Source organism: Folsomia candida, unplaced genomic scaffold, assembly GCF_002217175.1.
Source record: "Folsomia candida strain VU population unplaced genomic scaffold, ASM221717v1 Fcan01_Sc018, whole genome shotgun sequence".
Lineage (NCBI taxonomy): Eukaryota > Metazoa > Arthropoda > Collembola > Entomobryomorpha > Isotomidae > Folsomia > Folsomia candida.
This window is the reverse complement of record NW_019091210.1, coordinates 3305346-3366197: the sequence shown is the minus strand read 5'-3', so window position 1 is coordinate 3366197 and position 60852 is coordinate 3305346. Positions and strand designations below refer to the sequence as shown.

General features: G+C 37.3%; 11 protein-coding genes and 3 long non-coding RNA genes across 15 annotated transcripts in view; 9 read left to right on the top strand and 5 right to left on the bottom strand.

Annotated features, from left to right (window-relative positions):
- Window positions 1-7631: 7631 nt before the first annotated feature.
- Window positions 7632-11419, bottom strand: LOC110857094 (cathepsin L1). Its single transcript, XM_022105700.2, has 6 exons — window positions 11209-11419; window positions 9612-9732; window positions 8938-9231; window positions 8359-8582; window positions 8190-8302; window positions 7632-7839 (listed from the first exon to the last, which is right to left on the bottom strand). The coding sequence occupies exons 1-6, from the start codon at window positions 11305-11307 to the stop codon at window positions 7692-7694; spliced, it is 999 nt and encodes a 332-aa protein (XP_021961392.1). The 5' UTR covers window positions 11308-11419; the 3' UTR covers window positions 7632-7691.
- A 2070-nt stretch (window positions 11420-13489) lies between these two features.
- Window positions 13490-15847, top strand: LOC110857161. The gene is made up of 3 exons (XM_022105765.2): window positions 13490-13558; window positions 14539-15300; window positions 15373-15847. Exons 1-3 carry the CDS (start codon window positions 13490-13492, stop codon window positions 15754-15756), a joined length of 1215 nt encoding a protein of 404 aa, XP_021961457.1. The 3' UTR covers window positions 15757-15847.
- Window positions 15848-16144: 297 nt separating this feature from the next.
- LOC110857160 (ras-related protein Rab-2A) lies at window positions 16145-20663 on the top strand. 2 transcript variants are annotated; one of them, XM_035857837.1, is made up of 8 exons: window positions 16145-16254; window positions 16529-16600; window positions 16685-16928; window positions 17476-17656; window positions 18786-18857; window positions 19082-19325; window positions 20098-20281; window positions 20354-20663. In XM_035857837.1, the coding sequence occupies exons 1-5, from the start codon at window positions 16209-16211 to the stop codon at window positions 18807-18809; spliced, it is 567 nt and encodes a 188-aa protein (XP_035713730.1). In that variant the 5' UTR covers window positions 16145-16208; the 3' UTR covers window positions 18810-18857; window positions 19082-19325; window positions 20098-20281; window positions 20354-20663. The 2 variants fall into 2 exon arrangements, with proteins under 2 accessions (XP_035713730.1, XP_021961456.1); XM_022105764.2 differs by lacking the exons at window positions 16145-16254; window positions 16529-16600; window positions 16685-16928; window positions 17476-17656 and adding an exon at window positions 18064-18704.
- A 617-nt stretch (window positions 20664-21280) lies between these two features.
- Window positions 21281-24933, top strand: LOC110857220. The gene is made up of 3 exons (XM_022105833.2): window positions 21281-21845; window positions 23309-23473; window positions 24061-24933. The coding sequence occupies exons 1-3, from the start codon at window positions 21542-21544 to the stop codon at window positions 24261-24263; spliced, it is 672 nt and encodes a 223-aa protein (XP_021961525.1). The 5' UTR covers window positions 21281-21541; the 3' UTR covers window positions 24264-24933.
- A 1281-nt stretch (window positions 24934-26214) lies between these two features.
- LOC110857342 lies at window positions 26215-26705 on the bottom strand. Its single transcript, XR_002548663.2, has 2 exons — window positions 26465-26705; window positions 26215-26373 (listed from the first exon to the last, which is right to left on the bottom strand). It is a non-coding gene; the product is annotated as an uncharacterized LOC110857342 (long non-coding RNA).
- A 4196-nt stretch (window positions 26706-30901) lies between these two features.
- Window positions 30902-32327, top strand: LOC118438072. Its single transcript, XM_035857781.1, has 2 exons — window positions 30902-31807; window positions 31883-32327. The coding sequence occupies exons 1-2, from the start codon at window positions 31600-31602 to the stop codon at window positions 32284-32286; spliced, it is 612 nt and encodes a 203-aa protein (XP_035713674.1). The 5' UTR covers window positions 30902-31599; the 3' UTR covers window positions 32287-32327.
- Window positions 32328-32455: 128 nt separating this feature from the next.
- LOC118437959 lies at window positions 32456-33060 on the top strand. Its single transcript, XM_035857555.1, has 3 exons — window positions 32456-32654; window positions 32726-32894; window positions 32959-33060. Exons 1-3 carry the CDS (start codon window positions 32490-32492, stop codon window positions 33045-33047), a joined length of 423 nt encoding a protein of 140 aa, XP_035713448.1. The 5' UTR covers window positions 32456-32489; the 3' UTR covers window positions 33048-33060.
- Window positions 33061-33712: 652 nt separating this feature from the next.
- LOC110857367 lies at window positions 33713-34156 on the bottom strand. Its single transcript, XR_002548675.2, has 2 exons — window positions 33956-34156; window positions 33713-33875 (listed from the first exon to the last, which is right to left on the bottom strand). It is a non-coding gene; the product is annotated as an uncharacterized LOC110857367 (long non-coding RNA).
- A 794-nt stretch (window positions 34157-34950) lies between these two features.
- On the bottom strand, window positions 34951-36546 carry LOC118438049. The gene is made up of 2 exons (XM_035857742.1): window positions 35840-36546; window positions 34951-35715 (listed from the first exon to the last, which is right to left on the bottom strand). The coding sequence occupies exons 1-2, from the start codon at window positions 36540-36542 to the stop codon at window positions 35180-35182; spliced, it is 1239 nt and encodes a 412-aa protein (XP_035713635.1). The 5' UTR covers window positions 36543-36546; the 3' UTR covers window positions 34951-35179.
- Window positions 36547-39186: 2640 nt separating this feature from the next.
- LOC110857197 lies at window positions 39187-41563 on the top strand. Its single transcript, XM_022105805.2, has 3 exons — window positions 39187-39391; window positions 39507-39577; window positions 40004-41563. The coding sequence occupies exons 2-3, from the start codon at window positions 39536-39538 to the stop codon at window positions 41378-41380; spliced, it is 1419 nt and encodes a 472-aa protein (XP_021961497.1). The 5' UTR covers window positions 39187-39391; window positions 39507-39535; the 3' UTR covers window positions 41381-41563.
- A 3404-nt stretch (window positions 41564-44967) lies between these two features.
- On the bottom strand, window positions 44968-46789 carry LOC118438050. Its single transcript, XM_035857743.1, has 4 exons — window positions 46325-46789; window positions 46193-46253; window positions 45995-46074; window positions 44968-45716 (listed from the first exon to the last, which is right to left on the bottom strand). The coding sequence occupies exons 1-4, from the start codon at window positions 46370-46372 to the stop codon at window positions 45540-45542; spliced, it is 366 nt and encodes a 121-aa protein (XP_035713636.1). The 5' UTR covers window positions 46373-46789; the 3' UTR covers window positions 44968-45539.
- A 5306-nt stretch (window positions 46790-52095) lies between these two features.
- On the top strand, window positions 52096-53688 carry LOC118438047. The gene is made up of 2 exons (XM_035857740.1): window positions 52096-52799; window positions 52924-53688. Exons 1-2 carry the CDS (start codon window positions 52097-52099, stop codon window positions 53457-53459), a joined length of 1239 nt encoding a protein of 412 aa, XP_035713633.1. The 5' UTR covers window position 52096; the 3' UTR covers window positions 53460-53688.
- Window positions 53689-54489: 801 nt separating this feature from the next.
- On the top strand, window positions 54490-54905 carry LOC110857366. The gene is made up of 2 exons (XR_002548674.2): window positions 54490-54683; window positions 54764-54905. It is a non-coding gene; the product is annotated as an uncharacterized LOC110857366 (long non-coding RNA).
- A 4978-nt stretch (window positions 54906-59883) lies between these two features.
- LOC110857261 (high mobility group protein DSP1) overlaps window positions 59884-60852 on the top strand; it is a 1688-nt gene continuing 719 nt past the window's right edge. Inside the window, exons 1-2 of the mRNA XM_022105880.2 lie at window positions 59884-60169; window positions 60586-60852. The exon at window positions 60586-60852 is cut by the window's right edge and continues 93 nt beyond it. Coding sequence (XP_021961572.1) covers window positions 60026-60169; window positions 60586-60852 — 411 coding nt within the window. The 5' untranslated portion in view covers window positions 59884-60025. The remainder of the gene's footprint in view (window positions 60170-60585) is intronic.

Here is a 60852-nt window from a genome sequence, read left to right as displayed (position 1 = left end):
GCTAATTTTAGGCCGGATATTCGCTCACGTATCCATTTCGCCAATTTTACCTCACATGACGCAAAGATAGAAAGGTCATATTTTTAGCATAGGTAAATGCCCACACACGTCCCAGTTTGTTAACTAATACCCGTTTTTAAAACTAGAACAAACCATAACCTTCGTAATTTCGATAAGCTTTCCAAAAAGGAACCAGTGGTCATGATTAAACCATTCTTGTTTCTGTTCTTATTTGAGAATGTTTTATCAGCTAGTCAAATTTTTCCTGTGCAAAATTACTTTCAGAAACGCACCATTCAATTTATAACAAATTTCTACGACTTATCCCCAAGTTCTTATCAATTACGAATTTTCCACGAAATAGTATCCTTCCACCAATTAAATCCGCGTGTACTGGACAATCTTCCCCACTGGAAAGTAGCCCTTTCTCGGTACAACCCCCAAAGCGCGGGTATTACAAAACGGTACCCACTTTACTCCCATTACGACCCGGAAGTTGTAACTTTCCTCCTTCCCAAAACCCGGAAAACCGAATCCAACCAAGAATTTATTCGCACCCGCAACTTTATCAATTCCATCCTCGCCGGAATCATACTTTCCAGCGAGAACCCATCCCACATATTCATCCAGCTTGATTATTGGATACCCGATTTTAAAGAGATCTCCTTCCCCGGGACAACTCTAACCTCTAAATTCATCATTCTAATTGAAAATAAGCCGCTCCTTCTAATCTGCAATACGTGTCCCCTTCCTTACATCCTTATTCCAAAATTTCTCAGTATTAGTGAGATTGCGCCCCTCTGGGAAAAATATAATTGGGACTTTTCCTCCGTAATTGTATCCCCTACTGAAATTCTACTCATTGACACATTCTTGGATCAATACAAATGTACCCTGGTCTTAGGACTATATAAATACCCGCAGTACGCCTGTGTATTTGCTACACTTGGAGGACACTACAATATTTCAATTTCTGCATCATCGCATTCCAGCTTTAATTCGGATGGGTCACTTCGGATGAAAATGATCGTAATGGGCACGCCACGTTTTGGCTATTTAGCCCTTCAAGATTTCATTGAGAACTTTTTGGCTAGAAGAAAGTCCAAGTTGTCATGGTACATTTATGGCACACATTATCTCCCCTTTGTTTATGTCGTTCTAACAGAAAATGCGCATATGACGTTTGAAACGCTTGTCATGCCATTCGACGTGGCGACCTGGTTGATAAGCGTGGCGTCATTTGGGGGCGTTATGATAATTTTGATGTTTGTGGGAAAAGTGAAAAAGAATACGGACTCTCAGCCCGTGAGGGACAAGTTTCTTTGGTCAATTTCGACCGTACTTGATCAAGCAGATGGGGATTTTACAAAATTTATATTTCCGAACAGATGCGGAATTTTGATGATTTTTATCGGGATTTGGTACTGTTTTATCTTTTTTCTCGGAAACTTTTACAAGGGGGCGTTATTCTCTTGGATGACGATGGGGATAAGTGTCCCTGTGCCGGAGGGGTTGTCAAATCTGATAACTGGGACGGACTGGGGGGTCTTTACTAGTTCCGTCATTTACCTTTCGGATGAAGGGATGCGCGCCGACTCTCTCCTGCTGCGCGGAATGATTCCGGATTTAATGAATTCTTCGGTGGTGCAAATGCCCGAATTTCTGAGAGATCTTGCCACACGGGGTAAACTTTTGCTCGGGGAGACGTTCGATATTGGGCGGAATATTAGTAAAAGGGTACAAATATTTAGAGACATACCTGTTAATATTCATTGATTTAGCAGAGAATGAATATATTATTCATTCATTTAATAGAGAATGAATATATGTATTATTCATTAATTACTTAAAAAATTAATAATTGTTGCAAAATTTTTGAATGAGTTTTGAAGAAATTTCTACTCATTTCATATTCATGAAAAATGAATGAATAATTTCTTCATGATTGATTTTTCACCCAATGCTTAACGCATGCGGTATAGTAAGAAATCCGTAAAAAAATTAATGAATAATGAAAAAAAATCGTTTTCAAATTTTTAATAAACGAGTTTTGAATGAATAAATATTTTTCGAACAGGTACAAATAGAGGGGATAAATGGGACAGCAATAACTCCAAAGTTGCCCTTGATTATGCTAGATCGAAAAAATGAAATTGACAACCTTGTCGAAGCTGTAGCCCTATTTGAAGACGTTAATGTAATCCGAAATTACGAGAGTACCCCGTTTACCAGTCGAATGCCGTGGTTTGGAGATGCCAACTTTTTATACCCACTAATGTCCCGCGGTATCGGGAGGCTTGTTCAGTCAGGAATTTACGATAAGTGGGATGAAATAGATGCATTATCGAAGCGGTGCGAAAGTGCAAAAAAATCGTTAAGTGGAACCAACTATAAGAAACTTTTGACCAGATTGTTATCAAGGGCGAAGAAAGAATACGTTTTTGTAGAGTCTGCTCCCGTCTCGTTTGACACGATGAAGTATGCGTTTGCATTTTGCGTAATGATGCTGTTGGTGGGAGGAATTCCAACTTTGGGGGTTGAATGGATGAAGGCTAAAAATTTTTTGACATTGATAAGACGCCGGGTTATCGTACTAATCAGGAATGGATCCTAAGAGTAATGTTGAGGTCGAAATTTATATTTGGAGAAGCGATGATTAACTTGAAGTTCAGAGTCAAAAGTCGACGTCGACCGATTTTGGTGCGACCGAGGCGCTAATTTTGTCGATTTTGCTTGTATACCGTACAGATGTACACACATATGTAACCAGTATGTCATGTGAAGTAATAAAAATTGAATGAAAATAGTAAAAAAAAATATATAAATTAAATATATTTTGTATTAACTAATAAATATTTGTGACATAAACTCTGAACACTCTCTATTTTTATTGAATCTCTGTAGTTCAAAGGTCAGTTTCTTTACCCAAACATAATTGATAACATATTACTTTTTACGTTTCGAAATCCTGGATCTAGCAAGAACACGAAATGTAAAACGCTTAATTAGTTTCTGCATACTTGTCACCAACAATTTTAAAATACATATGAATAACTGTCGCCATACTTGAATTTTATACACTATTACAATTCTACATTCAATCATAATGCACAAAAATGCAACTAGAAGAACAGAAACACACAAAACAAATACTTCTCTCACTGCCTTCAAACTAATCGAATCAGCTTCATGAAACACGATGTCTTCTCGCACCTGAAATAATGCCATCGCAACATGTTTGTGAAATTTATACTCAGATATCAATATCTGCGCCTGTAATGGTTTATACACTTTGTACATCTTATGCCACCTTTCTTCCATACCGGAACTGGCTAAATGACCCAGCCCTTTAAGAAAAATTGGCAACAGATACGTCCTCCGTGCCAGAGAAAGTCTAACATGTGCAAATGGGGTGTCCTCCTTACCATTGATAACCAGACGGCTACCATTCCATCTCAAATAACTGGCAAACCAACCCAATTTCTCAGAATCTTCCATTAGTACAAATGGTACACTTGTCTCAATTACGGAATTATTCTGACAGATTATTGGTCTCCCCTGCTCAATATAGTTCATGACCTTCTTCCACACGTTAATATCGTCGATACCTTTGAGGAAGGAAGTCCCCTTATTTAGCTTCTTCATTAACTCAGTGAAATGGGGTTTCTACCTGAATAAATATGTATATCGTGGAATTTGTATTTCTTTAATGATGGACTTATGTAATCCTGGATTACGTTTATCCGCATATCCAGACATGGTCAAAATTGGTATGTTTGAATCAACAAGATCTTTGAAGCTTGAAGGAAATATTGGTGGCATGACGGCACTCAAAAATGAGAAAACTGATCCGGTATATAAATTATTCATTATAATATAGCAACCCCCTAGCATCCAAACAATCAAAATTGGGACAGCCACAAATTTCTTGTGGTAAAACATTTTCCAACAGCACCCATTAAATTGTCCGATCAGGATCATATTTACGTTTAGAAAGTCTCCTATGACAGAATGCAATAAGGTGTTTGTCCGATTTGAAACTCTGATAACTACCGTAATCAAGACAGTAGAAAGGATCAAAGTCACCCAAACTGTGTCATCAAATGGAGATAAGAATACACTCATTCCATTTAGAACAGTGGGCAAAGGTGAGACAAAAACAAATTGGACGTTATTGTAGTCTACACGGTAAGGAGTTTGCACTCTGTGGGTGGTGATGGAAGATACCAGTCGGGAATCTATAACTCTTTGGGGGACGAAATGATTGATAAGATCGTTGAATGAGTTCATAGTAAAATTCAGTGTTTTAGAGAGTGACCAAAGTGTACAATATTTAAATGATTCGGGAATTTTGACCCGTACTTGTAATTTCCTGGTATAACAATGATCCCCAGGTAGGCTGGAAAATGTACTTAAAGCAACTTTACTTTGATGAAGATTTGAATTTAATGCGAACCAAATAGCACTCATTTTGGAAAAATAGAAATCGCGACTACTGGTCACATCTAATTTTTCTGGTTTTAGACGACCGCACAAAATGCATGGAATGAACAACTGATTTGCATATTTGGAACTGAACAGAATAAGTATCGCTATTCCTGTAATGGTGAAATATAACTTATAATTAAATTCATGAAATGGATCATCCGTATGCTGAAAGATGTACGCTGTGTTATATAGTTTTTCTAAGGTTACGCGTTGCATAAATGTGTTCATTGTGAAGTAATCCAGCCCAGATTCCTTATTTATATCAAGTCTGGAGTGAATAATTGCTACTGGTATTCTTCTTGACGCAGCGTGAGGTCCAAGGCGTGAATTGTCCAGACCTAGGATCCATTGATGTGTTTCGTTAAATCCAAACTGATTCAGGACAATGGGTGTGAATGGATTTGAATGATGGATGTTGTAGACGTAAGGTAAATTAGGTGGATTGAAAGTAATTTCGAACGTCACAAGTACTATGTGACAATTTTGGAATAAGTTTTTGGTATTCCATAATGCTCTGGTGGGGCTCGTGATCAGCATAATTTGTGCGACAATGGTCCATGACAATGTCCCCATTGGTACATGTCACATATGTATGTACTTGTTATCTACAAATGACATTCATACAGCATGGTTATAATTTATATAAGGAGAAATACCTCTACTTGTATCAGAGTTTAGAAATTTGCATACCATATATACGATCAGGTCAGAGTTTATATTATGGCAAATATGTAAGTGACTTTCACTGTAAACTGGCTTCCTTTTCTATGTAGCGTATGTATATCCATATGTATGAATGAATTGATTCCCCTTAATGTGCACGATGTGGCGTCGAATAATCTGATGACCAGATCTTGTAAATTGGAAAGCTAAATATTTACTAAATATTATTTAGCTGTATATTTATACACTTATACATATATCCACACACCATAGCATATGTATACTAGTAGTTCCTTCATTTCGGTTACAAATGTACATTTATATCCATGTTGCACTAAAGTGTTGCCTAGGAACATGTAAATTAGATTCTTCTTTCATAAAACATAATCAAAAAATTTGCATGCGGTGCTAATCCATATGACCAATCGTAAGATACATACCTTAAATAAATATACATATACGTCCATATACATACATAAGTGACTAAAAATCCATACGGTTATTATTTTACGTAATAACTTAGAAGGTATGTACATAATAATAACTTGTTATTACAGTGTCGGACAGATGTCTACGTCCACATAGTCGCGTCAATTTCATTTTCAAATTGTCACTGAACTACTGAACCAATTTTCATCATTGATATATCAAATTCTCACAAATTTAACGTAATTTCATAAAACATATGAGTTATTTCTGAAAATTCTGGGAAAACTGAGAATCATAGTGCAGAGCGAGAGAGGATGAAATTTGAGCGGACAAAAGTCTACGTCCACTTCACTTTAATTGTCAACAACAAAAATCTCTCCAATTTATAAAATCAGGTAACTTAATAAATCTATCAATAACATATGCCGCATTAATTTTTAAATAATTTTCTTCCAGAAAAATATGATGGCGTCGACACGCAAGGAAATTCCTATCGCTATTCGAGATCTTGTCATTCAGGACTGGAAGGGTGGACAAAAAGGGGGCTGTCGCAGAGACAAATATGGACCAAGTATAAATTAGCAAGGACAACCATCCAGACAATCATTAAGAACTTTAAAGCTAATGGTTCAGTCTAAAACAAGGTCAGAAGTGGTCGAAAACCGATTTTGGCTCACCGAGAAGTACGCCACGTGCTCAACAAAGTCAACGTTACACCCTCACTTAGTGCTCCAAAGCTATCTACCGAGATCAAGGAGATGTTCGGCAAACAGGTTAGTCCTATGACCATCCAAAGAACACTGAATAAGGGAAATTTGAAATCCCACAGAGCAGTCCGGAAGCCTCTTATTGTACCGAGGAATGCAACCAAACGAGTGAAGTTTGCCAGAGACCACATTTCCAAGCCACAAACATTCTGGGACATATTTTATGGACTGACGAGTCAAAGTTCAATGTCTTTGGGTCAGATGGGCGTCGTAGAGTGTGGAGATATCCAAAAGAAGCTTTGAATCCAAAAAATCTCAACCCCACAGTTAAGCACGGCGGCGGGTCGGTAATGGTGTGGGGATGCATGGCTTCAAGTGGGGCAGGAAAAATGGAATTTATTGACGGAATTATGGACCAATACAAGTACCAGGGAATACTTGACCGTAATATCCAGGAATCTGTTCGAAAACTTGGACTTGGACGACGATTTGCCTTCCAACAAGACAACGATCCGAAACACTCTGCCAAGTCCACCATGGAATACTTCAAGAAAAAAAAATTCCGAAGCTAGAATGGCCTCCCCAATCTCCAGACTTGAATCCCATTGAGCATCTGTGCGACCACATTGAAAGAGAAATAAGAAAACAATCTTTTTCAGGAATTCCGGGCCTTAAATCCAGAATTCGTGAAGTTTGGGAAACCATTTCTGAAGATGTGACCAAGAATTTGGTAAACTCAATGACTCGACGCCTTGAAGCCGTCCTTAAAGCGAACGGAGGCCCAACCAAATATTAAAAATTAATTGTTATAACATTCCTTATAAATTACAGTTTTTTTTGTATGTTTTCTCTGACTGGACGTTGATTTTTGTCCATCCAATTGTTTTCATTTTGAATTAAAATACATCTCTGGCCTAAAATAAATTTTTTAGCGGAAAACTAATAATGTGCTATGAAATTACGTTAAATTTGTGAGAATTTGATATATCAATGATGAAAATTGGTTCAGTAGTTCAGTGACAATTTGAAAATGAAATTGACGCGACTATGTGGACGTAGACATCTGTCCGACACTGTAGCAGAGAAGAATAACATGATCCGACAATGCGAACGTGACCTTGCATACAAATTTCAACTATGTTAAAATGCGTCACACTTGAAAATTGCATGAAAATATCAGCAGGCCTCTAATACTTGCATACAACTGCAAGTACCAGAAATTTGGCTTTTTTGGTCTCCCTAGCTCTCATTGTAAGTTTTATATTGATATTATTATTGATGCCTATGTATTTATTTGTCATCTATTTATTCAGATAAGAATTAATGTACACTATAATAGCGACTACATATGTAAGGTTATCTTTTGTAATATTACTTTTACAATTTTGAATATTCATAAATATTTTACACGAGTGGATAACTAGCTTGAGTGGCCACACCGCATTCGTTTTGATGATTTCGTGCAATTTGAATGTATCCTCTGTTTCTCCAAGCTGTACTCCAAGAATTCTTGACCAGCCAGTAATCTTGACCTTCCTCCGTCGTCCCATATCTACAATGAAAAATAGGAACAGTAAAATTAGTCCCGTAAAAATATTTCTTAATTAGCCTGTTCATTGTATTTTGCAGTGAACACGTATGCAAAAATACCCTCTTCAAAATTAAGTATTATAATAACACCCAGCGATATTCACGTATGGATGACTCTACCAAAGTGGTATTGAATTGACCAGTAATACCGTGTAGTAATAAATTTACCATATCGGCAGCAAATTTTTACGCCCCATATAATTTTACTACTAAACGGTAGCAAATTGAATACCGAGAACTGGCGAGAAATCAATAACTGGATGACTATCTAGATTTAAAACAGTGTAATCCATAAACAAAAAAATTATTTACCCCACGACCAAAACGGCATGATCCAATACAGTCGAACTACACCATTTCTCGGTGTACACTCCACTCGAGTAGAACATGATGGACTCATGGGATGCATCAATTGCAACGGAAATCTAAATAAATCAGTTTAAAATTGCTTACGAAAATTTAAATGTTTTTTGAAACTTACCGGCCCCACGGAGGCGACTGCTTGCTTCAATTTCTCCTCATCGCCGGAAGGAATGTCGACATATCCGATGTCACTCGCACCAGAATTTTCCTTCTTGTAGCGACAACCATAAGTTTGTGCCTGATACGGGTAGCTCGCCTCGGTGTCGATACCGTTATTATTTTTTATGTAAATGAACGCCGGGTCCATGAGACCACCGAGACAGCCTTCGTTACCTCCATTCCCTGGTAAATAGACGAAGACAAATAATTTATTTTTTTTAAACCAATAAATTTTTATTACTGCATTAATTTTGATGTCTTGGGAAAATTTGCATACCACGCTTTTAAATTTTTGTACACGACTTAAACCTACACCGCCGCCAGAAACAACCGCAAGAAAGTGTTTTTTTTGCAGCTATTTATTTTGACCCGTAAGAAATGCAAGGCGCAAGAAACAGCATGGTTCGTACGACGCGTCGCTAAATGGCGCATATTTTTTGCATCCTTGCACCATGCATTGAGTTTCTCGTTTTTAAGTACAATTTGTGCAAGAAATGTATCAAAATACGAAAAATTGACCACCTTAAATTCAACTTACACGAGCAATCAATCAAATTCTGTTCCGATAAAGAAACAAGCTTTCCCGTTTTACGCATATGCTGCCCTTCAAGTGACCCCGTTGCAGAGAAGGCCCAACAACCTCCACAACCTCCTTGATCCTTGACTGGAGTCACGTATCCCTTCGCGGTCCAATTCACTTCGTTTGGTGCTGTAAAAGATTCCGGTGTCAAAAAAGTTGCACCAAAGACAGACGAGTTCCGACGATCGGATCGATAACCATTCATCCTTCGGGTAAATTCATGATGGAGAAGGTCACCAAATTTATTCATTGCTATGGAATAAAAATATATAAAAATTAATTAAAAAACCTTTTCTACAACTTTGCGAAGCCCGACCCGGAATTTGTGCGTATTTTATCCAGATCAAAATTAGCCGATAAGATGTATGCCACAAAATAAGTATTTGGGATGTTTCGTACCAAACTCTAGCACTATTTACCATAAACGTGTTCTACTTATCACACAATTTGGTACACAATTTTCCAACTACTTACCTTGGCTACCCGGACAACTGGGGTCCTTCTCAGAGTTATCGATAACCACACAGACAGACAGATAAACAAGAAACAACACACACGGCGACATAAGCCCTGGGTCGGGTTAAAAATTATTAAAAAGTCAAGCAAGAAATTGTAAAATATGTTTTCTTCACCAAGCTTGTAAGGTAGATTTTGTTCCTTGTTATGTTTTGCGATGCGTTGCCTATTTTCCAGATAGACTTTCATTCGGAAACGTTCCTCCACATCGTTTTCATACAGCTTCTGGTGAGTTGCCTTGAAAGGAAGAGAAATGCATGTGTACATACATAAGCTATTATGTAGGCTTGTGGCAAAATATTGTTATAAGAAACTTAACACATAGATTGACATTTGCTTTGTGTAGAGTCGTATGTAAAGGGTGTTAATAAAGTCCGATCCCATTTTTCCTATAAAAAAGTGAAGGCTAGTATAAAAAAAACTACCCGTGATACTTACAAAAAATGTTCGACATATTTACCTTAGTATTTGGTCTTGTTACCATTTACTTTAACCATGCCCTCAACTCTTTGTTTAAGGCTCTGTGCTAATTTTTCCAATGTGTCTGTGGGAATCGAATTCCATACATCTTGAACTTTTTTTACTAGCTCTTCCCTCGTCCGGGGTTGTGGTTCTTTGTATACATTTTCCTTAAGTATGGACCACAGGTTCTCCAGGGGATTCAAATCTGGGCTGTTTCCGGGCCACACCCCCTTGCTCCAGACCGTTGAAACTTGCGTCTTGATGAGACTCAAACTCGCTTTTGCTGTATGGGCTGTAGCACCATCCTGCATGAAAACTATTTTTCTTTCATTCGGAAATATTTCCTTGTTCCCCATGCTATCGAAATAGATAGGTAATATTTTTTCCATATAATACTTTGCATTGACTGTTTGGCCTTTTGGTATGATATGTAGAGGAGTCACGCCACGTGCACAAAATCCACCCGCTACCATAACTTTAAGCCCGAATTTTGGGACTACTCTTGATGGTACATCCGATTTGTTTTCTGTCCTGTAACGAACATTTTGTTGGTTCAATTTTGGATATAGCTCAATAATAGATTCGTCAGTCCAAAGGATGTGACTGCGCAATTCTTCACCAAGTCTTTTTTCACTCAAATGGCCACTTTTCTGAAGGAGTTCTCCAAATTTCAGACGGTCATCGATATTTTTTTGTGACATGAGAGGTTTTTTGGTTAGTTTGTAAGCTGTGTGACCCCACCTCGTAGATTTCACAAATTTTTGCACGGTCACATAGTTAATTTGCTTCTTCTTCTCTTTATAGCGTTTTGAGTCATTTAACTCCCTTGCACAATTACGTAATGAACTACCGGTTTTCTTGTAAAGTCTGTTTTTAATCATTCTCTTTGTGGTAGGTGACACCTTTCTGGGTCGCCCGGGTCGCTTTTTGTCGTGGACAAAATTTTTGTTCTTCCATTTCCAAACAGTTCTGCGGCTGCAGCCCAATTTTTGCACAATTTCTGCAGGTTTAAACCCCTGCTGATGCAATGTTTGTATCTTAACTCTAAGATGCTCATGACTTACACGTTTAGTTGTTCCTCCCATGGTAAAAATTTGAAATAAATAACTTCACTGGTTCAAAAGTTCCAGCTGAATTTGTAACAACCGCGCTCCAAAAAATTCATGGGATCGGACTTTATTAACACCCTTTATGTATGTATATTGTTTGCTAATTTTTTCATGGGCATTTTAATAATTATAGAAAACTCACCTTAAACGCATCCCATTCATCTTTCGCCAATTGGGAGAGAGACACAGCTTGCGATACGGTCAAGACGAGCAGTGGAAATAGTACGGATAGAACTTTCATTGTTTTTTTGCTGGCTAACTAAGTGTCAAAATCACTTGAAACATATGCCAACAAAAATTGGGACTAACAATTGTTGCAGATCTGCAGTTACAATAGTCAGTTTTACTTGAGGAGTGAGTGATGAACTGATGAATGATTTTACTGCTCGACTTTCCTAATAATAGTTACACATTTAGCCATATGAGTCATATTCTTAAGAAGAGAGGCCCTCTGCATGCCCATCTCAGATCTTGGTGCCGTTTGCATATTTGGGTCCCCTAGGCGAGTGATGAATTATCCTAAAGCGGTTTTAGTCTACGGTCACACTTACGTCACGTCTATATTCACACGGATAAAAACTGCAAAAATCAGCAACTTTCCCTACCTGCGAAAAATCCATCGAAAATCCTATTTTATTCGGACTTTTACAATTATGATCATATCCAATCTCAACTTTTTTGACTGACTTTTTTCGAATAATTCATGAGCAATGGAATGCTCTGAAAATTCATCACTTTGAAGGGGTGTGGAGGACGCAAATGTGGCCATTAAGAAAAACACTACAGGAACTAATGCAAATAGGCATCAAGACCTGAGAGAGGCATGTAGAGAGTCTCTCCTCCTTAGGATTAGTCCCAAAGTCCCTGGGCTTTATGCACGATAAGCAGGAACTAACCCATACAAACAAATGTGGTGATGAAAAGACACGAGATAATGTCATGTACATGACTATATTTATGTTTAACTAAGGATAAATGCACCATTATTTGGTAACAAATATGATTTTTAGTTCCAGAAATAAATTTTGTCTATTGATTTAAGGAATTACATTTTAAACATATTAAAATATAATGCAAAAAAAATGTGCCTACCTGTGAAAAGCTTAACCCGAAGCCTGAAATGGGCTAATGAGCCCATTTCAGGCTTCGGGTTAAGCTTTTCACAGGTAGGCACATTTTTTTTCGAACTCATCGTCGCTTGGGACTTGGTCCATGGGGTCTCCTCTTTACAATTCATGCGCTAATTTGGATCTCACAATGCCCCTTGCTGTCGGAGGTCAAATTCTGGAGTGCCATCCCATGATTTTGGATTGCCTTTGGAACAATATTTGAGTCAATTCGCTTAGATTTGACTGTTGGCCGTCCCGATTTAGGATTATTTGGTACAGTAACTATATTGTTCTATTTCCTAATCATTGTTTTAATTGAATTTTTGTTAAATTTGGTAGTAGCAGTAATTTTTATGTGCCCCAGGTCTCGCTCGAGGAGATTTACAATGATTTGTAATCGCAATGGTCAACTCCCGATTTTTTCCCATTTTTTAGCTTTTTCTGCAAGTAGAGTACCTAGGATGAATGTAAATAATTGTTAAACCCATGCCTTAACCCCCCTTCGTCATGAAGCAATTTTTAATAAGAAGCGGGTTTAAACTTTTGCAGCTAATTTTTTTGTGTTTTTTTCTGGTATGATTAATTACGCATACCCGTTAGTTTTTTCATAACCAAATGTAGTACCGTTGGAAAGCCAGTTAAATTCTGTACAACATAAACCTAAACCCGATGGCTGAATAAAATCTACTGATAAGCTTGAGTTATCGGGGCGCGCAGCATACGGGTGGGTTTAAATTTATGCCCTGGTGCTGTACATAGACTATTTTAGAATTCAGGAAGGAATATTTTAGAAATATGTAATTTGCGCAATTTGCGAGATTTCACAAAATTTTTGCTGGAAAGCCATAGAACTTTATTCGCAAATTTTCTCAGAAAATAAGAAAGTCATCCTCTCTATTAAATGCTTTAGTAATTGCAAATACATAATCAATGGAAACAAAATTAAAATAAGCTGACAGATTTGTGAAATTAGTCAAATAATATTTTGGGAATCCCCTCACGACACAAATTTTTTGAGCTTTGCAAGTTTGCTAAATGAGTTGCGATACGAAATAAGGTGTCGTGAGTACGCTCAATCTTGTGTAACAGGTGGTTTGAGACAATTGTGGCGTGTACCACAGTCGTTTGCATATGAACAACACAATCATACAGGATTTCGAACAACTCGAAATGTATTTACATTTATTTGCGGTTTTATTTATTCTTCTAAAAATACAAGGTTTGTTTATATGCCGGGTCCTAGATCCGTGTCAGCTTGATATAAAATAAGCTTAGAAACGAATTTGATAAAACATATCACTTTTTCACAACGAAATGGCGACTTTTGTTACATTTGTTTTGTTGGTCAGTTTAGCAGGGCCAATTTTCGGCCACGAGTATAACGTAAGTTAATTTTTTAAATGGAAGTATTCCTAAATTTTAAGCTGCAATTCAGAAATTTAGCTTCATATTTATCATTTTCAATTATGTACGTTTTAAGGCTCTGTACCAGTAATTCACCAAGGAATTTAAGTACCCTTACTACTCAAATTTCTTGGGACTGAAACGTGATAGCATGTTTTGGAAAAAAAGTCGTTGGTAGTAAATTTATGAACATATTTTTTAATGAAAATATGATGCCACCCAGCACCACCAACTTCGCGAACAAAATAAAACTGCCACTACTGTTTTTAAAATTTCAAAAGACGTTCACAATTTTTGGGGTATTTCTACTTTAATAATTCTTGTTCATATCGGTGGAGAATAGTGTGGCGCAGATGGTATAATAGGTCATAGACCCAGAAAAATGGTGGTGGACAGTTTTTCTTTCAGGAAACTTAGCACTAACCCAATTACGCACTAGTATTTCATAAATACCAAAATTTTGGAAGTGTATTGGGGTCTCTCCTGATTAATACATCTCGGCCATAATATTAGCTACATCTTCTAACTCAAAATTCTTTGCAAAATACTTTAATATCGACAGGAACGTCTTTGGAAAAGTTACATCCGCCTAGTTGTCAAGTAGTATATAAGATTTATGTATTGAAAAAAAATCTAATTTTCTAATTTTGAAACTTTGAATTCATCAAAATGTTCGTATTCATAAGGGAGTAAAAAGCAAGTTTGGGTCTAGTTCTTATTTATTTTTCCTAGTTCATTGACTTTTAACTGGTTAGTTTTTCCAAATTTGCTTCCCACATATTTTCAGGGGGAGGGGGAAGGGGAAGTCGCATATAATTTTAGAATTAATTAGGTAACTAAGGTCAAAAATATATTTGGGTGTTTAAAGTTGGTACAGAGCCTTAAAGTTTTATGCTAATTGCATAACGGTTTAAAGCGTCATGGTTTCTAAATGCTTTATTAATTATCGTTAATTGTAGTACTATCCGAATTCCGGCTGGGGCTGGGATAAATCAGGATGGGGTAGTGGGTGGGGTTCACCCTCCTCCCCCTGCACCACTACCGCCGCCCCCATCACTGCCGACACCCGGACTCTCTCCCAACTTCACTCCGCCGCCCTCTCGGAAGGCGGAAAACTAATCGTCTACGCCGGCGGAGACTCTCCCGGTCAGCTGAACAGCATGAAAACCGCGTTCGAAACCCGTTTCCCTGGAATGTCTGTCGAAATCATCGTCGATTTCAGTAAGAACCACGACGCCAGGATCGACCTTCAACTCCAGACCAATTCCCTCATCCCGGACGTCACCCACTTACAAACGCTGCAAGATTTCGACCGATGGAAGAAGGCGGGAGTTTTGCTTAATTACAAACCAATCGGGTGGGATCAGGTGTACCCAGAGTTTAAGGATGCGGATGGCGCCTACACGGGAATTTTAGTGGTCGCTTTCTCGAACAATGTTAACAAAGATTTGGCCGGAACGGATCCAGCGGGATGGCCGACGGAAGCGAATGATTACTTGAGAGCTAACTTGACTGGGAAAATAGTCTCAACTTACCCCAATGATGATGACGCCGTTCTCTTCTGGTATAAACAGGTCGTCGACAAGTACGGGTGGGCCTGGCTGGAAAAATTTGTCGCTAACAAGCCAAAATTCGTGCGGGGGGCGCAAGTTCCCTCGGACGATGTTTGGGGCGGAAATACTCCCGCAGTTTTCACTACGGATGGCATGCTGAAACCACAGGTAGGAAGAGTCTCATTATGCCCTCAAAGGTTTCCCGCTATTTTTAAATAACGTGACCTCTTCTTAACCAAGGTGACCAATCCCGTCCAATTCGTTCTCCCAAAGAAAGACCCATTCGTCTCATGGGCGCAACGAGCCGCCATTTTCAAAGCTACGAAACGCCCCGCCGCCGCCAAATTATACCTCAGCTGGTGGCTTGACCTGGAAACCCAGAAGAACACGTGGTACATGTGGAGCGTGCGAAAGGACGTTCCACCTCCGGCCGGATACAAGAGCATCTTTTCCTACAAGGGGCAAAGTGATCCGGTAGAATTCCAGAAATGGATGGCTAATCGCGAAGAAGTCGAACGCTTCAAGGCTCAAGTGACCCAAATCGTCGGAGAAGTTCAGGGACCCAGCCCGACAGGTAATTTGGGGCTTCATCCCGCTAAAATGCTGGCTGGATCGTACCCATAAATTTGCAGTATGGATTAAATTGTGCATAAAATTTGATGACTGACATGTAAATATGAATAATTTGAAACATAAATAAAATTCAATTGCAAAATAAACTTGTCTTGATTATTTTTCAATTTAATTTTTTCGATTATCAACATGACTGATGCAACAAAAACAGAACCAATTACAAAATAGATTTTGATACCAAAGTGCTCAAGAGCACAATAAGTACGCATATCAACCGACACAAACACAATGCGCATTATTAAAATCAACACAAATAATAACAGGGAACCTTGGCTATATCATGTGCAGACCGACCAACGAATTTCCACGATAACGAATGATAAGCAGCAGATAAGTCGAAAAACGCGTTTAGTCATTTAAATGCATCATCAGTCTTGCTCATCGCCTCTCATATGTAAATACACACACCCGAGTACGTTTACATTGACCCAGGTTAATTTGCAATGAATATTGCCTATATATTCAAATATATTGTGATCGGAGACTCGGGTAAGGCACAGATTTACTCAACTGTGTGCAAACCTTTTAAAAATAACGTTACCATTTTGAAAAGTTAATGCAATCTAAATTATAAATTAAGCAAACTACATATGCTAAATCCAGAGTAAGTTAATGTAACTCTGGATTTAGTAGTCTGTAGAATTTACATAATGGAGAATTTAGATAGTAAATTTACTTTTCAAAAGGGTAACAGTATTTGTAAGAGTGATCCAAGCTTCTGAAAGGTTTTTGATGTACTAAAATTTAATTCGGTATTTAACAGGCGTGGGAAAAACTGCCCTTGTCAAGCAGTTGACCGAGAAGTTATTTAATACTGGTCATGTTCCCACCATTGGTATTAATATGACATTGGTATTAAAAAATTATGTGCATATGTAAATTTTAATATTAACATATTGGCACAAATAATCTCGCGCAGGTGTGGACATCACCTCGTACGACGTCCTCATTGGTGAGAAACGAATCCATTTACAAATCTGGGACAGCGCTGGGCAAGAAAGGTTTCAATCCATAACGAAAACCTATATGCGCGACGCCGCCAGTGCCATTTTGGTCTATGATGTCACGGAAAGGGAAACGTTTAACAGTTTACAGCGTTGGCTGGAAGATGTTAAAGAACACTCCACGTCGAACGTGGTTGTGATGGTGGTCGGGAATAAATGGTAAAAATCTGGGTGAAATTTATCAAAAAGTTATGATTTTTTACGAAATGATCAAGTAGCTAACATATTAATTTACTAACTACATACATATAATCTGCCTTAATATGCCTGTTTACTGAGTGTACCCAAACCAACCTTCGCATATCTCGAGTATTGCGAAATTTGAGAGATTTCTTAAAACTTTTGCTGGAAAACCATGGGATTTTTTTCCCAAATTTACCCAACAATTCGGCATGTTCTTATGTATGGTAAAATTATTTCTCAAATTGATCATCACCAGCAAGAGAAATTACAGAAATCCATGGAAACAATATCAAAACAGGTGTTTTTAGTAGATTGGCGAGATTTATGTATAAATCTCGCACATGTACATACAAAGTGAGATTTTGTGAATGCCCTCACCACATTTTTTTATTTCACAAGTTTGCTATATGAGTTGCGATGCAAAATGAGATGCTTCGTGCGTACGCTCACTGATAAATTTTCATTTCGAAATTTATATGTAATGATTCAATTCATACTTAATTTTAACAATGCTGTGTTGTAGTGATCTTGAGTCGCAACGGGTCGTGAGAAAGGAAGAGGGCGAAGAATTTGCTCGAGAGCATGGTTTACTCTTTATGGAAACATCTGCCCAGAATTTTCAAAGTGTGGAGGAGGCTTTCACCAGAACAGCGATAGAAATGAATGACAAAATTGAGCAGGGTCTTTTTGACAGGAATAATCACGTAAGAATGAGATCACTTTAGTAATCGTCACCTAACAATGATTTTCATATACAAATCATTGTTGGGTGACGATTCCCCGGACCTTTTTAAGCTTGCCGCTCCTCAAATTTGTCAGATATTTGTGATTTTAGGAAAAACGCCACTTTAAAAAATTCTAATTTTTTTATCCAATGTTCTTCATTGGTGGGAGGTTAATTTGAGACAATAAAATTTTTTTTCGGAAATATATCCAATTTATGAAAAATGGAAGAAAAATCTTGGGTTCCGGGGAATCGTAACTTTTGTCTAATAGGGTACCGGGGAATCGAGGCCCGCTAAATCCTGCGACAAGTGGGTTCCGTTTCCCTGTAACTTGCATAAGTAAAAAGTCCAGGGAATCAGAACTTTTGGGTGACGTTTCCCAGGTACTAAGTTCCAATCCCCCGGCACTTGAACCAGACTGCACGTATTATATGTACATACATACTGATGTTGTATGTACATATGTGCATAGTTACATGATTTTGCATTTTGGTTAAATAAAAAATAGATGGGTTTCAAGTTTTATGATAAACAGACCAACGAATTTTCATGATAACGATAACGAATATCTCTTTTGACATCTTACCATCCAAAGTTTAAACTGATTTTCAAACGGTTGTGAGGACTAGACTTTTAAAAATTATACTTTTATTTCCGCTACACCAAGCTTTCTACAATGAAGGTTGACTTTATTAGGGTCGCAAATTAATAAATATACGATAAATTTTCTGACAGAACACTTAAAAAATATTTTGATCATAAATTACAATAAGTTTCCCTAGAAAATTTATGAATTTTTTTATAAGAGGCAGAATAGCTGGTAACGAGACAGGATTTATTTTTTTCCATCCTGTACATAAATGATGACGAATGATAAACAGATAAATCGAGCATCCCGTTCAGTCATCATTAGTCTTACTCATTGCTCTCCAATATACACATGTGTTCTTTTACATTTAATTTAAACCAGGTTAATTTACAATGAATTTTACAAATACATTTAAATTTGTTTTGATTGGAGATTCGGGTAAGATACAAATTTTCTAAAGTGTATTTTGCCCCCTATTCTGAAAGGTTGTTATCTACATAAATTTAATTTGACATCTAGGCGTGGGAAAAACTGCCCTTGTGAATCAGTTAACCAGAAAAGAATTTTACCCCGGTCACTATACAACTATTGGTATTAATACGTGTAGCAGAATTCAGAGTTGAGTCGGATCAACGTTGGCAGACACCTGATCCTTTTCTTTATTTTCAAAAATATCCGATCTGTTTTTTGGATTAAGAAAATTTCCGATTACATCCGATCGGGTCACGGATTACTAAAATACGATCCGACTCAAGTCTTGTACTTATAAGGACGGATCCTTTTCATTAAGTCTAATTGTATCTATTACTGCGCAGGCGTGGATTTAGCAATGTATGGCGTCCTCCTTGGTGAAAAACGTATCCATTTACAACTCTGGAACAGCGCTGGGCAAGAAAGATTTCACTCCATGACAAAATGCTGTTTACGCGGCGCCGCTGGTGCAATTTTGGTGTATGATGTCACGGCTAGAGAAACATTTGACAGTCTACACCGCTGGGTGGAAGACATTAAAGAAATCGCCATGTCGAACACGGTAGTGATGGTGGTTGGGAATAAATGGTAAAAATCTGGGTGAAAATCATTCAAACATTAACATATCGGAGTGATGATGAACTACAAGAAAATCTAGATCCTAGGAAGTCCTAGGAAAGTCCTAGGAAAAATATTTCCTAGGACTAAGCATAGTCGAAACCCCCATAAATATCAATTGAGAATAATTAGGTGTGCAGAATGATTGGTGAGCAGAATGTGTGCGTGTGCAACTGAGGATGTGCCGATGAGCGCGAGCAGATGAGCGTGTGCAGATAAGCGCGAGCACAGTGTAGGACACCGTTGTATTAGGTTAGGGTGTGGGAGGAGGAATTACATAACTGGTTTTAATACTACTAAAAAGTATGAAGATAAATAGAAAATTCAGAATTGAACTAAAACAACGAAGTAATTCACGCAGGTTTTGGTAACATTGTGAAATCCCTATATTCCGTAAACTTACAAACTTTTACAAACATTTCTGAGGAAAATTACATAGCTTACTAATTTTTGTCAACTTACATACTCAGATCAATTTAACATTATCGATGTTAAATTGTCTTGAATTCGAGAAGTTCTCAGAAATTTCATCAAATTTTTCATGGTAGTAAAGATCAGAGACCTTCTACAATTAGAAACGACGCGTGTTCCCCTTAAAAAGGTTAAGCTTTTGAATTCGAATTGATGAAGTGGCTCAAAAACTAATTTTAATATTAATTATAATTTGTTAATATGCCTATTAATTGAAAAATTATTTAATTTATAAATTTTACTTGGAAAAATCGCAAATCTTGTGTTGTAGTGATCTTGAGTCACAACGGGTCGTGAGTCAGGAAGAGGGAGAGAAATTTGCTCGGGATCGTGGTTTCCTGTTTATGGAAACATCAGCCCAGAATTTTCAAAGTGTGGAGGAAGCTTTCACTATAACAGCGATAAAAATTAATGACAAAATAATGGAACAGGGTGTTTTTGACTGGGACAATCACGTAAGAGGCTACTTTTTGTGTTTACTTCAGGAATGGTGTCAATAAAATTACTGAATTTTTAAATATTTATAGCAAAACGGTATTCGACTCAGCAATTTGCTTACTGGACGTTGGAAAACTCGATGCTGTTAATTTCTCAGTGTATGTAAATCTTACATTAATTACAGTTTTACATAAAAATTCACGTGCGAAGAGGGGATGAATTACTTAAAATATTATTTTTTTTAAAATAATTATTCCGGCATTAGTATTTAAATTACCAATTAAAAGTTGCATGCTTCTACGAAATAAAATATTAAAAGATTGAATTAAATTGACTTTATTTCATATCTCGAAAACCACATGTACATATGTCTGTATCTATGTTTCACCTACTTTGATAAATTTGTAAAATTGTTAATTCTTTTTGATATTTTTGATAATTTATTACAATTTATTTACTTTTTTGTTTAAAAATTTTGAAATAAAATAAATGAATAAATAAAAATAAATATAAATGCTAGCGTTTAATCTGGCATACGCACATACAACAGTACAACAATAGCTTCCGTGTATTGTCAAAATATGATACGTGACACAAATACATACTCGTAAAACAATTGGATCATTCAACTCCACTCGCTACTCATAAAACCCAGAAGCAAACGCATTTGTATTGTAAGTACATCAACCTGACAACTTTCTTCTTCACAAATAATCAATCCATCCATTACATATGTATTAATTCAATAAGTATTTAAGTACGTCCCCTCACAATCAATCCACCTCTCGTCTCATCAACTTACAAATTTGTATTGCCATCAATGCACAAATCTACTACCATCCCACCAAAGCATCTACGTGCCTACTTAAATATGTACATAAACGAGAACACTTGTGTCAAATACACTCTCCCCATAACATAAACTAGATGGTTAGATAGACACACAGGTGTATGCATAACAATCCAGCTTAAACTTTACAATTTCCAACAAGTGGATTGTTAGATACTCGTCTACTCATTTATTTACCTGTAACCATAGCAACCCCCTTACACAACAAAGAAAAACTAGTCTAAACCAAACCCCCACTACGTACATACGTCCACATGTAGCAAACAACGCTATATTCCCTTTCAATTCTCAAGGTGACTTTTTTACAATAACATACGAAACGCTATTATCAGTCAGTCAGCCAGTCACTCAGTCAGTGGGACATGTGTGCAGAAAATTCGCGAATCTAACAAAATTCGCCAAAATTTTGCAAATTTTTTCGCTCAACATGCCGAAACCATCGCGAAAATATGATCATCCGCAAGAATACCATCGCCACGAGGGGGGCGATTCTGGGAAATTGTTCCATTCTACGGGAAAATGGGGTGTGATTTTAATCCTGTTCTCCGCCGTGGCCACTTCGATCGCAATTTTTACGCCGTACTGGTTGCAGAACGATTACGAGCCGACCTTTTCGAAAATGGGGTTGTGGATTAGATGCGCCGGAGCGGAGGATTATTACAGAACGAATTTTTACAAGTTTGATCTCACCGGAGAGTGCAGGTGGATCTTGGTGCCGAAAGAGTATCCATGTAAGTTGAGATGGAAAAGTTCATTTTGAGATCGAAATTTTGTAAGATTTTCAATATAGAAATTTAAAGTTTGGAATATTTTTAAGGTGACGATGCAAAGTATTTAATCAACACTAATGGCTTTTATGTAGATGGCACATGTATGTATTTATGTATGTATATGCACACGTGTACATATGTACATAGTTACATACCAACATACATATGCAAATGTGCATACATTTGTACATAAGTACCTATTTTTATATGCATGCATACGTACATGTGCTTATATACTTTGCACATAAATACATAAATATTGTACCTACATATTCGTAAATATGTATATATTAACAATTTCGTTACTTTCATGATAGAAATTAAATTTATACTGATCGAAAATTTACGAATGTTAAAGATAATTATCGATTTTCGATAATGGCTTCTTTGTTAGTATTTTTACTTATTTGAGTACTATGAAATGTATGTACATATATACATAAATATGTACCTAATCTTGAGAATTCTATGATACACATGATACCAGAGACTGGTCAATCCCGGATTAAGGATTGGGGATTGAGATTGGGATTGGGGATTAATTAATCCTTAATCTCAATCCTTAATCCCGAGTTTTTGGAGTTTAATCCTCAATCCCTAATCCCCATTCCAACTCGGGCAACTTTAATCCAAAAGTTGGATTAAAATGGGATTAAACTGGGATTAAATTTGCATTGACTAAAAACTCGATAAGCAAACTTCTCGTGAGATCGCTTTCCTTTCGAAAATTGATTGCGTTTAGTTCATTTTTATCAAACATTTAAAAATAGTTCACAATATTTTGCAAAACTACTCGTATCGCGGTATCCTCAATGCACAATGTTCAAATTTTGTATGAGCTTATAAAGAAATGTGAGTACTCTGAACAAACTATGATCGAAGCTGTTCGTTAAAATAGTACCAAGAATAAAATTAGAATTCCTCCCCTATGTAATTTTTAGCACAACAAATATTTAATTGCGACTTAGAAATTGTATTCACAAGCGATCTAATTTTGCATGCAAAATGTTCAAAAGATTTCACTTTCGGAAGTTCAGAGATTTGTTTAATTAATTTAAAAGTCCCGCATAATATTGTACTTTAATACAAACAATTAATCCACGACTATGTAAATTAATTTCCATACCATGTAAACCCTAAATTTAATCTCGTGTTAATCCCAATCCCAGATTAAATTTAATCCCGTGTCAATCCTAATCCCAGATTAAATTCAATCCCTAATCCCAATCCTTAATCCCAAAATTTGAAAAATTAATCTTTAATCCCCAATCTTAATCCCAAGATTTTAAATTGAATCCTTAATCTCAATCCTTAATCCCAATATCTTTAATCTGCCAGTCTCTGCATGATACATAGATAAATAACGAATTACATTAGATATTTATTAAATTTATTAATCTGAGAATTATTAAAATTATTTTTAGTGATATTCCTCGGGATTCAAATTTTCTACTCTATCTGTTGGATCCTCCTCATGTTGACCACGGTTCGAATGATGTCGCCAATTTTCAAGGCGAAATGCTGTCCTGGACAAAATGGAAGTGGACTAATTCCACTTAAAACGATTGGAATCATGCTGCTTGTTTCGGGTACGTTGATATACAAATCACTTGTAAAAAATTGTGAACTGTGATTTAAAAAATTATAAACACATGTTTATAGCGAAATTTCAACATGTAAAATACTGCTAGCTATCTCAAAGTGGTGATTTTTTTTGTGAATTTTGCTCTCTTAGAAATTCAGTATTAAAATTATACCAATCTGTATTGATTAGTTATAACTTTACAAGAGATATTGATAGTTAATACTGTGTAGTAATATGTAGCTCTGTAGTAACGTTTTACCATATCGGTAGCATATGCTTACGGACTGGAATAATTTTAATACCATTCAGTAGCAGCTTTAATACCGAGAAATCAATCCCTGCTTGGTTAAACCAGATTTCTACCAATGACTGAATTTGTTTCGAATAGTTTCACAAATTGGTTCCTTTAAGCATTTATTAATAAAATTAGGACACTACTCACCTCAAAGTTTGCATATCTTCTCAATCTTATGCAAATAAAAAAACTAAATAGTCTCATTCTATTTTTTTTAATTTGTAAAAAAGCTATTTATTTTAGCTCCCAAATTTATGTATGCAATCTAATTTATCCAAATTGATGTACCATTTCAGCCGCCCTCGGCGCCCTGACGCTGCTTCTGTTCGCCGTATTTGTCGAGAACTGGCGAGGACGCGACAATTATCTCTCGTGGTCATTCGGAGTCGCAATTATGGGCGTTTTGAGTGGAATTCCTGGCGCGATCTTGCTCCTGATTGAATCTCGGAAACAAATCGTGCCACACCCACAAGATAGGGCCGAGTCATACATTTATTAAATGGGCGTGATTAGTTACCAAATTTATTGATATATATCAGATCAGTATAACGATGAGAAGTAGAAATTATGCAATACACATGTAACACGATACAAAAAAATATCCAAATCTGTACCTAAAATTCAAATCGACAAAGTTCAAATGTATGTAATGACATTGCTCTACTAAATATTTACCTACAAATATTTTGATTAGTTTGGGAATTTAAGAACTTACAGAGCACATGACGAAATTAATTTAATTATTGTTTTAAGTAGTGTCTCCTTAATTATATACATAATAGTTTGATGCGATGTGTTTTAACGCTGGTTATTTATTGCGTAAAATGTAACTAAACTTATGTATGTATTTGCATACATATATCTATTGTAAAGTCAATGATCTTCATCTACCAGGGTTCACACTACTGCGTGTCAAACTTATTTGTCAAATGATGTAGCTGTTATATAGAGGGCAAACTTATGAACAAAACTAATTGTGTCACAAAATATTTTAAAAATCAAAATGTCCAGTCACATCGACAATATATGTAAATATGTAGATACCTATATACATATATGTACATATGTGCATGTATACAATAATATTTAAGAATTGCACAATTCAAGTGATGGATACAATTAGTTTAAAAAAAATAAACATATATTTTAAATAGATATGAATTATAGAGGACAAATTAAGTGCGACATGGAGCTGCACACATACTAAAATATTTTGCGTTACTTACCCGAATTACTTATTATTCAATTAGTAATTATGTCCTTGAAATTTCAACAAAATAAAAGTGTATATTTCTGAAAAACATATATTTTCAGTATACACATACATACATATAGTCCTCGTACTCTGCTCTGTCACCTCATTTGCATATTTTAACGAATTCGTGAGAGTCATAGAGTTTATTCAACATGGAAAGCTCGTATCGCCGAAAATGGGCTATTGAGATTTATGCAAATGAGGTGCAAAGCCTAAGTACGGGGATAGTAAATTGAAAGTTTCAATTTGAAACTAGCGTTTTAAAAATTTTATGTGAAACCACATAGTTGAAATTTGTTGCGCTAGATATACCTTTAGGTAGTGTAAAATGATTTTACTAAAATCATTAATCACCAAATTAATCCGGATTATTAATCCATAATCCATAATCCTGAAATTTTCAGAATTTATGGATTAATCCGGATTAATCCTGACATGAATTAATCTGACGAAAATAATTTAATCACAATCCACATTATTTTGTGGTTAATCCATAATCCTTAATCCACCCTCAAAAACCAATAATCACCCAGCTCTGATTATGACCATAATGCGACCATACTTTCAACGGTATTTCGACCGTCGATTTTATGTTGATTCCGACGATCAAATCCACGTTGAATCAACGGTCGCATTTTAGGAGAATATGGATGGTTGTTTAGACTAGGTTCTGCCGGCCATATGTGACCAATTTCCGACTGCGTCGTTTCGACGTCACTTTCAACCAATTTTGCGGATGGGGTAATTGGTGCTTCTTGTTGCTGGTAAGTATGGGGATGTCCAAAAATTATGTCACGGTGTCGGAGGGTAAAAGTTTTACGTGACAGGCCCATTTACGCTGCGTGGCAGGGAGGAAGGAAGGGTGGGTCTACATGAAAATTGGCATTTTTGCATGACATCATTAATGGATGTTGCCTTAAGTATGTAAATATTTAAGCATTTTATCTACACAAAAATCTTACTGTACAAGTTTAATAAAATTGTGAAAGTATGTAGCACTTGCAAGTCTCCTCATACTAATGTCTTTGTCGTCAAACGCTATAGAAAAATGTTTAATTATGTATTTTCTAAATAGTTTCATAGATAGATAGATAGATAGATGGTTTATTTCAGAGTGATTTGGCGTCAGCCTTTATAATCACGAAATAATTTCATAAGTGCTGATGCAAAATAAATTTCGTAGCCAATAATGATGTCGAATTTGATGGAGTTTTTAATTTTCATGATTAATACAATGTATCACATTAAAAAGAATCTTCAAAATCTCAGTAAAGGTGCGGTCTGCGGTCTTGATAAGCTTTGCAAACTTATTTTCCGTACATCAACCAGCTCAAGTCGTTACCAGAAACATTTACTAATTTACGGCAATTAATGAATTTTAGAGTCTCAAGGATAGTTTCTAAATTGCAAATGAGATAAATATATCTGTATGTATATCGCCTTACGCCATGGTGGTGGTACTGGTGGTGAAGTGATGGGAAAGCAAGGGGGAATCGATACGTATTTCCCCTCCAGGGTGGCACCAAGGCAGCAGAAAACCAGGACCGCTATTACTAATAAAGTTATGAGAACCGTCATTTCAAAAAAGTTAAAGATTGAATTTAATGTAAAGATTCTAAAAAAGATGTCTTTCAATTAAGTTGTAAATTCTTTGTCGAAATGCCAATTAGAATCAAGCATTATATGCCCAATTTAATCTCCGTTATGCAATTTGTACTTATGAAATTCACAGTTTGCACAGGTGATCAAACAGTATCTTTTTGCATTGTTTGCCAAGATTTAATTGTTATGTATCTCAACCATTGTGACAGTGAAATTTAACCAACATCGCATAATAGCTACTTAATTTTCAATATTCCTCAATTGATACATATGTAGGTATTTACAGTAATTTACACCCTCAATTTTGAAACAAATTGCACGTTGGGAATGTTTGGCCAGAGTAAACACAGACGTATGAACGAGTTCTGAAAGCATGAACTTGAAAACCTAACCCTGTCATTGATTTGACACAGTTCTGAGAAGTTATTAGGCCCTGCAATTGTATCGGCATTTTAACCAAACGGAATTTTTCCTTGGGGTTTACTCTAGGGTAAGTTACCCTCAACCCTGGGTAACATAATGTCCCGATGATGTACATACATATGTACATGCATAAGTTAGGGGAGATCCATAAATTATGTCACGCAAAAAAGCCCTTTTTTAAGACCCCCCCTCCCCTGTTGTCACGCCTTTGTCACGCTCGTCGTGACCCCTCCCCCCCTCTTGTCACGTCACGCCTGAAAATCCGAATTTTGAATTCTGAAGTTGTAAGAAAAACACTAAATTTTTCAGTTTTCTTGTGTTATTGCTACACATTTTTTAATTGTTAACATCTTCGAATCATGCAGTTGTCTCTAATCCCTACACAGTTTTGAAACTATGAAAAATAAGGTTGTTTCGGACGAATTTTTAAATTGTGCAAATTTTTGGAGACTTAGTAATGTTTTTTTAAATTGTTGCATGCATTTTTGCAAAATTATGACGATTTTTTGAACTTATGCAAACTTTATGGCATCATGCATTTTTAATTTTTTTTAAACTTACAAACAATTGGGTATTTTGAAAATTATTTGAAAGTTTAAACAAAATTTAGAAACTCGGCTGAAAATCTCAAAATCTAAAACTTGGTTGAAATTTTGGATTTTTTGGATCAAAGGTTTCATATATTGGGATGGACATATATTTCTAAATACATAATTGCGAAACTAAATAGTTTGGTCCTAGTCGAAGAATTAAAATGAGTTAAAGTTTGCATTAAGTCAGACCTGGGAAACGTGATGTCACGGACCGGCCGGACCCCCCCTCCCCATATGTCACATTTTGTCACGGAAGCTTGGAACCCCTCCCCCCCATCTTCAGCGTGACATAATTTATGGACCACCCCTTAGACAAATTATGCACATTGAAGTTTGTAAATTCGGGTTGATAAATGTCACAAAATTATTGCTTTTTCTTGGGTTTTAGGTAAAAGCCAAAAACCCCAACAGAGTGAAACCCACTCTATGAATACGAAAGTTTTGGAAACTTCATGGACAATTCATTTTAAATTCATTTTACATTTTGTGACATCATTTATGTACGTTCCTGTCATCTCGTCAGACATTTTCTCTTAATAAAACTGCTTTTAAAGAGACAAGCTATTCTGGAGTCTCGAGAATTTGACGAAATTCAAGGATATTTACACCCATGGTTTGGATAAATTTCAATATCAGGGCCATTAAGACAACATAGCGTAGAAATATAACTCGGGAAACAATACTGAAATAGGAATTGCTTTACCACCGCATAAACTTGAGAATTTTAATGTTAGAAGAATTCACAGAACAGGGCTAAAGTTGGGTATATAATGAGCTTAATTTGCCCTAAATAACACATTGACGAAGAATCAAAGCCAGATTGAAATGAATTTCGAGTCGTATAATTTCCAGCAATGATTTTTATCAGAAATTTTTTGCCAGTAGTATTTTGTGCTGTGTGTGACACCTTAGAAGAAAATAGCACTACCACAACAGTTCCTAACATTCTTGGTTTCTTTCCCCGTTCCGGCACCATCATGTAACTCCATGAATCTGTATTACTGGTGTAATATACTATCTGTCCACGGCAAGTTGAACCCAGAGATATGGGAGACTAAACTCAGTTCAACGTTAATAAGCATGGGCCGGGATTTAGTCTTCCATATCTCCGGGTTCAACTTGCCGTGGACGGACTATAGATTCATGTGTAACTCTAACAATAAGTTGATATGCGTAACCAACCATTATTTATTGCATTCACAGGTTAGAAAATTCTTAAATTATTTAATTGTAAATCAGTCAATCCAACAACTTTTAATGCTAGCCGGTTGAACTTGGGATGATAAGTTTGCAAAGTTTCCAGACCACCACAAACCGATGGGTCTTTGAACTAATCCATTTTCAAATGTAACACCCACAAAACCTCAAAAACAGCCCCGTTAACCATTGTTTTTTTTCGGAGATTTGATGCTCGAAAACCAACCTATTTACACAAAAACTCGGGATAACGCACCCTGGCTCCAGTTGCACATTATGTATGTTTTGTTATTTGCTATCAAGTTTCTAAAATGTTTCGTATATATGTAATGTAAATGCACACAGTTATGTTATAACCCACAGAGGTCTATGCCGACCAATTTGGCGTCGGTGCCAATTTTGGACGATTTTTTGGCGGATTGGACGGCGTCTGGGCCCCAGACTCTGGGGCACTTGGCGGCTCCCCTACATATTTTACAGGAATAGGACATCAGATTTATCGGCGTAATATCCCAAGCTACCACACTCGTCATGAGGATCTCCCAAACTCATCGCCATCGTCTAAGGGCGACATGTCGCAGTGACGACCTCCATAGGATATAATAACGATGTATTGATTACGATGTCAGCAAATAGAGCTCCTGTAGACGTCGTGAACCGATATCTGTTAGATATTGTCGATAGACATTCTACGTTTATCATCTCAGGTTGTCCATTAAAGAAAAAAGTGCGCATTTTTCAAATTACTTATTTTGTTTAGTTACACCATGAAATCTTGCACGAGCTTATCGAAACGCCAATTACGCCGTCGTGTCGAAAAAACAGTTGTAGAAACAATTAACAATTTAGAAGCCAGTATTTCTGATCAGTCGACTGCAACTTTTTACCAAGACTTAAGTGCCCCTGACTTAATTGCAGACTCTTTCAACCACGATCAAGTAGAATTAGATTCAGAAATTTATGATGTTATCGACGACGAAATCATATCTGAGCCGTCGTCGTCCGATTTCAGCAGTGATTCTGAAGTTCAAGATAACCAAATTAATGAAGAACTACGGAAGTGGGCAATAGAGAATAATGTGACTAATTCTGCTACCAGTTCGTTGTTGAAAATATTAAAAAAACATTCATGTTTCTCAGAATTACCAGCCAATGCTAGATCATTATTGTCCACACGCCGTCATTTTACTAAACGAGATGTGCTGCCTGGTGCATACGCACATTTTGGACTTGAGAATGGGGTTAAAAGTTATGTGAATCAATTAAAAGTTGTGCCAGAAGTGATTAGTTTACTAATTGGAATAGACGGAATACCAATTAGCAAGAGTAGCAAAAGTGAATATTGGCCAATTTTGGCATCAATATTCCAGGATAGAAACTATAAACCATTTTGTGTTGGTATATACCAAGGATCTAGTAAGCCTAATGATCAGAACGAATACTTACAAGATTTTGTCGCCGAGTGTAAACAACTACTTCAAACTGGGATATTAGTGAAAAATAAGTTAATATCTATACAAATTAAAGGATTCATCTGTGATGCTCCTGCTAGGGCGTTTATTACGTGTACAAAATACCATTCAGGATTTTCAGCGTGTTCAAAATGTACACAGGTTGGAGAGAGGTACGAAAATCGTACCGTTTTCTCGGATAAAATTGCGTCTAGAAGAACTGATGCCAATTTTGGAAGTTCAACATCGCTTGAAGATGATCATCATCGTGGATTTACTATTCTTTCTGAACTTGGGATTGGACTTGTATCAAAACTTCCTCTCGAATCAATGCATTTGATATATTTGGGCGTAGTGAAGAAAATTTTAAATTTGTGGGTTGGTGGTAAACCAAAATATCTAAAGTTCAGTGCATTTCAAATTTCCACAATTTCTGACAATTTAACTGCGTTAAGATTTCATATGTGCTGTGAATTTAACCGACAACCTAGGTCGCTTGTCGAACTACCGAGATGGAAAGCAACGGAATTACGACAGTTTCTATTATATACCGGCTTTATGTGTTGCATAATATTTTGCCACCAAATTATCTGACACATTTTTTGTCTCTCCACTGTGCTGCTACAATTTACTCTAATGACGAATTAATTGCAAGTTATGGTGATTATGCTGATCAACTTCTAAATTTTTTTGTTGTGGAATTTAGTGCACTTTATGGGAAAGAAAACTTGTCTTACAATGTCCACGGTTTACTACATGTATACGAAGACGTGAAGATGTTCGGCAACATCAATAATTATAGTGCCTTTAGTTTTGAAAATCATCTTGGGATTTTAAAACGATTAACAAAAAGTGGATTTTCTCCTCTCTCTCAAATTTGTGGGAGAATTTCAGAAAGGGAATCCAGTTCGCCATCACACATTCAGCGACAAGAGTTGAAACATATTCATAGCACCGGTCCACTAATTCATGGGTATGGTTCCCCACAGTACAAAACATTTGTGAATGGAAATTTTATATTAAAAATTAACAAACGTGATCAGTTTGTACAAATGAGAACTGGTGAACTGGTGAAGGTGAGAAATTTTGCCACTGATCTGGAGAGCGGGGAGGTTTGGATCATTGGTCACGCTTGCCTGAAAACTGCTCCACTTTACACTTCACCGTGCAACTCTGAATTACTGGGAATTTTTACGTTTCCCAAATTTGGACCGTTGAAAAAGTTTCCGCTCTCTGATATTTCACGTAAATATTTGGTTCTACCGAAAACTGTTGGGATATTCGCTGCCCTCCCCTCGTCCACTGTTAGTCAAAATGGTCTTCTCGGTGGTCCATTTTCCTGAAACGGATGAGGTGGAAGTGACCCCGGACATTTGGCTGGATCGAGAAGAAGAGGGACGACTAAAATGTTGGTGGCCTCCTTACAAAAATTCAGACAAGGTGAAGACAGCAGTTAAAAATCAGTCGCCAGTGAATTTGGAAACTTGGAATATTTATAATGCTAGGATTCTAAGGTGTTTTGGTTAGTGAATAATTATTTCATTGTAATAAACTCATTTTCATTAATAACTAATTAGTTATTTATATAAATTTCTAGCAACATACGCAGCAGCACGTGAACACTTATCAACAGCAGCATGGACGTCAAACTTGGAATCTGAGGTTGAAGAAAATGACGAAGGAAGTAGGCGCAGTGCGCGCCCTCGAGCGCTGAACATCGAGTATGAAGAAAGTTTGTCTGGGAGCAGCGGAGAGCTATCATCATTCTCAAAACCTGCAGCGAAAGATAAGATGAAGGCGAATTTCCCGCCACCGCCCGTAATATTTACAAATCGGAGCAACGAGTCAAGCTTGGCCTTAACAAATCCTGGATTTGTATTGGCACCGGGCTCAGGTACTCTTAGTCGATTGGATGACCACAATAAATCGAATGAATCGAGATGTTCAGGTAAATTGAGTGTTACTTTAAGGATCTGTGGGTTGATGTTGTTGAAGAAGTAATAAATATTTCCTTGTACATATTATGCAGGTCACGCAGATAAACTTCCAGTATTTGATAATAAGCTACAAAAAAATTCAGGTAATATTTAGAACTCGGATGTTTAAGTAATTCTATATTTGTTATTCAACACATCTTTAATTTTGCAGAAATTACGCCATTTGAAAAGCATGTCGTAAAGGAACTCGCCGAACTTAGGCAACGAATGGATCTTCTGACGACGAATGTAAGAATGGTGTATGATTTATATAGCAAAGGCTCGCCAAGTGGTCGTCCCGAGAAAATCGACTATGGCTTTCCATTTGACACAATGGAAGCTTTTGATGAGCTAGAAACTTCAATTCAAGATAAGAAGATGTTTCAACAATTGGTAATAAATTATCTGTTTGATGATAAAAATAGTATAATCGTACAAGCATTTGATTTCCCCTTTATGAATAGATCATGGAGTTAAAAGAGATCGGTGGCACAAATTACAAGGAAAACATTACTAACATAATGACTCGTATGATGACATACAATCTTGGTAGTAAATTTTGCTGGGAGGGGATAAGAAAAATCAACCCCAAACGTGCATTTAAACACTGCAAGATTAAAGACGCTATTTATGGTAAATAATTTACAATTAAAATCTGCTTCTAAGTGATATGTGAAAGATATTTACAATTTTTTAGCTGCTGTTAAGGATAATCGAAATTGTGCCGGTGTTACTGACTCGGATATCAAAATTAAGCTGGCTTCATGGTTTCAGCACGCACCATAGAAAAATAAATCGGTAATATTTTATATAGTTTTATCATAATCTATCGACAATATAGGAGCGTAAAACTAGTATTTTTTAAGTATTTTTAAATCATTGCAGGAGCATAAAGAATCTTAGGTGGAGAATTAACAACATAAAAAATATGCAGCGTTGGCGTCTTGTATAATTTAATTACTGTTATTAAATGTCATAGTTATTTGTTAATAGTTATAGATTGTTATTAATGTATTCATTGTCATGTTTTGAATTGGAAATAAATATGTGAAAATATAATATTTCCAGTGTGAGACTAAATACTGCGCATATAATCATACATACTAAGTCAGATGTCATGAGGATGACTTCAGGAATATCCCCAAGACATCAAATAGCATGCTTCGAGAGACGACTTTTTGGCGGACATTGGCTCGTCTTACGGACGTCTTTATTACGTATCCGTATTAAAACCGATGTCGCTACGACAAACTAATCGTCTCGTTTAGATGTCTTAGAGGAGTCCAAACGACATAGTGTGGTAGCTTGGGATGTTGCGTTGACCCTCTGTTATAGATATACATTCAGAACTAGTGTCCGGACATAGTGACAGGGTGACAGTTTGTCATTTCATGCATGATGCAGGTACGATGCAATATTAATTTATGAGACAGTAATGCATTCAAAATATATACAAATCAAGTAATTTAATTAACAAATCAAGATAAATATAGAATTTATTACATTTAAAAAAGGAAATTCAAAACCCCATCAGTTCAAATTGGTGACGTCTGGAAACTCTGCAAACTTATCGTCCGAAGTTCAACCAGCTCGAGTTAAAAGTTGCTGGATTGACTGATTTATGTACAAAAATTAATAAATAATTGTAGAAATTTCGTTCACTGTGACTCCAATAATAAATAACATTAACTTACACCATGATGGGGCCGGAACAGGGGAGAAGCCAGGAATCGTTGTGTTACTTTGTGCTAAGGTATCACACACACAGCACAAAATAAAGACCGCTACGAGCAACAAGTTTCTGAAAATATGCATTTCGAGAAAGTCAATAATTCGAAAAATTTCTTTCAATTTGATTCTAATTCTTCGTCGATATGCCAATTAGGAGCTGTTAAGCTGATTATATACCCAATGTCCGTCAATTCAAATTCGCAAGTTTATGTACACAGTTGGAAAAGCAGTTCCTGTTTCAGTGGGTATTTCTCGGGATACATTTCTACGTAATGTTGTCTTAACTGCAGTGACATTGAATTTTACCTGAAACATGCATGCATAGAGAACCTTGAATTTCACAAATTTCTCAAAATTCCTCAATAGCTTGTCTCTTTTCGAAACAGCTTTGTTAAAAGGGAATGTTTGGCGAGAGTAAATATATGTGAGTTCTGGAAATATGTATGACGCATTCTCTAATAAATGAGTTTGCGCCTAATGACCTGTGTATTTTTCGACCTGGTTAAAAGAGTTTTATTAAACGTCCGGCAAAGTGTAGGTGGGAACCATCTTTTGACCATCGATAAAAATGCTTTGCACCGACTTGTGGCCCGCATAATTACGTTTCGAAAAATAACAATCTCCACTAACTGCGAAGTATATAGTACTTTAAAATAGTGCAGACCCACTTATTAGAGAGTGTATGATATACATGCATTTGAAAACTAACCAAAGTACGTATTTAAAGGTGGTACAGAGTTCTGACAATTTGGTCTTTCGCACCTGTCGGTTTGTTTGCGTACTGATTGGTTGCGTAGAATTTTACGAAGTTCGTTCCAAGTTTACTGAGAAACCTGTTCTATTTGTCGAATAGTGCAAATAATTAGGCAATATATGTATCAGTATGGGTATGTACATACGTGCACATGCATAATACCGCCGTATCGTAGCTTGTCTAAATCGATTTGTTTTGTCTGGTAAACGCAGTCCACCATGCATAAGTTTAAAATTTGAAATAAGACGTTATGAAAACAAGAAATAAATAATTTGTCGTCACTCCTTTGCATTTAATTTAGCATTAAATGTATCAAAATATAAAATTCTTCAAACTAAAGTATAAAGAAAATTAGCTACCAGGTCAGCTAATATAAATTTCTATGAAATTGAGAAATAAAAAACTAAAGCTTAAATTCAACATCCCCAATTAATTAATCATCATCTGTGAAGAATTCAATCCCAAATTTCCTCAAGTCCTCCGGAACCGTTGGGTGGTGTCCGACACGAACATGTTTCAAAGTTCCAGCATAAAGACGACAATATTTCCTAACTTCTTCCGCCCATTTCTCCAGCACGGCCTTTTCCTTGTCCATTTTCATGCAACAAACCAAAACCGTGGCAGCAAGGTCGTGATGCATAAAGTTCGGAGGGATGTTGACCAAAACGGCGTAAATTTTCTGCATCATGGCGAAGCACTCCGTGTAACGCTTTTCGTCCATCAGTACGATGGCCGCAACGGTAAGAACTCCACGACTCATCATGCAAGCATTCAGATCTGGCGTGGCGGCACGAAGTCGTTCCAGCTCGGCGATTGTTATCAAGTCGCGGGTGAGAATTTGCAGATCAAATGGGTACAAATTGGTTGCATGGTCGTATGCCAGACTTTTGAGCAGCTTGACTATTCTCACGATCACGTCAGGATTTTCAGATCGGTCCAGTTCGCATAGTCGACATTTGCAGATGAAACCTGTAAATGCAAAGTTGAAATTAATATGAAGGTTTTTTATAATATTTCAAATAAAAATTCACATCAAATTTCACATAAAATTTGCATAGGTATTTTACAAGTGTACATCATTATCATTACTCACCATGACTTTCCATAAAATTTCTAGCTGAAAAAGGGTGAAACGCGTCGAGATAACTTGTAATAATTTCTTCTCCCTTTTTCACCTTTTTGAAAGTAGTGACCATCATGATCAGGCTGGAATCATGGGGGCGATATGCAGCGTTCGCATCAATGCAGCTGTGATTAATTTTCGACGAGGGGATCCAAACACCTCCGGAAATGAAGTCTTCGTCGTCATTTTCATTATAAAGAGTTCCCGTGAAGTTATATTTTGAGATGTTTTTGATTCGACCAATGTCCACCCTTCCCATTTTCTTGGCGTCTTCTTCATTATCCATGGTCAAAGATTTGAGGTCAGGTCCAGCCCAGAGGGAGTAAAATTCATGGCCAAGTTGGGGATCCAGCCAGATCTTGTTGGCTATTGAGCCGATGAGATACTCGGGGGGTGATGTGTTGAACGTAAATTCCTTGGTTTTCCCCGCTTCGACATACAGCCCGGCGAAGGGTGTGCAAATCAGAAGATGTGTTCCAACTTCGAGGTCTTCAGAGGCAAAAATTCCTTCGCCGTCGCAAACTTTACTCTTCCCGAGTTGAATTGGCCCTCGAAATTCGGCGATGCGGTCCGCCATCCCGACCGGTAAGGGTGGCTGCGGCTGCGGCAAACGCGTCTCGCTTGGTCGTGGGTTTAGTAAAGCACGGATGATTTCTTTTCCAGGTGGTTTCATCAGTTCGGGAATGATTGATCTGCGTATTAATACAATTAATGACGAAATCATTGTTAACTTGTAAAATCCATGTTTTCCTAAATAGGTTTATGAAGTTTAAGATTTGAAATAAACAGACGCGCTTGGTCTGAGTAAGTTTTAAAAATGTAAGATAATTTTATTTTCCTTAGAAATGTTTGTCAAATTTTGTAAGGTTACACAATCCACGGATTTTACCAAGGTTTGCAAGGGCTGTCTCTACTGTCTCATTTGTAATGATCAACTATTAGAATTAATTGGTTACTGGATTATGAATTTCTCACCTCAAGCTGACAATATCTTTACATTCTTCTCCCAGAGATGGGAACTGGTTGAGCTTTTCATCCAGAAATTCTCCCCCTTCAGCGTACCGTCCAAGTCCGATGAGAGCCTTGGCGTGACGATAGATCCCCTTGACGTGGTCGCCCTTTATCCCAAGTATTTTACCCGTACATATTAAAACCGAGTTAAAACAGCCAAGTTTGGCGGCGGCCTTGTTGGACAAGGTGTCCAATAAGATCGACACCGCGGCTGGAGTTATTTCCTCCTCAGACAAGTATTCCAGGGCGACGTTGTAGAATCTGGCGGCATCAGTCGGCCGATTTTCGAAGAATGCCTTGTTTCCCACATTCTTCAACTTGGTGGCAATTTCAAGGTCATCTTGGTCTGGGTGGAATTCCCAAAATACTGAGTTCACCAGCGCTCGAGACTCGTTGGGTAGATCAGACTTCCATTGGACCCCTGAACAAAAAGCATTTAAATAATTAAATTAATTATGCAATTAATTGAAAGATTACGATCAGTATTTATTTACCTGGAAAGAGTGCATCCATTCTCTTCTGACTTAGGAACTCTATATCCGCCGGATTCTCAACAATCAGTCCAAAGGCTGTCGACTTGGCCAAAGGCTTTTTAAACACGGGATTCTTCACGATCAACATCGTTCCCAAGGGAATGACCGACTCAAAATCATCAGATCTCCCCATTTTCGACTCCACAGAGTAATTGAACCATGAATATGTATTACACAGGATTGGCCAACTTATATATAAGCCAACTTATATATATATAGTTCACGAGAGACAGACTGTGCATCTGCTTCCATCTAGCACTGTAAAGGAGATTTCAGCAAAGTTAGGGCTTTGTGTTGCACGACTTGGTGCCTGGACCCCTGTTTTTGAGAATCAGTGTTTCGCTTGGCAAAAACCAGATTGACCAGACCGCCGGTCAAAAACGGACAAAAGTGGCTTTTGATAACTTACAAAAATAGGTGGTAAATGGTCAAAAATGGTCAAAAGTGGCCAAAAGTGGCCAAAAATTCAAAAAATGGGGCATTCTGCAACAAAGAATGATAGGTTAATCATTTTACTAAAAATGCTGTTTTCATGTGTTTCAAATGTCACCAAAAATCCAATTTTTGCTCGGATTTTTATAAAATTTTTGTGATCCCAGATACTTCTACACTTTTAGCAAAACGGTATTGAATCAGAATGAATCATCACCAAACGGGGAGCCCACATGACTTAACCAAATTGTGATAATATTTACCCCACATTGTGATAAATCTTCCCCACAATGTGTTAAATCCTCACTATCCAGTGTTACGTTTACACATTGTGGGGAAGATTTCACAATGTGGGGTAAATATTATCACAATTTGGTTAAGTCATGTGGACTCCCCGTTTGGTGATGATTCAATACCGTTGTGCTAAGGGTGTATGATCATATCTAGTAGATATCTCAACTTTTTGAAATTTTTAATTTTTTGAATAATTCATCAGCAGAAAGTTCTAAAATTTCGAAAATTTCAAAAAAGTTGAGATTGCTATTGGATATTATCACACTAGTGATATATAGTATATATATGGAAGTATCTGGGATGACAAAAATACAAATTTTATCAAAATCCGAGCAAAATTGGATTTTTGGTGGATTTTTGAAGTTGGTAACTTTTGTGGTTTTCATCTCTTTGAGTGGGTGTGGCGGTCGCAAATGTGGCCATGGAGTCAAACCACTTCAGGGTTTTAGTACACACATAGGACCCCACCACATATGCAAAGGACATCAACATTTGAGAAGGGCAGGTGGTGAATCTCTCCTCCTTAGTTTCAAATATATCACTTGTAGTTACCCCTACCTGACAAGATCACCTGGAAAGTCACTCAACTGAACTTTGAACTTTTTTTTGATAGTGAAAGAAAGTGATATTCGTGAAATGTATTAATGTTTATTGTTAAAAATGATAGTTCTGTCAAGCATTGAATTTATGTTGCTTTTGGTTACCCTAAACTTGAAATAAACCTTGTACAAATTCACAGTACTTATTTCCAACCCCTCAGCACATTTGAATATTCCTAAATTCTTTTTAAGCACTAAATATTCGGACAAAGGCACCAAATTCTACAGAAAGCTCTAAGTAATCGGACACAAGCACCAAATACTATAGAAGCACTACGTATTCGGAACCAGGCACCAAATCGTGGCATGAGGCATCATCCTGCATAATCTCTCCCCATTCTGTCTCGCTCTCCTACCTACACATTTCCAATCCTTATGTTTTAAATTCATGATATATATGTACATACATATCTACCAAGCTTACACACTCAACCTTTTCTCTTTTGCAACGACATTTCCCATTGCGGCATGAAATCCAAATTGTGAATCTCAGCTTAAATCACTCCACGAGAGAAAAAGAGAACAGACTTATCGTCATAACTAGTCTATTAAATATTTTGCTCCTCACAAAAATACACCGTATTAAAAACACTAAATAATTTTAATCAACTAAAATTTAGTTGATTAGTTATTTAGTTACTAAATACACAAAGGTAAGACTGTATTTATTTAATATCGTATATTAATGTCCAATTATATTTGCTTAAGAATTTAAATACATATGTGGTTAGAAATTTAGTTAAATTTTGTGGACTTAATTTTATATAGTTTAATTTCACCAACTTTTGAAAGTCACTATGGAGGCATGCATGGAATCCAGAGCTATAAATTTACCAGAGGTAAGTACATCTCATTTGATACATTTTTTAAAAATATACACGAGTTTAATAAACATTTACTATGCACATTTCTAAATCAAATAGATTCCCATATTTATATACCAAACATTTGTAATTAATTTCAATGTATTTTATATTATATGAATTTTTAAATTATAAATATTGCTCGTACCAATTAATGACATTTTTTATACACTCAATATTTAAAATATTACGCACAATTTTACATGTTTTTAACGGTGTAAGCAAAATTCCACCTGTTATAAGAACTCTTATAAGTTATAACAAGTGACCTAGTAATTACACAAATTTGTAAAGCTTTACTATTAATTACACCACATTTGTACTACTTTAAACATACTACGCACACTGAAAAACCTACCATAATTATAAATAAATATTAATTATATACCTCTTATCTCACAGATCGTATCCATCATCATGAGCTACCTCCCCACATCCGACCTTAAAAATTGCACCCTCGTCAATACCGCCTGGGAGCGAGAGGCCCGCACCCACCTCATGTCAAGAACGAAGGTCACCCTGACGAGAAAAAATTTCCGCCCATATTTCAAAAATCGTCTTCGCCTTTGTCACAAAAACGTGGACATTTCCCTCCTCGACATCCAAACCCCGTCCGGGATGACGTCCTTCCTCAAAAATTTAACCCCCCATTTAAAACGCCACTCCGCAAAAATCTCTCGCCTCCACATCGACGTCCTCCTCATCGGATACGAGTCCCCCATATCATCCCAAATTTTGGAAATATTCAAAATTCTCAAAAATTTAAAATCCCTCGACTTACGCGTCACATTTTGGGGCTCGTCCCACAAACGAGATTTCACCCACGTGTCACAACTAATCGAACAAAATGTGGGTACTTTATCCTCCGTGACGAAGCTACGGTTCCGAATCCCAGCCCCCTTTTCCCCCCTGGGTCCGCCAGCCGATCAGCACCTATACAACATTCTAGCCACGTGTTTACCCCCACTAATTAAACTCTGTCCGAACGTGCAAGTTCTCAAATTGGTCAACACTCCGGTCTTCGAGATGTCACCATTTCCCCCTAAATTGACCATGCTCTCGGTCCGTCGTACCGACGGAAATTCCATCAATCTTTCCACCCCACAATTTCCCCCGCTAAAAAATATGTCCAAACTGATCCGACTTGAGGTCAATCTCAACCTACACTCTGAAATGGCTTGCCCCACCCTCCTCACCCTCCTTGCCCCCCAGCTGGAACACTTTGCCATCCGCTGGGTCACCAATTCCTCCCCAGGACCCCGAAGCACGGTCACATTTATCTTCCCAATATTCCCGAAACTCAAAGTTTTTGAAATCCGGCGAAGTCAAGCCTTCTTCCAGGAAGGGAAATGGCTCCGACCCAACCTGTATTTTAAGTTTGCCACAGAAGACAAAAATACCGGGGTCAATGTCGCCTACGCCAAGCAATTTCCCGTCCTGGAGAAGATAATCATTCGAAAAGAGAACGATCTCAGAAAGGGGGCGAAAGGGTACAGTGATAATTTCTACTTTGAAAACTCGGTCCCCTTTTTACTCGAGACTTTTCTGTGGAGTACGAAATCACCGTGTCAAACTTTGAAGTATTTGGACATCCCATTTCCGCCGAGGAATAGGTTTCGGTATAACAGGATGACGCGTGCCGGAGATTGTGGGGAGGCGGAGGAGGTCTGCCATTGTTGGGGGTTGATGGAGGCGTCCATATTTTATGACTTGGTGGTTAAAGTTTTTCCGAAAGTGGAGAATAAATCGTGGCGGAGGGACGAGTTAAGAAAGCTGTGAAGTGATACGAAGTCTGAAAATATTTATTATTATGTGTAGATCAATAAGTATTTTATGTATTTTATGCAAAAATTATAATGATGTGATCCCGTTAATGTAAATATATAGTGTTTTTTTTAGGAAACTCAAAAGAATATTATTAATAAATCGTCATCATTCAGAATGACACTTTATCGCAAGGTACATATGTAGAAATTCATCAAGCTATATATAATAAGCGAGTAATAAGCATCAAGAAATACCTACATAAGCATACAGTGTCGGACAGATGTCTACGTCCACATAGTCGCGTCAATTTCATTTTCAAATTGTCACTGAACTACTGAACCAATTTTCATCATTGATATATCAAATTCTCACAAATTTAACGTAATTTCATAGCACATTATTAGTTTTCCGCTAAAAAATTTATTTTAGGCCAGAGATGTATTTTAATTCAAAATGAAAACAATTGGATGGACAAAAATCAACGTCCAGTCAGAGAAAACATACAAAAAAAACTGTAATTTATAAGGAATGTTATAACAATTAATTTTTAATATTTGGTTGGGCCTCCGTTCGCTTTAAGGACGGCTTCAAGGCGTCGAGTCATTGAGTTTACCAAATTCTTGGTCACATCTTCAGAAATGGTTTCCCAAACTTCACGAATTCTGGATTTAAGGCCCGGAATTCCTGAAAAAGATTGTTTTCTTATTTCTCTTTCAATGTGGTCGCACAGATGCTCAATGGGATTCAAGTCTGGAGATTGGGGAGGCCATTCTAGCTTCGGAATTTTTTTTTCTTGAAGTATTCCATGGTGGACTTGGCAGAGTGTTTCGGATCGTTGTCTTGTTGGAAGGCAAATCGTCGTCCAAGTCCAAGTTTTCGAACAGATTCCTGGATATTACGGTCAAGTATTCCCTGGTACTTGTATTGGTCCATAATTCCGTCAATAAATTCCATTTTTCCTGCCCCACTTGAAGCCATGCATCCCCACACCATTACCGACCCGCCGCCGTGCTTAACTGTGGGGTTGAGATTTTTTGGATTCAAAGCTTCTTTTGGATATCTCCACACTCTACGACGCCCATCTGACCCAAAGACATTGAACTTTGACTCGTCAGTCCATAAAATATGTCCCAGAATGTTTGTGGCTTGGAAATGTGGTCTCTGGCAAACTTCACTCGTTTGGTTGCATTCCTCGGTACAATAAGAGGCTTCCGGACTGCTCTGTGGGATTTCAAATTTCCCTTATTCAGTGTTCTTTGGATGGTCATAGGACTAACCTGTTTGCCGAACATCTCCTTGATCTCGGTAGATAGCTTTGGAGCACTAAGTGAGGGTGTAACGTTGACTTTGTTGAGCACGTGGCGTACTTCTCGGTGAGCCAAAATGGGTTTTCGACCACTTCTGACCTTGTTTTGGACTGAACCATTAGCTTTAAAGTTCTTAATGATTGTCTGGATGGTTGTCCTTGCTAATTTATACTTGGTCCATATTTGTCTCTGCGACAGCCCCCTTTTTGTCCACCCTTCCAGTCCTGAATGACAAGATCTCGAATAGCGATAGGAATTTCCTTGCGTGTCGACGCCATCATATTTTTCTGGAAGAAAATTATTTAAAAATTAATGCGGCATATGTTATTGATAGATTTATTAAGTTACCTGATTTTATAAATTGGAGAGATTTTTGTTGTTGACAATTAAAGTGAAGTGGACGTAGACTTTTGTCCGCTCAAATTTCATCCTCTCTCGCTCTGCACTATGATTCTCAGTTTTCCCAGAATTTTCAGAAATAACTCATATGTTTTATGAAATTACGTTAAATTTGTGAGAATTTGATATATCAATGATGAAAATTGGTTCAGTAGTTCAGTGACAATTTGAAAATGAAATTGACGCGACTATGTGGACGTAGACATCTGTCCGACACTGTAACTGATTTTCGTGTAAGCAGTCTAATGTTTATGCATATCTATATCATTTCGCATCTTGTTTTTAGCATGCACCTTATTTACCACCCAGGGAAACCTCAATATCCCATTCATATATACCTCTATATGAAATCTCAGCTGGAGTAGCTACAATCTCCATGATCCCGTAAACATTTATATTTCTAATACATAAGGGTGTCCCAACTTTGTAAAAAAAATCGCTTTTTCCGCTCACGATTTTTTCGCTCTTTTTGTAAACCGCACTGCGCATGCGATTCTGATCTTTTTTCCGCTTTTTCTGCTCAAAAATAAAACCTACTTTAAGATGATTTTTTCGCTCTTTTTACTACTTTGAGTGAAAAATCAGTCTCTCAGAGACATGTTTAAGGGGACATCACCCGATTTTGATGCCCTATGGAATATATTGCAATAAAAAGTGAGTGTATGAAAAGTGAAAGAGGATTTTACTCCATGGCCCCACCTGCGCCCCCCACACCCCCTGAAAAGCATTGTAACCACTAAAACTACCGCATTCAAACCTTTGCCAAAAATCCTATTTTCATCCCATTTTGGTAATTTTTGGATTTACATGATCTTAGATAGTTGTTTTATCATATCCAACATGAAGCAAATTTAAATTTTAAAAGAAACTCACAAGTTTCCTGACCACCCATTCTCTGCTCCTGCGTATTCAAGTGATAAAAAATCGGGACAGTCAAGTATTGAGCGAAAAAAGCGGATTTCAGATTTTTTGGCTTTTCGCTTTTTTCGATCTTTTTTACAAACTTGGGAGACCCTATACATACATCAGATTCATGTCTTCCAATTTGTACAATTTCCTACAATCTCACCAAACTGTGTTGTCCTGTGTAATCGTGGGGGTCAGTATTCTTGTCTTTTTTGCCTTCACATGTTGGCTGATGGATTCCCGTGTCAAGAAAAAGAAACCACTAAACTACACCGATTTTTGCTTCGGGATGGAATCTCTTTCCGGGTGGGAAGCGGAAATGGAGTGGCTCCATAAAAACGTACTTCTTCCCCTGAGACCCTGTCTGGATCGGAGTGGAAGTGGGATTTTTCGGAGAAACAGAAGAAATAATTCGGACTGGGTGGCTCCACCGAAAGGGATAATTTTTCATGGAAACGTTCCCAAGGTCATGGCGCGAATGGGGGAAACGCCAGTGGGGGAAATTGAGAGACTTTGGAGCGTGGAGGACGGAGAGACGGAGCGGGAATGGAAAATTGGGACTAGGCAAAAAGGCGTGGTCCGGTATGTGGGGGGAGAATTTTTGGGGGATTATTTGAAACTCGGGGGAAGAAGGGGGATGAACGAGCTTTTCAAGAGGGAAGGAGATATGATGACGGTTTTGTGGATTGATGAGGAATTTCAGTACGGTGCGTAAATTGGGTTGGAAATTTTACTATGATTTCTTGGAAATTTAAATGCTAGTCAATTTTTGTTTTTATTTGAAAGCATGATTTTTTTACAGACTTGCTAAAGGATGTACAAATTAGACAGAGTTTCGTTTCCGAAATGAGAAAGGCGGAAGCTGGAGAAATTTTTGTAATTGTGAGTTTTCCACTTGAAGAAGATTTGGGGAAAGAGATTGCAGACTGCTTTGAATTGAGGTTGGGATTTTATGGAGATGAAGATTTACAAAGTGACGTAGACGACTTGGATAGAAGGAGACACAGCGATTAATTTTATTTTTGTGATTTGATTCCAATTTTATTTGTGTAAAACATGTATAGGTAATTGTATTTACATATCTACATATGTATGTATGTACATGTAAATATTGGCTATACGCTGTTTGTACACTATCCACTGAGAGGTTACAATTTTACGATTATTTGCATGAGTTTGTTTATGACAAGAATGGAGTCGCTTTACGTATGATACTTGTCACGAGTGATTTCCTTTTCCATCTTTTATCATTTCCTGTAAACGTACGGTTTTAGCTCATGTGGTCCAAAAAATTGAATACATCTTATGCAGTTTTGAGAAATACATATGCATAATACATATCAGTAACTATGTATATACATATACATATTAAGAATATATTATTATGCATAATACCGCCTGCATATACTTTCTACAGTTAACAGTTTTCGATAATTATAAACAAACATATTGCATGTGCTAAATCAAATAATATTTAAATCGTCTCAAACAGAATTCTCCTCTTCTTCACTTTTTACACGGTTGACATCATCTTTCACACTGTTTCCTTGACCAGTCAACTACTCCAAGTATGCATTCACCACGTAAAGGAGGGCGCATGAAATTTCAACCCCACCAACAATTTTGAATATCGTGTCTCGCCTAAGAGAAGCGTGATCTGACACCGTCACGATAATCTCGAGCAGTAGGAAGATACAGTGCGCTACCAGCCACATCCTGCATTTTGTTTCGCTTTCCTGCAATAATTCGCAATAAAATAATAATCAGGCGCATTTTTAATCGTTATACGTTTAAGATCGTACATAAATCATGTGATCAATTACAGACATAAACATAGGTGCAACTTTTACTCTACATATCTGGGTTACCAATGAGATGCATATGTTATGCGTAGTCTTAGTAATTGAGTATTAAAATAATACCAAACGGTATTACTTAGATATTATCATCTTATATTTAATTTAAATATCATGCAAGCGGCATGCTTTATGCACGGTCCCTTATTCACGCCTACCTGAAGTACGCCAAAGAGTAAGATAACTCCCAGGATAAGACCAAACAGACAAGTTTTCCGAGAAATTAGCAGCACGTTTCCTGCAAATCAATGCATTTCAATTAAATAATAAATGTTTGAAATTTTTGTAATTTATTTTGACTGGTTTTGTTTATGAAATCATAATTATATTGTTATTTAAAATTTTGCATATTTCACCATCCACTACAAATTCTCCTAGACCGGATACCCATGTAATTATGACGACAAAGTTGACAACCTGCAAAATGTTTCAAAAACTTAAGAAATTTATTCACAATTTAAATCGTGTTATTGATTTGGTTGACTTACTATTTGAACGATGGCCAACAGGAACGTTGAGTAACGATAGGCAGACATTTTAGTTAGGTAGCAATTGTCCTGGAAATTTAATCAAAGTTTTCACAAATTCACTAACTTTTTTGGGATAAATGAATTCTTCATTTGGAAAAATTAAACGTTCGTATCTACATACATGCAACTTCGTGACGAATAAGGAAATTACATTTGGTTTTACGAGAATGTGTTGCTCTGAAATGGAGAAAGAGTCAGACATGCACAATAACCTTATATGTTTCCGAAATTTAGCACGGATCAAGTCCCGACATTGTGTCGGGATCGGGAAGTAATCAATCTTATCAGGAATCTCAACTTGAAATAAAAAGTGATGTCTTGGAGTGGAAAACATGAGCAAGATTTATTTGTTGTAGGGTTGGTTGGTACTACGCTGAGAGATAATGATATCCAGAAATCTCCCCGATGCCCGACCTTTACAAAGAAAAGATTTATATTATAAATCTGTATAAAACCCGGGTAAGAGTTGGGATATGTATCTTCACTCTCATCGCCTGAAGCTCAACTCATCGCAAACTTTCACCATCATTTCTAATTTAGCAACATTGCGAAATTTATGCATATATACATACATAGGTACATGTGGAGATACTTTGGGTCGTGCATACATAATGTGACTGATTTTTTCTGATTGACAAGGTATTCATTACGAGTTCTCAGGTTCACATCGCAAAATACATACATAATTTTGAAGAACAATTTGTGAACTAAATACTGGGCGTGGAGATGCGCAAGTATACTTGCGCATTTCCAATTCATTGCGTATACGCAATAAACTTTCAAGCCATTTTTTTGCGAACTTACCGTGTAGCGTGTCAAATACTATTGACTGTAGCTCGACCAAAAAAAATCTTTCAGAATGTGGACAAGTTTAACAAAACAATTTCAGCTTTTAAGAATCTGAAAATCTGCTACTTGTCTGGTACTCAGAAAGTGAAGTGTCTACGATTATTTATACCAACCTATGTAACATACATACGACATACGTTACACAGTATATACATACATAAACATTTAGTTGTGTAGGATACATACATAAATAAATATTGTACCAAAACTTAATGCGGTAAAATTAATGGCTAAAATTACCGGACGAATAAAGGTATACAAAAATTAGGAACGATCGGTTTATATAAAAGAGATTTAATAAATAATGCGATGCGTGTGTGACCTCTTAACCTTTTAACCAAATCAAAAAGCGCCGAGGTGAATCGAATTAGCAAATATTTACATACAATACGGTACTAATAACGGCAATTATTAGTCCTAAATAAACTATGTATATGAACGATTTGAAGGATCAAGGGTACATATTTATGTACTTATTTTTCTGTCAAGGTTAGAGCTAATATGGGACAAATATCTAAGTCTCCACAATAGGTCAAAAATCATGTCAATGACACTTAAGTATTTCGCCTGTGAAAAGTTGTTTTTGCTAACGATTTAATTTCAGTAATTTGGTACAAATTTTGTAATTGTGTACAAATCAACCATTCCACATAAGTGTGTTTGTATACCTACGTCATTGCATTTTGTACATGAATGTGACATTAGGCATTCGTCAGGATTACCGATAAGTCATTCAAACATGTATTCAAAATACGGCCTTAAACTGATCCAAGTTGCCCTCCTCCCGTCTTTTTATCTGGGCTCAAACAGCATCATTTTAAACACAAGAACCAAAACTTTCTACACGGCGAAACATTCGACTTTTCGATTATTACCGGCTTCACTTTTAATCGGTTTCATAACACTTTTCTTTTGGTGGAGAACGATTGAAATATTTTTGTACAAGGGTGGAAACACAAACGAATACTTCCATATTTCGTACACATTCGCATTTCTCTTCACGTTGGGAACGGCTTCCTTAATTTTTTCGAATATCTTTAAATCCCATCTTTGCCAACTTATGACGCAAGTGGTGCGATACTGTCTGCATTTTGAGAGTAAGTACCTAAATAAATATGTAAATGCATATAGTTTTTTTCACAATTTTGAAATTTGTTTATCTGTTTTACATACGTGATTCAAATTTAATTTCAACAACAACGAAATATATACACAAAATTCATTTCTTGTCTTTACAATTTATAATTCAAACAACATTAAAGGCATAAATACAAACAAACATACATATGTGTATGTAAATGTTGTTGTTGATGACGTATGTACATATGAGATGACATATGCACATATTTTCATATGTACAACTCTTGTATAAATAAACAAATTTGTCAATTTGTAAGTAGGTCACAACGAAGTACATTTAAAATTAATTGTCCCCAAGTCCCCATTAAAAATGCAACTATTTAATATTAAATACCAATACACTACATCGTCATACAGATTTACATATATAATTCGCGGATTTAATAGTCCAATATGAAAATGAACAGCAGCATTACGTTTCTTGCGGGTGTGTCACATTTCTTACACTGCAATGCAAGAAACGCTAGAAATTCAAGGTTCAAATTTCTTGTTAGAATTCAAGAAAAACCTCTCTGGTGCTTATTTCTTACAAGTAAATGCAGCCGAAACACTGATAAGCAGTAAAATCATAATGTTTTTAGGCGAATGGATGATCAACTATGATCCTTCCAAATCCTTGACTGAGATTGGTCTCGACGTCGTCATCGCAGTGGGCAGCATTTCCTTCGTATCAACACCTTGGGCGACAACTTTGCATTATTTATTGTTTCCACAAACTCCAATATTTCTGACGACCCTGCTTCCACCGAAGTGGAGAAATGACTCCCGGATATATTGGGGGTATTCAGTCCTACCGACGTATTATGCCTTCGCGGCATGGCAAAACCTGTGGGTATTGGCAGCCTTGGGTTCCGTGTATACGTGTAAGTTTTGTATGGGGCTAAGGTTTGAAATTCTTGCCAAATATTTTATGAATATTGGGGGTATTCATTACGAGTTCTCATGCAACATAATTTTGAAAAAATGCGAATAAAACACTAGCGCAAGTTCACAAATGAATTTTCGAACATTTTTTTGTTTGAGAACTTACAATTATTTTTGCCGTCGTTACGAACTCGTAATGAAAACTCCCAATATTTTGCACACCCAGTTTCAATCTTGCCTTTGCGCTGTTGTGAATTCCGTGTTGGAGGAAGGAATCAGAAAACTCGAGGAGTCCTCCGGTCAGCCTGGAAGCTTCCGTTGGAATACAGATGTGTAGAAGTGATGCACACACAATTGATGTCTTTTGGCGGATATGCACTGACCGGATGGCACGCAGCATTCAGTCAGTTCATTTTGTTTGCCAATGTATCCGTCATAACGGATAAAGCTCGGATGGAAAAGCGAGTTAAGGTAGGTACATAATCTAGCGCAACAATTGCATGCAAATAGTGGATTTAATTCTGAGAATTTTGTTTTTTAATGTTAACGGGGTGTTGTCTTTCATAAAATATGAATGGGAATACGTTAAGCATTTATTTGTGTCTTCTTGTTCTTAAAGGTCTTGGTGCTCATGTTGTCGATCATAGCGCAAGTAACTTGTACCTTGTTGCTCGAAGTCTCCGGGAGGTTACTAGAAAATGGCAAGAAAACTGTGAAATCCTGGAAGGAAATGAAATTCCATACGCGAGAAGAGAAAGCATACATGACTAAATTCAGGAAGAGTTGCAGACCATTAAGAACGGGAAAGGAGGGTTTCTTTATCATATCCAGGATAACTGTGCTTAAATTTATGAGATCAATTATAAGGGGGACGTTTAGAGCTGTGCTCACAATTGGAAGGGTTTGATGCATACCTTAATTTCCTACTTGTCCATACATCCAAGCACGAAGAAATAAATGCCTCGATTAAAAAATGTCTCGCCACGATAAGATGCTAATTTTTATGTACATACCATTAGGCACTAATCAAATTATGAAGTTATAAATGAAATCGTGTAATCTCTAATCATCAACCTAATAGACGATCGACTAGCTGGGCCGCAATAGTGTCCATGTAGCTAACTACAACTACAATGTACAGGTCGGGCCCTATGACAGGTCCGTCTGTATTAAGAAAAATTGTTAAAGCTATTTAGCACATGAAATTGAAATTTTGTAGTCATATCGTATGGGGCAAACGAGAAATCATTTCTAACCGGTGGGGGGGGAGATTATTTAGTGATTGGTGGAGGGGCAAATACTTATTTACTCCACCTGAATCTTGCATCAAATTTTAAAGTTTCAATAAAATTTTCCTGTAACAATAATCATTTTCATGAACTGTGTTAGAAAACGCATTTCTTTAAAAAGCGAGTAAGGGGATTTTAGGGGAAAATTGGAACGAGGGAATTTTAAATTCAGTCCTCAAAGCAAAGTTGCGCTGTGCACCTTCCACCATTTCATATTTGCAGCGAAGACCAGCAGGTGACCATATTTCGAAAATATGGGCCCTAAAAGAATGCCACCTCCCCCCGCAGGTCGCGTGAAAGGGAAAATTTATGCCCCCCGAGTTTTCCCCTGCGCCTCCGACGAGGAAGCCATCCTCCATTCAACCACGAGAAAGAACGTCATCACCCAAATGAACCGGATGCAGCGTAGCGTCATGGATCCCACAAACTTGTCATCCATCCTCAAAAACAACGACTTCCTGGTTCTGGCTTATCCAGACAACCATTCCGCCTACGACACTACGATGGAGGTGGAGTTGAAGCTGGAAAATTCTGTCAGTATCGACACATTGGTGGAAAATGTGGGACAGGTGAATTTTCAAAAATTTCTAAAATTCCAAATTAATAATTTAATAACTATCAATGTTAAAGGTCATGGCTGGAAAATTTTTACTTTGTCGAACCATAACCCCGTCGCGCAAGATGATCGGCGTGGACGCCGGTGTGGAAGACGTCGAAGGAAAGAAGATCATGCGGCTTGCCCTATTCAATTACTCGGTGGAATCAAAAATGTGGAGATCCGATTTCGAGTCGGTCCTCCCCCTGGGGACGATGTTGATCGTGAAGAATCCCGTGTTTAAAAAGCCTTATGAGAAAGTACAGTCGTTTGGGCTGATTGTTGAGAATCCGGCTGATGTGGAGTTGCTCAGTCCGAAGAGAATGGAAGCACTCTTTCCAGGTAAATAAATATTATAATCGATCCATTATAATTTATAAATTTGTCTTACGATATTAATAATTGTTCAATTAATTACATAATTATTTACATGTTTATTTTTGTTCAGGGGTCAAATGGAAGTCTCACCTGCAAAACGAGTCTCGAGCTCTGTTCAACTCTCTGGTCTGGGATTTCCGTCCTGACCAAGGTGACCTTGAAATTGCCACCAAGTTGAAGAACGTGGGGAACAAGGCATTCATCGAAAATCGGGGAACTGATGCCATCAGATTTTACGATGTCGCCCTAGAATACTTACCCGAGGAGGAAATAACTCCGGCTGCGTCGACACTCCTGGTGGACATCTTATCCAACAAGGCGGCCGCTCTGAACAACCTCGGCTGTTTTAATGCAGCTCTAATTTGCACTGGCGAAGCCCTTGGGATAAATAACGGCCACGTCAAGGCGATCTATCGTCACGCCAAGGCTCTCGTCGGACTTGGACGGTACTCTGAAGGTGGAGAATTTCTAGACGAAAAACTCTCCCAATTCCCAACCCTTGGAAAAGATTGTAAAGATATGGTCAGCCTGAGGTGAGAAATTCATAAGATAATCAGTGGTTGATAAGTATCTAAATACAGATTATTAATACACAGATCAATCATTCCCGAACTGATGAAACCACCTGGAAAAGAAATCATCCGTGCTTTACTAAACCCACGACCAAGCGAGACGCGTTTGCCGCAGCCGCAGCCACCCTTACCGGTCGGGATGGCGGACCGCATCGCCGAATTTCGAGGGCCAATTCAACTCGGGAAGAGTAAAGTTTGCGACGGCGAAGGAATTTTTGCCTCTGAAGACCTCGAAGTTGGAACACATCTTCTGATTTGCACACCCTTCGCCGGGCTGTATGTCGAAGCGGGGAAAACCAAGGAATTTACGTTCAACACATCACCCCCCGAGTATCTCATCGGCTCAATAGCCAACAAGATCTGGCTGGATCCCCAACTTGGCCATGAATTTTACTCCCTCTGGGCTGGACCTGACCTCAAATCTTTGACCATGGATAATGAAGAAGACGCCAAGAAAATGGGAAGGGTGGACATTGGTCGAATCAAAAACATCTCAAAATATAACTTCACGGGAACTCTTTATAATGAAAATGACGACGAAGACTTCATTTCCGGAGGTGTTTGGATCCCCTCGTCGAAAATTAATCACAGCTGCATTGATGCGAACGCTGCATATCGCCCCCATGATTCCAGCCTGATCATGATGGTCACTACTTTCAAAAAGGTGAAAAAGGGAGAAGAAATTATTACAAGTTATCTCGACGCGTTTCACCCTTTTTCAGCTAGAAATTTTATGGAAAGTCATGGTGAGTAATGATAATGATGTACACTTGTAAAATACCTATGCAAATTTTATGTGAAATTTGATGTGAATTTTTATTTGAAATATTATAAAAAACCTTCATATTAATTTCAACTTTGCATTTACAGGTTTCATCTGCAAATGTCGACTATGCGAACTGGACCGATCTGAAAATCCTGACGTGATCGTGAGAATAGTCAAGCTGCTCAAAAGTCTGGCATACGACCATGCAACCAATTTGTACCCATTTGATCTGCAAATTCTCACCCGCGACTTGATAACAATCGCCGAGCTGGAACGACTTCGTGCCGCCACGCCAGATCTGAATGCTTGCATGATGAGTCGTGGAGTTCTTACCGTTGCGGCCATCGTACTGATGGACGAAAAGCGTTACACGGAGTGCTTCGCCATGATGCAGAAAATTTACGCCGTTTTGGTCAACATCCCTCCGAACTTTATGCATCACGACCTTGCTGCCACGGTTTTGGTTTGTTGCATGAAAATGGACAAGGAAAAGGCCGTGCTGGAGAAATGGGCGGAAGAAGTTAGGAAATATTGTCGTCTTTATGCTGGAACTTTGAAACATGTTCGTGTCGGACACCACCCAACGGTTCCGGAGGACTTGAGGAAATTTGGGATTGAATTCTTCACAGATGATGATTAATTAATTGGGGATGTTGAATTTAAGCTTTAGTTTTTTATTTCTCAATTTCATAGAAATTTATATTAGCTGACCTGGTAGCTAATTTTCTTTATACTTTAGTTTGAAGAATTTTATATTTTGATACATTTAATGCTAAATTAAATGCAAAGGAGTGACGACAAATTATTTATTTCTTGTTTTCATAACGTCTTATTTCAAATTTTAAACTTATGCATGGTGGACTGCGTTTACCAGACAAAACAAATCGATTTAGACAAGCTACGATACGGCGGTATTATGCATGTGCACGTATGTACATACCCATACTGATACATATATTGCCTAATTATTTGCACTATTCGACAAATAGAACAGGTTTCTCAGTAAACTTGGAACGAACTTCGTAAAATTCTACGCAACCAATCAGTACGCAAACAAACCGACAGGTGCGAAAGACCAAATTGTCAGAACTCTGTACCACCTTTAAATACGTACTTTGGTTAGTTTTCAAATGCATGTATATCATACACTCTCTAATAAGTGGGTCTGCACTATTTTAAAGTACTATATACTTCGCAGTTAGTGGAGATTGTTATTTTTCGAAACGTAATTATGCGGGCCACAAGTCGGTGCAAAGCATTTTTATCGATGGTCAAAAGATGGTTCCCACCTACACTTTGCCGGACGTTTAATAAAACTCTTTTAACCAGGTCGAAAAATACACAGGTCATTAGGCGCAAACTCATTTATTAGAGAATGCGTCATACATATTTCCAGAACTCACATATATTTACTCTCGCCAAACATTCCCTTTTAACAAAGCTGTTTCGAAAAGAGACAAGCTATTGAGGAATTTTGAGAAATTTGTGAAATTCAAGGTTCTCTATGCATGCATGTTTCAGGTAAAATTCAATGTCACTGCAGTTAAGACAACATTACGTAGAAATGTATCCCGAGAAATACCCACTGAAACAGGAACTGCTTTTCCAACTGTGTACATAAACTTGCGAATTTGAATTGACGGACATTGGGTATATAATCAGCTTAACAGCTCCTAATTGGCATATCGACGAAGAATTAGAATCAAATTGAAAGAAATTTTTCGAATTATTGACTTTCTCGAAATGCATATTTTCAGAAACTTGTTGCTCGTAGCGGTCTTTATTTTGTGCTGTGTGTGTGATACCTTAGCACAAAGTAACACAACGATTCCTGGCTTCTCCCCTGTTCCGGCCCCATCATGGTGTAAGTTAATGTTATTTATTATTGGAGTCACAGTGAACGAAATTTCTACAATTATTTATTAATTTTTGTACATAAATCAGTCAATCCAGCAACTTTTAACTCGAGCTGGTTGAACTTCGGACGATAAGTTTGCAGAGTTTCCAGACGTCACCAATTTGAACTGATGGGGTTTTGAATTTCCTTTTTTAAATGTAATAAATTCTATATTTACCTTGTAAATTACTTGATTTGTACATAGTTTGAATGCATTATTGTCTCACAAACAAATTAATATTGCATCGTACCTGTATCATGCATGAAATGACTCACTGTCACCCTGCCGATAAATCTGATGTCCTATTCCTATAGCATGTTTAGGGGAGCCGCCAAGCGCCCCCGACGCAGCTAAAAAATCGTCCAAAATTGGCACCGACGCCAAATTGGTCGGCATATACCTCTGTGGGTTATATGTGCATAACATAATTGTGTGCATTTACATTACATACGAAACATTTTAGCAACTAAAAACAAAACATGGAGCCGGGGAACGCTACCCGGGTTTTGTGTAAATAGGTTGGTTTTCGTGCATAAAATCTCGAAAAAAACCAACGGTTAACGGAGTTTTTTGTGAGGTTTTGTGGGTGTAACATTTGAAAATGGATTAGTTCAAAGACCCATCGATTTGTGGTGGTCTGGAAACTTTGCAAACTTATCATCCGAAGTGCAACCGGCCCGTATTACAAGTTGTTGGATTGACTGATTTACAATTACATAAATAATTTAAGAATTTTCTAACCTGTGAATGCAATAAATAATGGTTATGCATATCAACTTATGGTTACACCATGATGGTGCCGGAACGGGGAAAGAAACCAAGAATGTAGGAACTATGTATTTTGTTCTAAGGTGTCACACACAGCACAAAATAAGGGCCGCTACTGGCAACAAATTTCTGAAAAAATTCATTTCGAGAAATTCAATGACTCGAAATTCATTTCAACCTGGCTTTGATTCTTCGTCGATATGTTATTTAGGGCATATTAAGCTCATTATATACCCAACTTTAGCCCTGTTTTGTGAATTCTTCTAACATTTAAATTCTTAAGTTTGTGTTCAGGTGGTAAAGCAATTCCTGTTTCAGTATTGTTTCCCGAGTTACATATATGTTGTCTTAATCGCTCGAGATTGAAATTTATCCAAATCATGAGTGTAAATCAGTAGCGGAACAATAAATTTGGGGCCGGTAGGCAAAGGTACGTCGGGGGCCCCTGTCCCTGATAGATTTGAAAATAGTTCAGAAATTAGGGACATTTTGTGGTTTTGGGAAGGTAATTTTACGCCATATGGTCAAACGTCAAAGGTTTACTTAAAATTATTTATTAATAAAACCACAACTTCAAAAACTGAGGGTAAAGCTGGCTGCTAGCACGGAGTTCAGTTTTTGCAGTATTTTCATTAATGCTTTTTGAGCTAGATAACTAAAAAAAATAGATAATCTTAGAACAGGAAAAATTATTAATCAAGATAGGATTTGCAAAGCCTGTAGAAAAATAAATAGAAAATTTGATAGTCCCAATTCTAAGAATTTTTGGAATGAAAATTATAATATAGATGTTTGACAGAATTTTTTCCCAGAAATTCCAGTTTTTCTGTTTTTATTATGCCCCTTCTGCAACGCTTGTCCCTCGTTTCCTTAATGCTCAGTAGGTAACAAATTAATAAAAATTCCGGGGAATTTCGGGGCCCCAGCTCCGCGGGGGCCCCTAGGCAATGCCTCCCCTGCCTACCCCTAGTTCCTCTAGTGGTGTAAATGTCCTTGAATTTCATCAAATTCTCAAAATTCCTGAATGCGTAGCTCGTCTCTTTCAAAGCAGTTTTGTTAAGAGGAAATGTCTGAGATGATAGGAACGTACATAAATGATGTCACAAAATATAAAATGAATTTAAAATGAATTGTCCATGGAGTTTCCAAAACTTTCGTATTAATAGAGAGGGTTACCTCTGTTGGGGTTTTTGGGCTTACCTAAACCCCAAGAAAAAGCAATAATTTTGTGACATTTATCAACCCGAATTTACAAAGTTCAATGTCCAGAATTTGTCTAGCTTATGCATGTACAAATGCAATCTATGTACATCATCGGGACATTATGTTACCCAGGGTTGAGGGTAACTTACCCTAGAGTAAACCCCAAGGAAAAATTCCGTTTGGTTAAAATGCCGATACAATTGCAGGACCTAATAACTTCTCAAAACTGTGTCAAATCAATGACAGGGTTAGGTTTTCAAGTTCATGCTTTCAGAACTCGTTCATACAGTAGACTCCATATATCTGCATACCCTATGCATGTGCTATGCTCAACTACATGCAAAATCTCAACCGATTATCCGAATTTGGAACGAGTAATATTAATTTGTGCAGAATTTAGTGGACAACAAACGGTGAAAATGGTGTTTGCCATCAAAATTTATTACTCATTAAATTATTACTGTAGACAAACAATGCAAAAAAAAATCGCGCAGAAGTCTGCGTACCTTTGAGCAAAAATAATTTAAAATTCAAATTTAGCAAGACATTTTAGCTTAAACAATTTTAATATTTAGTTGGACCCCCATTAGCCTTAATAATTGCTTCAAGACGCCGGGTCATGGAGCTCACTAAATTTCTGGTCACGTCGGGAGAAATTTCATTCCAGACTTTTTCTATCCTCGATTTAAGCCCTGGAATTCCAGAAAATGACTCTTCTCTGACTTTTCTTTCGATGTGTTTCCAAAGATGCTCGATGGGATTCAAATCTGGACTTTGAGGAGGCCAATCCAATTTGACAATCTTATTTCTTTTGAAGTATTCCATGGTGGACTTCGCAGAATGCTTGGGATCATTGTCCTGTTGGAATGTATATCTTCTCCCAAGTCCAAGTTGCCTGGCAGATTCCTTCAAATTTCGGTCAAGTATACCTTGATATTTGAACTGGTCCTTAATTCCGTCCACGAATTCCATTTTTCCAACCCCATTCGCAGCCATGCACCCCCATACCATCACAGATCCACCTCCGTGCTTTACGGTAGGGTTGAGATTCTTGGGATTTAAAGCTTGATTTGGTAGTCGCCACACTCGTCGACGTCCATCTGACCCAAACACATTATATTTCGACTCATCGCTCCATAAAATGCTATCCCAAAATGATTGGCCTTTGGAAATGTGGTCCCGTGCAAATTGAAGTCTTTTGGTTGCGTTTCTCTTTGAGATGAGAGGCTTTCGAACTGCTGGTCGGGACTTTAGGTTTTGCTTGTGTAGTACTCTCCGGATGGTATTGTGGCTCACCTTCTTCCCAAACATCTCCTCGACCTCAGTTGCAAGTTTCGGAGCACTTAGTGAAGGAGATATTACGACCTTTTTCACGAGATGGCGGACTTCTCTCTGGGTCAACTTTGGTTTCCGTCCACTTCTTCTCTTATTTTGCACTGATCCAGTGAGTTTGAAATTTGTAACAATCCTCTGGACCGTCGATTTAGCTAATTTGTACTTCTCGCCTAATTTTTTGTATCCCAGACGCCCATTTTCATCACCTTTCCAATCTTGGATAATCCGATCGCGGATGGCTATGGAAATCTCTCTCCGTGGTGGCACCATCATGACCTACGGTAAAACGAGTGACAAAATATTTGTTATGAATCTCTGAAATGTATTTATTAACTTACCTTGGTCAAACAAATCAGGGTACGCAGACTTTTGCGCGCCGAAATTTTGTCATCTTATATTTCAGTATGTGTTCCACAACTAACACGAGTTATGGGCATTAGTTAGAAAAAATTCAAGTCCCCATTAAATTACCTGCAATTTGATACTAGTTGTTTCAAATTTGGATAATCGGTTGAGATTTTATATGCAACAGAGCATAGCACATGCATAGGGTATGCAGATATATGGAGTCTACTGTACGTCTGTGTTTACTCTGGCCAAACATTCCCAACGTGCAATTTGTTTCAAAATTGAGGGTGTAAATTACTGTAAATACATATGTATCAATTGAGGAATATTGAGAATTAAACAGCTATTATGCGATGTTGGTTAAATTTCACTGTCACAATGGTTGAGATACATAACAATTAAATCTTGGCAAACAATGCAAAAAGATACTGTTTGATCACCTGTGCAAACTGTGAATTTCATAAGTACAAATTGCATAACGGAGATTAAATTGGGCATATAATGCTTGATTCTAATTGGCATTTCGACAAAGAATTTACAACTTAATTGAAAGACATCTTTTTTAGAATCTTTACATTAAATTCAATCTTTAACTTTTTTGAAATGACGGTTCTCATAACTTTATTAGTAATAGCGGTCCTGGTTTTCTGCTGCCTTGGTGCCACCCTGGAGGGGAAATACGTATCGATTCCCCCTTGCTTTCCCATCACTTCACCACCAGTACCACCACCATGGCGTAAGGCGATATACATACAGATATATTTATCTCATTTGCAATTTAGAAACTATCCTTGAGACTCTAAAATTCATTAATTGCCGTAAATTAGTAAATGTTTCTGGTAACGACTTGAGCTGGTTGATGTACGGAAAATAAGTTTGCAAAGCTTATCAAGACCGCAGACCGCACCTTTACTGAGATTTTGAAGATTCTTTTTAATGTGATACATTGTATTAATCATGAAAATTAAAAACTCCATCAAATTCGACATCATTATTGGCTACGAAATTTATTTTGCATCAGCACTTATGAAATTATTTCGTGATTATAAAGGCTGACGCCAAATCACTCTGAAATAAACCATCTATCTATCTATCTATCTATGAAACTATTTAGAAAATACATAATTAAACATTTTTCTATAGCGTTTGACGACAAAGACATTAGTATGAGGAGACTTGCAAGTGCTACATACTTTCACAATTTTATGAAACTTGTACAGTAAGATTTTTATGTAGATAAAAAAATGCTTAAATATTTACATACTTAGGGCAACGTCCATAAATTATGTCATGCAAAAATGCCAATTTTCATGTAGACCCACCCTTCCTTCCTCCCTGCCACGCAGCGTAAATGGGCCTGTCACGTAAAACTTTTACCCTCCGACACCGTGACATAATTTTTGGACATCCCCATACTTACCAGCAACAAGAAGCACCAATTAGTACAAAATTTTGGTCAAGTCAATTCCCTAATCGTCTCAAAGTAAAGCAAAACCGGAATTCTCATCCTTCTCCAAGCTGGCGGGGGAAGAGAACGAGTAAAATTTATATCAGAAATTGCGTCGTCAATAAAACAGGTGTTCTGAATTTAAATATTTACATCTTAGATTTTGTCTCTTGTCGAATTGAAATTATTGAATCTCAACTTAAAAAAATGCCTCGCATTTCGAAACCGAAAGGGCGCATGACTCCGTATGCCTGCTTCGTTCGCCGGTGCCGGGATGAACATTACAATAAATTTCCCAATGTGGGTTTCGTCTTCACCGAATTCTCTCGACAGTGTGCAGAACGTTGGAAGGTAAGTAATTATAAAGTTGTAAATATGTAATTTGGTAACAAAATTGTCACCGGGTATGAAAAAATGTCACCCAAAGCGAGCCCGAGATATTTCTATGTTCAAATTTGTAATGCGTTGCAGCAGATTTGGCATTCCTTAAGACACTTTTTGCTAACGAATCGCTACAAAACGCCGGTTTGCTTCCGCCCGGTGACAATTTTGTGAATTTGGTAACGATTTATCATCCAAAATCAAGAATAACTGTGTCAAATTTATCATGACGACGACGAAGCTCTGTTCTTGTAGAACTTTTATTACTCTTCGGTAACAAAGCTCGATAGTGCCTCCGCCGAGTCACAATTTTGTTGTTGCCACATTTTTAATTATTTATCTACACCGTCATGCATGATTATAAATATGCTCAATTTTAATTCCAGGCTATGTCCGAGCAAGAGAAGAAAGTATTTTGCGACATGGCTGAGAATGACAAGACCCGGTACGAGGCGGAAATGCGGGTCTACAAGGCGGCTGGAGGAAAATATCAAGGGGGCAAGAAAGGTGCTAAGAAAATTCGTCCCAGGTCAAAGAAAAGTACCGGAACCGGAGCACCGAAGCGATCTCTCACCGCCTTCTTCTGGTTTTGCCAAGATGAACGGGCCAAGGTTAAAGGGAGGAATCCGGAGTACGGAATGGGCGAAATTTCT

What these genes read in the sequence shown, in the direction of transcription:
- LOC110857094 (XM_022105700.2), bottom strand. Translation starts at nt 11,307, where the DNA reads ATGAAAGTTCTATCCGTACTATTTCCACTGCTCGTCTTGACCGTATCG. An exon ending in AAATCTACCTTACAAGCTTG is followed by an intron (nt 9,232 to 9,611) that starts GTGAAGAAAACA and finishes TTTATTCCATAG; the next exon opens with CAATGAATAAATTTGGTGAC. An exon ending in GAATTTGATTGATTGCTCGT is followed by an intron (nt 8,583 to 8,937) that starts GTAAGTTGAATT and finishes TCTATTTACCAG; the next exon opens with GGAATGGAGGTAACGAAGGC.
- LOC110857161 (XM_022105765.2), top strand. Translation starts at nt 13,490, where the DNA reads ATGGCGACTTTTGTTACATTTGTTTTGTTGGTCAGTTTAGCAGGGCCA. An exon ending in TTTTCGGCCACGAGTATAAC is followed by an intron (nt 13,559 to 14,538) that starts GTAAGTTAATTT and finishes CGTTAATTGTAG; the next exon opens with TACTATCCGAATTCCGGCTG. An exon ending in ATGGCATGCTGAAACCACAG is followed by an intron (nt 15,301 to 15,372) that starts GTAGGAAGAGTC and finishes TTCTTAACCAAG; the next exon opens with GTGACCAATCCCGTCCAATT.
- LOC110857160 (XM_022105764.2), top strand. Translation starts at nt 18,659, where the DNA reads ATGAATTTTACAAATACATTTAAATTTGTTTTGATTGGAGATTCGG. An exon ending in TGTTTTGATTGGAGATTCGG is followed by an intron (nt 18,705 to 18,785) that starts GTAAGATACAAA and finishes TTTGACATCTAG; the next exon opens with GCGTGGGAAAAACTGCCCTT. An exon ending in ATGGTGGTTGGGAATAAATG is followed by an intron (nt 19,326 to 20,097) that starts GTAAAAATCTGG and finishes CTTGTGTTGTAG; the next exon opens with TGATCTTGAGTCACAACGGG.
- LOC110857220 (XM_022105833.2), top strand. Translation starts at nt 21,542, where the DNA reads ATGCCGAAACCATCGCGAAAATATGATCATCCGCAAGAATACCATCGC. An exon ending in GGTGCCGAAAGAGTATCCAT is followed by an intron (nt 21,846 to 23,308) that starts GTAAGTTGAGAT and finishes AATTATTTTTAG; the next exon opens with TGATATTCCTCGGGATTCAA. An exon ending in AATCATGCTGCTTGTTTCGG is followed by an intron (nt 23,474 to 24,060) that starts GTACGTTGATAT and finishes GTACCATTTCAG; the next exon opens with CCGCCCTCGGCGCCCTGACG.
- LOC118438072 (XM_035857781.1), top strand. Translation starts at nt 31,600, where the DNA reads ATGGTCTTCTCGGTGGTCCATTTTCCTGAAACGGATGAGGTGGAAGTG. An exon ending in TAGGATTCTAAGGTGTTTTG is followed by an intron (nt 31,808 to 31,882) that starts GTTAGTGAATAA and finishes ATAAATTTCTAG; the next exon opens with CAACATACGCAGCAGCACGT.
- LOC118437959 (XM_035857555.1), top strand. Translation starts at nt 32,490, where the DNA reads ATGGATCTTCTGACGACGAATGTAAGAATGGTGTATGATTTATATAGC. An exon ending in AGAAGATGTTTCAACAATTG is followed by an intron (nt 32,655 to 32,725) that starts GTAATAAATTAT and finishes CTTTATGAATAG; the next exon opens with ATCATGGAGTTAAAAGAGAT. An exon ending in GATTAAAGACGCTATTTATG is followed by an intron (nt 32,895 to 32,958) that starts GTAAATAATTTA and finishes ACAATTTTTTAG; the next exon opens with CTGCTGTTAAGGATAATCGA.
- LOC118438049 (XM_035857742.1), bottom strand. Translation starts at nt 36,542, where the DNA reads ATGAAACCACCTGGAAAAGAAATCATCCGTGCTTTACTAAACCCACGA. An exon ending in AAATTTTATGGAAAGTCATG is followed by an intron (nt 35,716 to 35,839) that starts GTGAGTAATGAT and finishes TTGCATTTACAG; the next exon opens with GTTTCATCTGCAAATGTCGA.
- LOC110857197 (XM_022105805.2), top strand. Translation starts at nt 39,536, where the DNA reads ATGGAGGCATGCATGGAATCCAGAGCTATAAATTTACCAGAG. An exon ending in GAGCTATAAATTTACCAGAG is followed by an intron (nt 39,578 to 40,003) that starts GTAAGTACATCT and finishes CTTATCTCACAG; the next exon opens with ATCGTATCCATCATCATGAG.
- LOC118438050 (XM_035857743.1), bottom strand. Translation starts at nt 46,372, where the DNA reads ATGTCTGCCTATCGTTACTCAACGTTCCTGTTGGCCATCGTTCAAATA. An exon ending in AGGAGAATTTGTAGTGGATG is followed by an intron (nt 46,075 to 46,192) that starts GTGAAATATGCA and finishes ATTGATTTGCAG; the next exon opens with GAAACGTGCTGCTAATTTCT. An exon ending in TACTCTTTGGCGTACTTCAG is followed by an intron (nt 45,717 to 45,994) that starts GTAGGCGTGAAT and finishes GAATTATTGCAG; the next exon opens with GAAAGCGAAACAAAATGCAG.
- LOC118438047 (XM_035857740.1), top strand. Translation starts at nt 52,097, where the DNA reads ATGAAACCACCTGGAAAAGAAATCATCCGTGCTTTACTAAACCCACGA. An exon ending in AAATTTTATGGAAAGTCATG is followed by an intron (nt 52,800 to 52,923) that starts GTGAGTAATGAT and finishes TTGCATTTACAG; the next exon opens with GTTTCATCTGCAAATGTCGA.